Source organism: Lampetra fluviatilis, chromosome 49 (assembly GCF_964198595.1).
Source record: "Lampetra fluviatilis chromosome 49, kcLamFluv1.1, whole genome shotgun sequence".
NCBI classification, from domain to species: domain Eukaryota; kingdom Metazoa; phylum Chordata; class Hyperoartia; order Petromyzontiformes; family Petromyzontidae; genus Lampetra; species Lampetra fluviatilis.
This window is the reverse complement of record NC_136323.1, coordinates 8,485,648-8,552,886: the sequence shown is the minus strand read 5'-3', so window position 1 is coordinate 8,552,886 and position 67,239 is coordinate 8,485,648. Positions and strand designations below refer to the sequence as shown.

At 47.5% G+C, this 67,239-nt stretch overlaps 1 protein-coding gene across 4 annotated transcripts; it reads left to right on the top strand.

Annotated features, from left to right (window-relative positions):
* Window positions 1–7,562: 7,562 nt before the first annotated feature.
* On the top strand, window positions 7,563–59,222 carry LOC144948510 (mitochondrial adenyl nucleotide antiporter SLC25A25-like). Of its 4 annotated transcripts, none has more exons than XM_078878066.1 (11): window positions 7,563–9,061; window positions 23,806–23,932; window positions 26,895–26,982; window positions 28,541–28,652; window positions 31,679–31,837; window positions 37,601–37,753; window positions 42,612–42,719; window positions 44,139–44,306; window positions 45,965–46,115; window positions 48,062–48,292; window positions 50,720–50,816. In XM_078878066.1, the coding sequence occupies exons 1-10, from the start codon at window positions 8,285–8,287 to the stop codon at window positions 48,250–48,252; spliced, it is 2,034 nt and encodes a 677-aa protein (XP_078734192.1). In that variant the 5' UTR covers window positions 7,563–8,284; the 3' UTR covers window positions 48,253–48,292; window positions 50,720–50,816. The 4 variants fall into 4 exon arrangements, with proteins under 4 accessions (XP_078734192.1, XP_078734191.1, XP_078734193.1 ...); XM_078878065.1 differs by having other exon boundaries at window positions 50,723–50,811; XM_078878067.1 differs by lacking the exon at window positions 48,062–48,292 and having other exon boundaries at window positions 50,720–59,222.
* The last annotated feature ends 8,017 nt before the right edge of the window (window positions 59,223–67,239 follow it).

The window sequence follows — 67,239 nt, the reverse complement described above, 5'->3', positions numbered from 1 at the left end:
ACACCTATCAGATTATGAGACGCTCCTCCCAACCTTTGGTTGAACATTACAAACGTGAAGTGCGTCAAAATCTTACATTTTCCGGGTTAAAATCTTCCGGAAGATGGGTTTCCCCCCATGCGTGTTAAGGAAATTAATGATGTCAATAGCCACCGTGCCTGAAAGGCACGTCAATGACTTGTTCTTTGTTTTTTTCGGTAAAGTCACGTAGGTAAAAATATAAAATAATAGAAATAAAAGAATTGTGATTTATTATTTTATTTCTATTATTATTTTTATTTTTACCTACGTGACTTTACCGAAAAAAACCTAATAGTATGAATCCTTGCAGTCACGAAATCTTCAAATCTATAATTACTTTAAGTCAACGTCTATGACTTGCTACGCGGTGACGTTACTGCGAATGGGATGAAGGGCGACGTGATGACGTCATCGCGCTTAACGTCGTCGACCCCTGGCCCACAGACGCGAGGGCGTGGAGACGTCACCGCGCACGTCTGCGTGATGACGTCACCCGCATAGCCCCGCCCCCCGGCGTGTGTCCCTTGCAAAAAGGCACGGATGCTGCTCGTTTGATATTCCATAACGATGGAGGTTTTTTGGTTGGATCGCGTAGATATAAATGTTGTGTAGTTAAACCCGCCACCATACGATACCGCCAATTAGTAAGGGTTGGCACGTAAACAACACGTGCCAATTCGTTTCTCCTGTAGTTCAACACACCGGTGTGTTGGAGAGTAAGGGGCCGTCCATAAATGACGTCACGCACCTTGGGGGGGGGGGCAGAGCTTTGTGACGTCATATTTGAGGGGGGGGGGGTCTGAACTTTTGTGACGCCGTGTGACGAAGGAGGGGGGGTCAAAATCGTCCAAAATCGCGTGACGTCATTTATGGATGGCCCCTAAACCCACTACGTTTGTAGTGGGTTTACGTGACAAATCTTACTAATTGTCTATCGGCTGGTGGCGGGTTTAACGACACATTTATATTTACGCGATTTGACCCAAAACCTCTATTATGGATAATATGTTCGCGTAAGCCTACGTGTTAAACTCGTTTCACTTTGTCACAATTAACAGTGTTAAACGCGTTATGTTAATAATGTACATGAAAGTGCAGACCCCAATGGAGCCAGCAGATGGCGCTATTTGCATGCAAGTTATAGACATGCATATTCGTCACGAACACCAGTGACCTTAAAGGAAACATATACAAGAGGCGACGTTTCGGGCAATGACCCTTCTTCACTAAAAGGGTCATTAAGGAATGTGTAGATTTGTTTTTGTTAAATCGTGCTCGAGCACCGCTGCCAACACAGCTTCTCCAAAGAATTGAATTCAAATAAATGGCTTGGCTGGCATAGTGACTGTAATTACTCCAGTGGCAGCAGCATCAAATGGCCAACTACCGAATTTGCCCATCCACTTTCACCCTAATTGTCACATTGTTCACACACACAAACACACACGTGCGTGTGTGCGTTAGTGTGGAGCTGTCGGATCAAGCCTAACCCTCCCCACAATCCTACCCCCTATTCAGATGCAGTGTTGGGAGGAGTTGGAGTGGTGGATGTTCGAGGCTTTACTGACAGATGACGACCAGTTTTGACGATCAGTTTATAGCGATGGTGGAGCGGTGTTCGTCCAGTATGTTACCGAGGATTCACTCTAAATTTGAAGTTTTCGTGACTGCAGGGATCCATTCTCTTTGGTTCTTTCGGTAAAGTCCCTCTCCCTCTCCTCGCGTCCACGCTCCCCTCCCCCTACCCCCTCCCTTGCCCCTCCCCCCTCTCTTACCTATATAACCTCTTACCTTGGCATCTCTCTCCCACTTCAGCAAAAACATTTTTGCTGTGGGTTTCCCACCTGATGACGATTGCTTGTGTTGCAATCGAAACGTCGTGATTTAATTTTTTTTATTTTATACCTACGTGACTTTACCGAAAGAACCAGTTACCGAGGATTGTGTTTTTTACAGCTGTGATGTTGATTCTAGTTGAGTCCTTGTGGTTTCATGCAGTGGAGAGAGATATTGTCACGTAAATTACAGCATTTAAAACATGTTATTCCGTGACAAAGTATTCATACAATAACCGAACACAATGATTAAAGTTGTAAATAAGCAGCTATTCACAGTTACATTAGCGCATTACAAAAAAAAACGTAACCTAAAGTGATTGTCAGCTCGTCAGACAAATGATGCGATAATTTCCGTAGCTATTTTAATGATCTAAGAGAGGGATTGTTGAACGGATCGCACGTGCGTTGTAAGCGGCATGGGTTGTAATGTGGCAGTAGTAGAATCGTGTCGAGTCACCGATAACCCAAGAACATTTCACGAATCGTCATTCGTACGGGGACGACAGCAAGGCACACACTGGTGCAATTGAAATCGGTAGCACAGTTACAAAGTTATAGGAATCTGATATCGAAATAATCGTCACGAAAATGTATCTTGTATTTTATTGTAAAATATATATCGCCGCAACCTTAGAAACTTCTTCTTGCGTATGGCTGATGTAGATGCAGAGCAACAACTAAAATTTCACATTCAGGTGGCACAAGCCCAGGCAACCGCGTCAGGAGCCAGCGCAGTCGTGTATCGTTGTGATGTCTCCTTCGTATTTGTGGATGGGACATTGCGTCGTTATACTGGTAGGAACGAAGTGGACCAGACCACCAATAGATTATATCGTCCGTCCGTCCGTCCGTCCGTCCGTCCGTCCGTCCGTCCGTCCGTCCGTCCGTCCGTCCGTCCGTCCGTGTATCAACATCGACCCCTACTGCAAACACTTGGCAGGACCCTACAAAAACCTTTTGACTCAGTGGGGCTTTCCTGGCTTAACAAGTGTAATAATACATTATGTTTATATTATTTGGTTATTCGTTCCTACCAGCCCACCCCGCAGGGTCCTGTTTGTGTTGTGCTACGGTCTGTTCTAGATGCCCGCAGTCGCACACTACTGCAGAGTTTGTATTGCTTTTCCATTTGAAGCGAATGCGTCGTTACGATACCAAGCCAGGGTCTATCGCAAGTGACACAGGTGTTGAGTAGCCATGAATAATTCAACAGCTGCACGATAATTGATTGCGTCATCTGTAGTCGGTGCAGGTTTTAGCTCTCAGGGATTGATTCACGGACGTTGGTTAGGCAAAAGCTTTGCTCGGTGTGTTTTGTCAGCGTCTCTCTTGTTATGCAAATTGAAGTTATTTATTTTCCAAAGAGGCCGGAGTTGGCACTGTATACAATTACTGTGTTGTTCTGTTCATTTAATTATCCGTGTACCTGGTTATCAATAAAATAATAATGAGGTTGCATGTTTTATCATGTTCTGTACCCTGTTCTTATTAAAGGTCTCCCCTGATAGCGAGACATCCTGTGCCAATGATGTTCAGATTTAATATTTGGATAGAGTCCCTGAACTCATTCTTGTATTTGCTTGTTTGTTTAGTCAACATGCGCCATGTTCTATCCATTGTTGAATGTAGACACCCATAATTCGTCGCCATTACAGTTCTGCGACGTAACAATACATCTAGCTCATGCACATGAGCTGATCTCATTTTGCTCCATCTGCGCGGTGTTATGCCCTCTCGGGCGTCTTCCGGCCTTTGGCTGCCATTCTGTTACCAGTCTCAACCATCTACCATCATCCCATCAACCGATGTGTCCTGCCCAATCTCCCTTGCTTTCCTTAATAGTGCACGTTGGTCAATCCATCACCGGATTAAGACTTCCCCGTGACTTTTTGTCACGGGGCTTGTTTGCACAGGATTAATGTCTGCTGTTTGCGATCTTGACTGTCACCCGAGATTGTACCTGTTCACGTAAATATTATCAGTGTGTTTTTGGTTTGCATTTTGAACACAAGTATTGTGGCTAATGCACACATGATTCCTTGTAAAAAGGTTTCAGTTTGTTGCCAGAAAAAAGGGGAAAACCCCTATTATTCATGTAAATGCTCCATGAAATTATTCAGTGTCGAGACTTCCTTTCCATTCTTCAGTCGTTTGGTCTCACACAGCATATCCAAGGCCCTACTCGACCCCTCGGACATACAGTACTCTGGAATAAGTGTTGCTCCATTGGCTTCCCAGTGAGCGACTTTCCCATTGCTGATAGAGACTGATCTGATCATTCTGCCGTAACCTTCGAGATGCCCTTCCTGTCAACGCCAGATTTCTTACCGTACACTCAAGAGTTACTTCTGTATCGATTACTGAGGCCTTTGCCTTTCCCTGCCTCTCTGTGCCCAGCCTCCTCTCTGTTGAGGAGACTGATTTGTTTTATAATTTCCTGCTCTTTTGCAAATTTTAGATTACCTAGATTCTCTCAACACTCGACTGACGTTTGCCACGAAGCCTTTCCCATAGTATTCAGGACAGTATGGACAATGACAATAATGGTTCGTAAAATCTGAGCGTGTCTGGAGGAAGTCAGGTCTTACTATTCATCAACAGCTCTTTAAAATATCACTCAGCTACTACAAGCGAACTCTGTCCATCTTGCCAGCCTAATTTCCACTGGAACGTATACTCCTCATAAAATCACCACCATTCACTCTCAATTACTGCTAACACCAACGGTACCTCTCTCCCTCCCGAATTCCACCATCCATTTTTTAAGGGAACAGTGTTAGATGAGTTCTATGATTTCACTTTCGGAGCTCACCACATGATTACGTCGGAAAAACTTTACTAACGTGGCCCCATTTGTTTTAGATCTGTTCAAAGGGTCCCTCGAAACTGGTATAGTTCTCTAATTTTTCAAAGTGGCAGCAGTATCACCACTTTTGAAGAAACCTGGCTTCGACCTGGAACTCCCCAGCAATTTCCGTCCAATTTAAAATCTCCCATATTTTTTCTAGATTTGAAGCTTTCGTGACTGCAAGGATTCATACTCTTAGTTCTTTCGGTAAAGTCACGTAGGTAAAAAATTAAATTAAAATTAATAAAAATAAAACAACAAAATCACGACGTTTCGGAGGCAACACAAGTCTCCGTCATCAGGTGGGACCGTCACAGCCAGATTTGCTGCATTACTTGACGGTCCCACCTGATGACGGAGACTTGTGTTGCCTCCGAAACGTCGTGATTTTATTGTTTTATTTTTATTAATTTTAATTTCATTTTTTACCTACGTGACTTTACCGAACGAACTAAGAGTATCTCCCATATTTGTCCAACATACTTGAGCGTGCCATAGAGATACATCAACATTTGTGCATAAACACCTTTATCGATCCATTTCAGTCAGGTTTTAGACCTGGGTACAGCACCGAGACAGATCTGGTGATAGTCATCCGTGAGTTGTTAACATCTGCAGACAAAGATTCTGCTTGATCATAGCACACATTTCCATGCAATTTACTCGAGCAGTTGAAACTCGTGATCGGGGTCTCGTGCCCCCACCTTGCACACCTTGCAATTGTTCCACTCCAACCGACCAAACTGTGTGCGACACGTCACTATGGGCAGGTTTAAAACTTCTCATAGTCCGGTTGTATAGGGCATCATCCCTCATGGATCTGTTCTAACCCCACTTTAGTCAGTGTGTGTATATGGGCCGCGCTTGGAACGTTTCCCCAACACCAAGGGCTTGTCACTGTTGCTATGTGGGCGACACGTGGATCTATGTTCAACTGAGATCGGACTGCATGTCCTCGGCCTGCGCACTATCATCGCCGCTCTCGCTCATAAAATCTGAGAAGCGGCAGAAATGTTCTCCAACTTAACAGTGATGGAACTGAGATCCTTCTCATTGCCCCCCGCCCTTCCCCGCCGGTTGTCCAGGGTCGGCCTCCTTAATGTTGTAATCGACGGTTAGGAATGTTGCCTGACTTCACCACATTCCTTTTTTCGTCGATTTTAAGAGACTGGTTTACGTGCTCGTCATCTCCCGTCCTGGCTATTGCATTGCCAAGCTCTGCCATGTCCCGAGTACCCTCCTTATAAGATGACAGTCTGTCCACAATGTGACTGACAGTTTACTCACTCGCACTGCTCTTCCGGACCATACCTCCGATTAGCACGGTTGGCTACGTACGGTGTGAAAGAAGTTCAACATATATACATTTGTCACGCCCGTGCTCATGTCTCTGCATCTGCTACCAGTTCAAACCCGCGTTGAGTTTAAGATTCCCCTACTTGTGTTCAAGGATTTAAATGGGCTTCCCCCATCCCATACATCTGTGTGCTACTGGGGTTTTGTCTACACAGTACCCAGGATCTTGAATTCCCTGCCCTAGGAGGTCAGGAACTTGCAGCTGATGGAGATTTTTAAGTCCTAGTTGAAGACCCCCACCTGTTTAAAAAGGCTTCCTCTCTGTAGTTCTCCAGCTTATTTCTTTAGTCTTTCTCTCACCAGTTACTTCTCACTTCTTTTTTTCCATGTATATGCATGGCACTCTGAGATTCATGATTTAAGGGTGCCTTATACATCTAAATAATGTTTACTTGATGCTGGTCAGTGTGGGTTGGGGAAGGGGATACCTCGAACCTGTTCAGATCACTTGGCACCGGTGTTAGCCATGGACGGGAATCGAACTCAGGTTACGGGTTCATCGTGCCAAGTAAAACAGAAATGCGCCACAGTTCCACCCCAAAGGTTAATATGATGCCCCTAGTTTGCGATTATTATTTGATGAAGTTATATTTACAGTATTTTATAAAGGAAACATGCCACATGAGGCCTACCACTTCCTGCAAACGCTAGCTATCCATGATATATATTTTTGTCATACACCCACCTCCACCTAACACAACCAATTAGTTATCCATTGCTGCAACCATATTGGCCACACTGATCAGGCACTGCTGTACTGTATAGGGAAATATTTTCAATTGGGCAAGACTGTGGTTATACATTTGAAAACACAACGAGCCTTAATGATTGCTCGCGTTATTTTGGATAACGTTAAGCGTGTGTGTCTCCGTGTGGTTATCCGCTAAAGGTATTCGAAAGTCCTGCAAGCTAAAAGGTTCACCATCTGTGCCTTATATGAACAGCCAGTTGCCCGGTCGTAATGGGTGAAGCAGTGTGTTGGGCCTTCGTGGGTTAGTTATGCAATCCGACCACGAGTAAGATGAGGAAGAGAGGGGGCGGAAGGAACGTTGATGGTCGCTGGCTTTGTGTTCGTGGTTGGAGATGCGTTGCATCTGTGCGGTGGTTGTGTGGAGCGGTGAGCTACCAACCCCAGCTGCACACAAATTGCCATTCCCTTCCACGGCTAACATTAGTGACTGCGATCTGAACCGGCCCCCTGGACCACTCCATAGGTCGACCCAGCCTTGGTTGCGGTGTGTCTACACATGAGCACCCGCCGTGGTTCAGGCCACTCCACCTCACTTTGGGTTTTTGGTCCGCTCCCACCTGAACAGGTGCAACACTTTTGTCAAGTACTCCCAGCACTTGTCCCGGCGGTCTATGGAGGCTACCTTGCCGGGGATGGGACCTTTATCTTTAGTGTGTGGAGGGTGGGGGCTATTCTAAGCCCACGCCGCCCACAGCCGATATAAGCCGGGCTGCGTGTGCGGGTTAAGCCTCATTAAAGCTTCCGCTGTACCCCGACCGTGTGGTCTTTCTACGTCGTCGTCGTCGATATTAACACCGCGTTTGTATTGCTTTATCAGCATTGTATTGCTGCAGCTGCAGCTGATGATGATATAGCAGCAGCAGCAGCAGCGTTAGCGACAGCCGGGGTTTAAACAAAAAAACCCGATAGACATTTTTTTGAATCGAGCCGCGGCGATAGATAGCGATGGGCCATGTGTAAAAAAAACCCAAACCGTAACGCGGAAACACACAAACCCCGCCGACACTGTATGCGCTGTTACATTTCGCCGTTCGCGAGACGTGGCTATGGTTTGTTTGGTGTAGCGCTGCGCTTAACACGCGCGCACGCTCAGCGGGTGCTTTAAGCGCTGGTCACCGCGACACGCGTGTTGCTGCTGCTGCTGCCGCTGATGATGATGATGCGCGCTGCTGCTGCCGCCGCTGCGCGCTGCTGATGCATAATGCAGTAGTGGCACGCGATGCACGGTGAATAGCGAGCGACGCTTTGGCGTACGAAAGGGTGGAAATCTAACATCGGTGCGTGACGGGCATGGACCTCGGGGGTTTCTCAATCAGTTCCGAATGATCTCCGTTAGACTCACCATTGTATCACCACCCATAGACGTCTAAAAAAACCAGCGTTGCTCTCGGTATGCCTTAATTGGGGGGGGGGGAAGACAGAAGCCGACGCTCGCCCGCTAATTAAGCGATTCAAGAGACAAGTCGGAACATGGACGAGACGACGAACGTCTCAAAGGTTCGTGGAGATGCTGGTGGTGGCGGCGCTGATGGTGGTGGTGGAGTCGAACCCGGGGTCCCCTCTGCGTCTGGTGGGCCGAGTGAGCCCCCGTGCGGCCTCTCGCCAGGACACGCCCTGGCGAAACCAGCCCTGGCAGGTGGGTCGGGAGCTGACCAGCCAGCGGGGGGGCCTTCGGTCGACGTTCCGGGAGCCGACCCTCCTCCTCCAAGCGCACATTCGGCCAGCGTCTCGGACGGGGGCCTCTCAAGGGTAACCCCGTCGGCTGGTGTCCCCGTGCCCGACCGGGCGAGAGGACCGTCGGTGGACGACGTTTCGGACGGGGGCCTCTCAAGGGCCGGTGTCCCCGTGCCTGACCGGGCGAGAGGACCGTCGGTGGACGACGTTTCGGACGGGGGCCTCTCAAGGGCCGGTGTCCCCGTGCCCGACCGGGCGAGAGGACCCTCGGTGGACGACGTTTCGAGAGGGGGCCTTGCGGCAGAACATTCGGCCCGTGGCCAGGCGTCCGAGCTCCCGGGAGAACATCCGTGCGGTGTCCCAGGAGGAGGCCACCCGCCCCAAGGCTGGGCAGAGTCGTCCTCGCCAGAGGTGGGGGAGGTGGAGGAGGTGGACTCCGCCGGTGACATGGGGCGCTTCGCGAGGCTCTTTTCGCGTCTGGACGCGGACGGCAACGGGAAGGTGGACATCGACGAGCTCCGTGCCGGACTGCGGCTCGCTGGGTCGGGGCAGCTCATGGAGGGAGTTGACGAGGTGGGTGCGTTATGGGTCTCGGTGACGTTTTAAAGGTTCCTTGGTGGCCGAAGCATACGCGGCACCGTTATGAGCAGAGCCCCCTGCGGCTTGACATATGATAAGTGCGCGTGTCGGTTTAACACGGAGTGGAGGCTTTGGCGGCCAATATTGTTCACAATAAAGGTTTTTGGGGTTTAGATCGCGTAAGTGGAAATGTGTCGTAACCCTCCATCACCCGACACAGCCAATCAGATTTGTCACGTAAACAAAACGCGCCTATTAGTTACTACTTAAGCCCACCGATGTGTTGGAGAGTAAATCCACAACGTTTCTAATTTTGAGTTCGACGTTTCGCTTGTAATTACATCCGGCATCATCAGCTTACACTGACTCATTCGCCCTGCAGACCCAACATCCAGCATCAGTCGCATTTGTTCAAGCACCCACGTTCAGGACTGGTTTCGACGAAACGGGTCTCATCAGCAGTTAAATAAATGCAGCACGCGGTCCTTACCAGCTGTTCGTGGCCACGGCACTCGCATTTAAATGATGGGTCCGCTTATTCAAGGCAAAATAAAAGTAATCTTGCGTATCAACTCCAGTTGTTGTGGAGCTAATGGGTTCAATTCTCACAGCTGGGAAACCTGCGACCCGCGGGGGCGTATGAAGGCAGCGACTTCGGCTCATGGGCCGCTTGAGGTCTCCAACTTGGAAACTATATTTAACCGTCGCTGCCAGAATCGTGGCCTTACTTTTTTTTACTTATGTATGTTGAACTTCTTTCGCACCGTACGTAGCCAACCGTGCTATTCGGTGGTGCGGGGGAAGGACAACAAAACTATTGGTTTCTGTGTGAATTCTAGGTATCTCTGTATGAGTCTATGGTTCTCTGTGTGAGTATGTATGTATGTTTCACTTCTTTCGTACTGTACATAGCCACCCATGCTAATCGGTGGTGTGGGGGAAGGACAACAAACAAAACACTAAAAAGCAGTTGCAAAGAAATCCGTTTTCAATCTAGATGATTTAAAAGTGCATAACTCCTGTGGATTCCTAATATCGGAAGGAAGAGCGTTCCAGACGGTCGCAGGAGCGCGTCTGCAAGTGTGCGATGCGGCGACCGTCTTTGTTCTATGGTGAGCCACAAGCCTCTGTGAGGATGATTGGAGTCCGCGTGATGGTGGTTTATGTTTCTTGACGAGATCGCCGAGGTATCGTGGTTCATTTGTGGCAAGCACTTGTGTGTAATGAGTGCGTTTTTGTGTTAGGCCGAGGTTGGTGACTTGACACAGTATACCTTATGGTGCATATCTGATATTCTTCCCCGGCGAATGATCAAAGAGGTCTCCGGTATTATTACTATGTGGCCAGTGATGCTCTCTGTGCCCATGGTTTGAGAATGGTGGCCGCAAACGCACTGTGGGCTATTTAAAGCGTAGTAGATAGAAGCTGCACTAACCGGGTACAATGTTTTTTGACCTGGCATCTACACCGTGTTTCTAATTTTCTTGCGCTTAGTCACTTGTGTCACAACAGGGGCCTGTTCATACTAGATTGACACACGCACCTTGTTGTGTTTGCGTTGTTACTGGCTAACGCTAAGGTGTGTGCGAATGTGTGGCCTGCCAGATCATTTGAGAGTCCTACTCCGGACCTCCATAAGGCAAAGCGTCCTAACTCCTGGATTAAGTGATACCTGGCCAATCAAGAGGACTTTTAGTCAATGTGTCAGGACTCTGACCTCGCTAAAGTACCGTGAAATTATTAGCTGGTGTTTCAGGACTCAAAAATGCAAGAGGACATTTATTAATTAACTATACGTTGAGGATCTGTCTGTCTGTGGCCAAATCACCATACATTTTGTGCCATCTCATAAGCTGTGGGGCTAAGCCTGCTTCGTACTGTATTTGGATGGGAGAATACGTGGATTCTTATTCAGTGGCTGAATAATTGCTTATTTGGAAAGCAATAAAGGCTCGAAGGTGTTTTTTTCCCCTATTCAGTAATGTCAATACCATGGCGTGGCTTGCATGGAATTAAAGTTCCATTCCTGACCAAATTTTAATTATAAGTGTTGGTCAGAAAAAATGTTGAGAATTGGATATTCAAAGTACGTACTGTACCCCCAGGCTAACCCTGCTTTAATGTATTCATTGATATAGTTATTGCTGCATCCATGCAATTGTAGTGCTGTAGTTAATAATTGCAGATCTCGGTAGCTAAGCAGGTTTGAGCCTGGTTAGCGCTTGCATGGGTCACAGCCATATACCGTACTCACAGGTTATCATAGGGATTTTGGTTTTATATTTCAGGCATCAGAACAACCTATTGTACTGTACTTATCACATAACTAGGCCCTCTATCTTTAACCCGAACTGAACAGTGTGCTGAAGAATTGTCAAAGAACCCCTACAACACACCGACTATTTCTAACTATTTTTATTTTACCAGGTAAAGCTCACTGAGCTATGTGGCTCTTTTTTCAGAAACCGACCTGGCCACAAACGATAGCTCAATGAAGTGGCTTATCATGTGGACATTTATAGCAGCCAAATGCTCTAAACGCATGTTTCTAAATGTGGAGGGAAAAACTGGAGGACCCAGGTAAAAATCCACGCGACCATGGGGAGAACATGCAAACTCCAAATATACAGCAGGCGTCATGGTCAGGATCGAACCCACGACTTCCTGTATACTAGACGAGGTAGTTGCCATCTTGCCACAGCGGCTTTCCCACTTGAAGCGGGGAAGCCCTCATGCAACAGTGGATTGTGTAGTTAATGATTAGCACGCAAAAACGAGGTCCAATTGAATCCTAATGTCATGTGTGACTTTTTGAACTTTGAGTTTAGAAGGTTTTAACAGCCCCACTTAACGAAAAGATAGGATGGATGCATTGCTGTGAATAGATTGCTATTGCCGTCTTTAGATGTTGACCAGCGTGGTTAAAGTATGGCCAATTAACCCCCACAACCACATGGTATGCAGTGGATTAACAAAAGGGTTGTTTGTGTACATGTACCCTGAACCACAAAATACAGTACAGTAAATACCCATAGTTGGCAAATATCTTTTAATAAATCCACTGCGTGCATTGCATTTGATCTGGTAACCATGGATTTGTGTTTTTTTTTACTTGTGTCCCACAAGTCAGGCATCGCCTCGATCCATGTAGAAGCATTCATCAACAAATACAGTCATGGACTTTGGAATGTCGCCGGGCAGGCTGCTGTGGGCAGGAATTGAGACTGGGGTCTACGGCTGGATGGATGCCACGCAATTCCAGTCGGTCGGATTTAAGAGAAGTGTTTTTTATCACTTTGATCTCAGAGCAGCGTGTGCCGCTGAACGGGAGGTGATGGGTGGGGCTTGGTTGACTGGCATTGGCATACTCTGTCACATGCCGCGGGGCCTGGAATAGGGGTTTCCTGCCTTCGGGAGGCAGGATGTTGGCGCGCGCCATAATTTTTGAAGAGTCCTGAGTAATCAACAATAATGACGAACGAAATTGACAATTTGTCCAAACCCTACAGGATAGTGCGTCGATGGGCGACTATCATGCTTAAAACGGGTGTTATAGGCTGCTTCTGATATGTTACTTCAGTGCAGATAAATACATTGTTGTAACTGTACAGGATGGTCCAGAAGTCTTGTGACCCCCAATTAATTGACCCCGAACATGTTTTGACTTTGCATATTAATTTCTGTTTTAATTTTTTTGTCGAGAATTAAATGGGGGTCACAAGACATCTGGACCACCTTGTACTTCTGTGCCTTCTCATCTCTGATCCCCTCCCTTACCAAACTGCATTGACCAGCGTGGTGAAGTACTAATGTACATAATAGGGTAAACATTTTTGGGTTAGCTTGCATTAATATAAATGTGTCGTTAAACCCGCCACCACCTGACACAGCCAATTCGTCACGAGTGCAGCCCACTGGGTGTGTTGGAGAGTAAACCCACAACATTTATAACACACCAGTATGCTGAACTAGTAACGAATTGCCATGTTCTGTTTACGTGACAAACCTTACTAATTGTTTGTGTCGGGTGGTGGCGGGTTTAGCGACACATTTATATTCACATGATCTAACCCAACAAAAACTCCCTCTATTATGGATAATATTAGTCGCGTGTTAAACCTACTGCTGTACAGTCATATAACCCTCTGGCGGTGTGGGGAAGCCCGCGTCCACGCGTCCATCAGTAAATTGATAAGAGGGCCGTGCATGGACATCTTTTACTCCTGAAGCGCATTGAAATAGCCCTTTTGGTGTGTTTTTTGTCACCCAGGTACTATAATAATGTTGACATGCGCAGGCACGTGCCCTTGTGTGCCCTAACCAGATGTGGCTGCAGCCCTCGTCATGTCCATGTGGGTCTGCAGGCTCGCAGGAGGTTGCTGGGCCCTGCTCTGAATTTTAAGTCTGCTGCGGTTGTTGCTGCACTGTATTGTTTATGGCGCCGCGCCTGTGGACTCTTACCAATAGCCCCGCAAGCAAGAATCAATGCCGAACGATGCTGATAATCAATGTAGCTGTTCAAGAGGTATCGTGGAGACTTGGAGATAGCCACTCTTAAGACAAGTGTTCTTAGTGTAACTGAGACGTGGTAAGCGGAATACATATGGATAAGGAAACAAACACAAATCAATGACGTGATATTGATTGTTAAGGACAGTAAGCGGCCTTGGAGAGCAGAGCTACGGAAGAAATGATAATTATGGCCGTAGACGAGATTGGCGATGGAAAGGTATCCAAACGAGGGAATGTGCTTAAGTGAGTGACCCCTGCAGAGACTAAGCATTGAGCTCCGTTCACGTAGTGGGGAGGGAGGGCGCCAGAATGGCGAGATGTTAACTACCTCGCCCGGTATACAGGAGGTTGTGGGTTCAATCCCAACCCTGACACCTTGCATTCTCTTCCCATGGTCACGTGGATTTTTCTCCGTGTCCTCCGGTTTTCCCCTCCACATTTAGAATCATGCTTTTAGAGTATTTGGTTGCTATGCTATAAATTTGCACATGATAAGCCACTCCATTAAGCTATCATGTGGCCAGATTGCGTCTGAAAAATAGCTATATAGCTCAGTGGGCCTTACCTGATGAAAAAAAAATTTGTTTAGTAGTTTTAGGTTAGTTTATAAGTGCACGAGTGTGATAGAATGCGACAATACATGCCTGTGAGGGATGGTGACAGTGGTGGGAGGCCTTCATCGAGGAGTGAATAGATTATGGTTAAGTGGCTGCATCAAAGGAACTCTCAAAAGCTACCAATCTACATGCACAATCGCATCTCGTATGGTGGCGTACTGTGCGTTGGTCACTCTGAAGCTGTTTGGTTACATCCGGTTGCATTTCTCGTATTGAGAAATCTCTAACGGGCAGCCTGATTTCAAAGATGAAGGTGCTATTTATGAAAATAACCACACGCGTTTAAAGTGCGGAAATATGCCACGGTTACATACATCTGAGCTGTTTGAATGAAAAGCTCCCAATACTCTGGCCCTTCAGGCGACAGAGTGCTTTGTCAAAATCTACGAAGCATGTTGAAGTCTGCTGCTGCTGCCTTTGGCCTTTGAGGATTGACATAAAGATGGAATTTCCGTGACACTAAAACAGATGAGAGTAGTATAATGCATGCAGAGAGGTGCTTTCTAGACGGAAAAATGTGCAATTGTTACCATTGCATCAGTCCTCCCACCGTGTCACGTGACCTGGTATTGGTTGCATAACTCCCACAGCCCTGTTTGAGACCACCAAATTGTAAAAAATTGTGGCCGTATAATTTAAGGCAGCAACTATATAGTATGTATAGTTGTTATGTATAACAACGATATACCAGTTCTGTCCTTGTTAGGAATCATAATCGCAGTGTGGCCATAATTGTCGACCGCTGCTGCTTCTGCCTTGTGCTGCTTTATAGGGAAAACGTCCTTGCCGATAATCAGGATAGAGTTTGGCACTGCCTCGGGGCAACACTTCAACCACTTTGAATACTTTCTGCAGATTATGAGACAACTATCGGTCCGAAAATAACTTCTTTGTAATTTGTTGCTGCTGCTGAAACTCCTTAGAAGTTTCAGTTTTCAGTTTCATTTATTTGGTATAGCCATGTGAGCCATTCGGCTCTTGAATCGGATGCAACCGCAACAAACAAAAAACAAAAACATGAACAAGAAAACATCTTAAAGTGACTATGCGCAAACAGAAAAATCCAGGAAAAAACTGCAAAATCTTCCAGAAAAAAAGCACCGTACACCAACGCTGTGCAAAAATCCCATTGGGATGCAAGTCAATAGAAAACACCTCTTCAACTGTAATCGTCAGCTCACAGTGCACCAGTAAAACAATGAATGAATGAATACACCCATCAGCTGTTTGCACACCACTCTGAACTCTTTAAGTTGTGTGTTATAGCTTGGCTCGCCTACCAGTTTGTAAAAATAAAAACCGCAACTTGACTTTTCCTCTTAATTGCTTTCGTTTCTAAGCAGCTTCTCCATGTGGATAAAATTTGGGAGTGTTACTCTATAGCCAGAACAACAAGCACTTCGTTTGAATACATGTGTTTTGGATACATGGCCTTGTTTACTGATGCTTGAAGGTTAGGTGTGGTATGTGTGCATGTTTGTGCACATTGCACTTAGAATGATGATCATTTACAGCCTAAACCCACTGCTGGTTGAAGGCTGACCCATGCCATGTCAGTCAAGGAGAATGTTTGACCATACTTCACCATGCTGGTCAATGGGGGTTGGTGAGTGGGGTGGGGGGACTAAGGACTGGTCCAGACATCTCTCGCCACTGATGTTGGTCATGGCCGGCTTCATAGTGCAGCACGCTAACCACTACGCCACCGCTTATACATACCGTACAAGTGTGTCATGGGATGTACTCGTGAAACTAATCCATTTCACTTCTACTTGATGTACGTACACCTAGCCTGGCACAAGCATGATGCTCCCACTTAGTGGCATATGGCAGCCGCGTGCGTATATGACCCGTGTATTGCATTTTAAAACACTGTGATGTGTTCCCTTGCTTGTGTGCGACATTTGCTCTTGTCAGTATATGGGACGTGTCTGTACGGCAGAGTATTCTCGTGTGCCTGTTTCATTTTGTCTTTGTGTATGGGGAGCGGTGGTGTAGCAGTCGGCGCGCCGCGCTACGAACCCGGCGACCCCGGTTCGATTCCTGCTCACGGTCAACACCAGTGACGATTATTTGAACCGGCCCTGGGCCTCCCCGAGGTAAACTCAGCCTCAAATGAATACCTGGTGCGATGTGTAACATCGCCACTGCAGGTTCTGGCCACCCACCCTCTCGTGTACCGGGCCGATTTTCATAGGTGCTCGCTAACAGCCCTTGCCCCAACAGTCTGTTAAGGCAATGTTTGTCTTTGTGTGTGTATGTGTAGGGGTGTTACGGAGGGGCTGTATACATAGGATCACACGGGAAACAAACACAGTGGGCGGGGCTTCGTGAGTGCACGGGGAGGTGCTCTCAACGACGTCCGCACAGGGCAGCCTGGGGGGCTGGCCCCACCCCTCAGCGGGGGGTTTTGGTATAAAAGGGGATGAGCCGGAGAGCTCGGTGTAAAATGTTAAAGCTAAACCAGTGAAGACCGAAGATCGTCTAGCTAGAGCCCTGGACTCCCCTGGGTCGCCGCCCTTGTCAGGGCCGCGCAGGACCGAGCCAGCGGCGTGGTCCCGAGAACCAGAGCTAGTGCTCTGGGACTCCGGGTACCGTAGCCCGACTTACCAGTGTCGGGCCAGACAGCCTCCCCTAGCCCGTTAGTGGAGGACTAGGAGGTAGGTCAGAGATAGCTAGCAGTGTATTCCCAGCTAGCCGGGTGAGGGGGCCGATACCCCCTCCAGTGTTGTATGTCCGCGGTCGTGACAACTTGTGCGGAATAAATACGTGTGCCTCAACCCCGGCGTCCAAGAGTTATCAACGATATTACATATGTATGCCAGCTGGTGGGCTGTTACACCTCGTGTGTCTGTTGTACACGCGAGCAGCGTGTGTTGAACTTGAGCACGGATATGACGGACTTGCAAATCACCGGGAATGCGGCCGATCTTGTCAGATCTCGAAAGCCAAGCAGGTTTGAGCTTGGATTGTACTTGGCTGGGTCACCACCGCGGGCAATGGACAAGCAGAGTGGGCGTTGCGAGCAGCAGAGGGCGGTGCAGCAATAATCCCGTTCTTTTCCCACTTTGACCAAAGCAAATTGACCAGCGTAGTGAAGTATGGTCAGATATCTTTCAGTATGGTCAGATATCTTTCAGTATGGTCAGATATCTTTTAAAGCCCCCCCCCCACCCAAGGTGTTGGGAGGACCCTCATCCAGCAGTGGAATGACAACATCGTGCTGTACGTGCAGTGGACCCACCGCCAGCGCTGAGACTCACTGCCCTGTACACGCATATATCAACTTAAGGGGGGCACAGTTCACACGAGTGGGCATGAGGCCCGATGACAGGCAATGATGCTGCTGCTACATCACGCGTGAGATGTCCGTACGAGCGATTGGGCTATTTAATCAGAATCACAATCGGATTATTTGTTTATGCTGGAGGAATCTGATGAGCTATGAAGCTATTTTTCAGAGATGTCCAGTAGGCGCGGGTAACAACGTTACAACAACACACAAGCACGATCGGAGTTCAAAGTATAGTAAAAGGTAAGCAAATAATAATAAAACTAATCTTTTATTTGACCAGGTAAAGCCCACTGAGCTATTAGCTTATTTTTCAGAAGTGACCTGACCACAAATGATAGCTCAACGAAGTGGCTAATCGCGTGGAAAACTTATCGAGCCAAATACTCTAAACGCACGTTTCTAAATGTGGAGGGAAGAACCGGAGGGCCGGAGAAAAATCCACGCGACTACGGGAAGAGAGAGACACGCAAACTCCAAATACACAGCAGGCGTCAGGGTTGGGATCGAACTCACGACCTCCTATATACCAGGCGAGGTAGTTAACATCTCACCATGGGGAAGAGAGACACACAAACTCCAAATACACAGCAGGCGTCAGCGTTGGGATCGAACTCACGACCTCCTGTATACCAGGCGAGGTAGTTGACCTCTCGCCGCCGTGACGCCCCAGTGCAAGTGGCAACACTGCAGGCCTGTATATGCACACATCAAATTACACATACTGGAGTGAAAATGTCAAACGGGGGGGGGGGGGGGGATCTCCTTGCTCACATGAGCAGTTGGGTGGCACTCATATACGTGGCCCTGAGCCAGTGGTGGAAATTCCACATTGCCATGGTGGGGTTCAATAATTGCATCTGGAATACATTTGAGACGTATTACAGTTGTGCTGCTGTTTGACTTTACAGTACTGTCCAGCGAATTGGTGGTGTTGCTGTGCAGTACAGTGACAGAGTGGCGTCACTGTAGCGTCGTGATAACCATGCTGCAGCCTGAGCCTGGCAACTTGAGCTGGGTTCACGGACGACGGATAACCTCGGCCGTAAGTGATATCCGAATCGGTTCTCAGCCCCTCGCCATCACCGACTTGAATTGCGAAGGGTTGGTCCAGCATCGCCCATGACTCTGGTGGGATGGGGAAGGCTTCATCCAGCAGTGGATTTTGAAGGGGCTGTAAACATCACAGTGAAACCCTCCAGTATATGGAGGTGGATCCAGGTTTTGTGTTTATCCACTTAGCTTGCTCCTGATATCCTGGCAGTCATCTACAGAGTAAACACGCACCACAGGATAAATTTGCTCTTCTTGTTTGTTGATAACCAAACATTAATTGTGTGCGCAATTATGATTGTTTGCATATTGCTCTTTGGGGGCACAGGTGATGGGAGAAGGAGATATTGTGATGGCAACAATGTGTTTCACTAAATTTTTCAGTTCGTTATGCTACGCTCGTTAGCGATGATGATGGTGGTGGTAAAGTGTTTTCATCCTCACTTTAAAACATCTTTTCGAGGTGATTGAACGTTAACACGTACTGCGTATTTTCGTAACTCATCGGTGTTCTCTACGTTTGTGTCGCCCTGAACGTTCATCAACGGTCCAATTATTCTGAGCGCGATGGGATAATGTTCAGCGTGACATTTTTCAAAGGTCAGCATTGGTGTTAGGCCCCAGCGTAAGTTCATGGAATGTAACGGATATTCTCCGCTTAATATTTTTTTAAAATTTCGCTGAGGTTGGCTTGCGGGCGACGTTCCTATTAATAGCGCCGCTTGCCCTGTGCTGCGTGCGGATGTGCGGCTTCTGTGGAGAGTTGCGTCGGTTAAAGCTTTTGACGACAAATCGAATGTTCTTTTCGAGCATTTCAGGAAATCCTTTGGCTTGTTCTTCGGAACTGCAGCAAACAGACATCAAGTAAACACGGCGACGTCTACGCCCGCCCAAGTTGACCTGAGGTGGATTCCCATCCGTGTGCTTACGTTCTTACGTGCGCTATGAAATCTAACCGAGTGACTGACAATTTGCTTTTCGTGGAGTGCTCTAGCCCCTTTGGTGCAGTTGATCGGCATGACCCAGAACTCCAGGACACGTTGCTTTAGTGCCGTGTGGTGCCTGGGTTTTGTTTCGCATTCGTGTTGACTGCTGTCAACATTTTCCTGCCTTGTCATGCAGCAATATGGCTCATTCTTCTGGGTTTTTTTTGTCCAGGGAAGCTGAGTCACAGGTGATTTTTTGCTTTTAGGTTGCATGTCCGTATGTTGAACTTCTTTCGCACCGTATGTAGCCAACCGTGCTCATCGGACGTGCGGGGGAAGGGCAACAAGCTCAACACAACAAAGCAGTTCTAAAGGAATTTGTTTTCAATCGAGATGATTTAAAAGTGCATAGCTCCAGTCGCTTCCTAATATCGGAAGGAAAATCGTTCCAGACGGCTGCAAAAGCGCATCTGAAAGCGCGCGATGCAGTGACCTTCTTTGTTCGATGGCTAGCCAAAAGCCTCTGCGAGGATGACCGGAGTTCGCAACTAGCTTGTGATGCTAGTTGAGAGGCAAACTAGTGGTGCAGTGATTTGCTATGAACTCAGCAATCTCAGTTTGATTCCCAGCTATGGATAATATTGGTGGTGAGTGGTTTATTGAACCGCAACCCCAAATCGTGGCAGGTCATTGAATCGCTAAGGGGGTGGGTTGACACGTGCATTATGCCTTTGCTCAAGAGACTTAGACGCAGCGTTGGTGGATCATGTAGAAATGTTGGATGTAGGATGCTATACTGCAGGAATCCGGTGAGCTCTAAAGCTCTCCATTACATGTACACATGCAGCCCTTCTCTCAGTCCGCTTGTGGATGAGTGCCGCCCCAAACTGTGCGGGTTTTTGTGGCCGTACTTCACCTTACTGATTCGTGTGGCTTGGTGATGGTCTGGTGATCATAGACATTGTAGCATTGAAGTATGTAGCTGCACTCCCCTCTACATTGGCCTGCAACAGTTCACTGCAGGATGAGGGCCTCCACACACCGTGTGGATTGTGGGGGCTATTTGACCATACTTCACCGTGCTGGTCAGTGCGGTTTGGTGAGCATAGAGGTTAGAGCATAGTTCAGTACAACAATGGATTTGTTGCTACACTGCCCCCGACTGACAACGCAGGTCCACTGCAGCTCTACGACACCTGTTATGCATGGTGGTCGCCTATCCAGGCACTGTGCGGACTCGGTAGAGCTTAGCTTCCGAGATCTGTCGAGATCGGGCGAATTTGGTTATAGGCAGTGTGAGCAAACGAAGCACTACATTGGAAACGTTCACTGATCGTTAATCTATTAATGGGTCAATTGCTCACGGCTTGCAATATTCATGAGGAGGTATTACGGAGTGCAGTTCACTCGGCCTCCTGCTGTGCACAGCGTTCGCTCTAACACACTGGCAACGCTGCAAAACTTCTGCATCAATTATTCATCAAAATATTATATCAGATCTGTGCCATTCGTACAGCACAAGGCTACCATGAAGGCACTGTGCTTCGCGAATGATTGTGTCATCTTGCAGTCATTTTAAAGCAGGTGGCAATGTTGCTATATGTTTTTTTTGCCCCAAATATGCCGGGACTCCATGCTCCAGTGAGTTTGTTTAGCCAGGTGTGTGGTTGGTGAGTCATTTCGGAAAATCTGGACCATGACACCAGCCCACACGTGGACTACTTCTTCTCTTCATTTGATATCGCAGGATCATTCATGTCCACAGTGAAGCAGACGGTACGCATTTGGGAGTTATTGATACACCCGCGGTATTAACCAGGGCGGCCGGTGGGCTCGAACCGCGAACCTTCGCGACAAACGACAAACTCTCTGCCTCTCGGCTGTGTCGCCACCAATTATTCAGGCCTGTTAATAAAATCGCAGGCCTGGATGTTTTGAATGTCATTTTCTGGGCCGGTGCAGACACCGGCGTGTATATATTTGTTCTCTATTGCAGTGATCATGTTGCAGGAGAAGCAATGCGTTTGCACTAAGTTATTATAAATAGCAGCTCGGCGTGCGCTAATGTGAGTTTAAAACTCTCCGCGTGCTGCAACGTAGTCGTGAGTTACTCTGCAGCAGGGACGTGTCTGTATGGCGGCCAGCATTTGTAACACATGACACGTGTCGTATTTAAAGAGGTGTCTAAATGTGTGCTTAACGTGGGCTGAGTGTTTGTGTACGTCGAACGCGTGCGCCTTGTCAGCCCTTCGGCCGGGTGGTCGGTCGGGAGTTGGCTACTTGCTTGCTGGCTTGCGTGCGTTTTCACCCAAACTGCATTGTTCCCCTAAAAAAGAATGGCCTTCACGGATGAAATAAATAAATAAATAAATGCTTAAATGTCAAAACATTATCTTTAACGCCCACCCTGCAGGAAAGCACAAACCGTCTTGGCGAGCTTATACACCAGTGGTTTAAAAAAAAGTATTTATTATATCTCAATGAGACCCCTGGACAGAGCGCAAACCACGACGCAGGGAGGGGGTACAGAAACGTAGGTCGCGGACTTCTGTGCTCCTGGGTTTCGAGCGTGTTATGAAACTGTTTTTGGCTTAAGGAGAGAAGCACAGGTAATTCATTGCTCCCTGGTCCACATTCGGTCTGCACAAAGAGCGACATTCCTGTTCACGTCCTTGACTTTCTTTGCGATTTTATGATCTTTGGATGACCGGCTGTGAGGATGTGTTAATCACTACTGTGTTTATGTGTGTGTGTTCTTGCCATTGGAGAGACACATGCGGCCGGGTGTGGTGTTGGCCAGCCATCCTCCTCGTGTGCTGTGCCGGCCTTCATAGGTGCTCCTTAACAGCACTTGCTACAACAGTCTGTTACAGGCTATACGGGGGATCTTTGTCTTTATTCTTGCCTATGACCGGTGACCCAAAATGTTCCAAATCTCAGCAAATCTCAGAATCTTAATAAGCCTGGACAGTGCTTTGATTGGTGACCACCAGGCAGACATTGGAGTGGGATGGGTGGCTGTGGAGCTGTGTTACATGCTGGTTAGCAGACAGGAGTGCACGAAAATCCATTGTTGTACTGTACTCTTAGGCTCCCACGTGGATACTCACTGACTTTACAAGACAAAGATCCCCCGTATAGACTGTTGGGGCAAGTGCTGTTAGTGAGCACGTATGAGGGCCAGAACGGCACACGAGGGGTTGGGTGGCCAGTACCACGCCCGGCTGCCTTTGTCTCCCCGAGTGGCGATATTTACACACCGCACCAGGTACTCATTTAAGGCTGAGTTGAACTAGGAGAGGCCCAGGACCAGTTCAGATCATTGTCACTGGTGTTGGCCGTGAGCGCAGTGCACTAACCGCTACACTGCCGCTACATTGCCTTTACCAACCCCTACTGACCAGCATGGTGAAGTATGGTTAAATAACGTCATGACCTGCACAGCGTGCGAAGGACTTCATCCAGCAGTGCCTTAATAAAAAAGCTGTACATATATACTTTTTAATCATAAACTGCTTTATGTAATGGCGGTTATTGGAATTGTGGTGTGTGCATAATATAGGTAATAAATTCTGACCTTGAATGCACTCTATCGCATTGGATCTCACAAGCTAAACGGTGTCGAGACTGGGGAACTGTTTGGTAATACCAGGTGCTGGAGGTTTGCGCTGCGAGGCAGCCGAGAGAGGGCGGTACAGCAATTGTTTCTGTAATCCATGTGGAGCTTTGAGTGTCATACCCCCTTCGTACGTGAGGCGCATCTTCCCTGTACTCCGGCTTGCACCCACAAGCCAAACTTTCACGAATGGATTTGGCCATTCATCCCAATGCTTGAGACTTGTTGAGGCCTTCCCGGGGAAGCAGATGGTGACCGGTTAACTGATCGCTCAATCTTAAGGTTGTGAGTTCAACACCAATTCGGGGATCGACTCATCCACAGTCCCTTTGGGTTCAGTGAAATAATTGCCAGCAGTGGTTGTGCTGTGGATGATGTGTTTCCTCTCGTTCACCAGTGTCCTCTTATCAGCCATCATCTCTTCTAGCGATGTGTTCTAGCCAAGCCCACTTAACTTTCCTTGACACTCGGTGTGATGTCTCTGACTTCCGTTTGTTCTCTGATCCACGTTCTCCTCTCGCTGTTTCTCATTTGTAATTCCAAGCACACACACGCACACACCTCACCACGCTTCCGTTTTTGTTTTCTCTGTCCACCTTTGCACGCGATGCCTGACGCAGCGTTGCCGTCAGTGCCTTTTAAATAGTTCCGTGAACAGAAACGCACATCGCAAAGCTTTGTGGAAAATCATGCATGTGCGTGATCGTTCTTCCCCATTTCAGGAGATACTGCGCGTTGGAGACACGAACCGAGATGGGCAGCTCGACTTTGAGGAGTTTGTGCGGTACGTGAAGCAGCACGAGAAGAAGCTGTGGCTCACGTTCAAGAGCCTGGACCGGAATAACGATGGTACGTGGCGGTTCGTGCCGTGTCTCCACGTTCACAGTAGGGCGCCGTGGTGGCGAGATGTTAACTACATCGCCTGGTAGGCAGGAGGTCGTGAGATTGATCCCGACCCTGACGCCTGTATATTTGGAGATTGCGTGTTCTCCCCGTGATCGCGTGAATTTTTCTCCGGGTCCTTTGGTTTTCCCTTCACATTTAGAATCAACGTGCGTTTAGAGTATTTGGCTACGATACATTTCCACGTAAAGCCACTTTGTAGAACTATCGTTTGTGATAACCAGATCGCTTCTGAAAAAAGAGCTGTACAGCTCAGTGGGCATTACCTGATCAAATAAAAAAAAGTTTAGAGTAATAGTCACACGAGCGTTGAGTGGCGCTTGTTCCTGCTTGTGCTCGTATGAGGTAGGAGATGCTCCAATTTACTTTCCATGGTGCCTGTGATCACTGTTGAATCAACGTTGACGTATCTGTCCATATTACATGTCTTTCCATCTGTAACGTGGGGTCACGATAACAGTTACAGGTGATCCAAAGTAAAATCAATGTTCGTATAAAGTTGTGTTGCTATGAAGGCCTCCTATAGGAAACGGGCCAAATTGCTCAAAAAGCCTTGCCTAAAACGTAGCCATCAAAAGCAGTGTTCAATGGATTATTCTTGCTGGTCTTGAGTCGTTGGCGGAGATCCAACATTCCTATGACAAGCCTTATAACCGAATCGCTCAGAATGTGTCCGAGCTCATCAGATCCCGGACGCTAAGCAGGGTTGAGTCTGGATAGTGCTTGTGTGGGCTCACCACTCTGCATGTCACAGTTGTTATAGGCTGCTGTTGGGCTACGTAGTGGGCAGCAATGAGGCAGTGGAGAAAAACACATTGTGGTCCTGTGCTGTGCTGCCACGTCTGTGCTTCCTCACCGTCGCCAACCCTCACTGACTTAATGTGGTGAAGTATGGTCAAACAGCCCCCCATGATCCACGTGGTGTATTTCTCTATGCAGGTGAAGCGATGATTCGTGATATATTGAACTCTTTATCAGGTGACAATGTCCACGTATTCTGATCCGTATTTCAGAGCAGGTAACGTGCTCCGGTTAAAAAGTTTCTTCTTTAGACGCAGTGGTGTGTCGCGTATCATGAGTAAGTTTTGGTTCACCGCGGAGACGGAGTGATGAAATCAGCTGGTGCGCCGTGAGAGCTGTTGACGGCTTGGGGGGAGGCCTTCATCCGGCAGTGGGTACATCGCGGGAGATGACGAAGCTCGTACACGAATACACGCGCGAGGCGAAACCCAACGCAAATGAGACCTGAGTAACGCAATGGTTTACAATGCCAGTATCAATAATGTAATAACGTGCAATTCTATGCCAGTTGTTACTTCTTCCATTCCGGTCTCTCAAACACTCCGCCACACGTAATGATCGTAAACTAACCTGCTAGTTATTCAGCATTTACACACAGGCTTGGTTACGCACACACGAAAGGCCCTCTGTCATTCCACTGTTGTATGAGGTCCTTCTCACACCGCATGGATTTTGTTTTTATTTTGTAAAGGCAGGGGGAGGGGGGTATAGCAGTAAAGTATAATGATTTCACTGCACACGCTTGGCACATAGACTAAAATCTCTGCCTTGTTAAGCAGTACCCGCTGAATTCCTCCGTTTAACCAAACATAGACTGGTAGCGTATAAATCGTCTGTTTAACAGCCAAACAATGAGGGTGGGATGGTCTTTCTGATAAGCGGTGGATGGGTAGTGCACGCCTGTTCCAGGCCGACCAGCAGTGAACAAAGGTCAGAGGCTGTGACAGGGGCCACAGTGTCGGCTTTGAAAGCAGACCCACTGCGATAATGAAATATTCACCGTTGGTTACAGATTGTTTTCAGTTGCTTAAGGCGCACTCTAGGACACTGTATAGAGCTGAGAGCCAAATAGCTGATGTAAAACTGTCTACTTATTTTATCATCATTATCATCATCAGCCGTGGTCTATCCACTGCTGGGTGGAAGCCTCCCTGCACTGTTACCGTACCTCACGGGCCTGCGATAACGCGATTCCGTCTCTCTGGTACACGCGAACCGATCTCATCGCTCCGTATACAATCCACCTTTAATGGTCGCAACTAGGTACACGTTCTGATGTGTTCTCTGTCCATCAATGATCATCCTTTGTGAAGTGAACGAGTTGGACCTGACTTCGGGTTCATTCTTTTATCTTGAACCCGGCTCCTTACAGCCTTCTTTGTTAAGGTGTTCAATCACTCCCTGTGGTGACGATATAATCTGCAAATCTAACGCGACTCGAATCAGAAGAGGAGCAAGACAAGGAGACGCGCTCTCTCCGTCAAAGATATTTGGAGCGACGTTCAAAAGTGTTTTCTGTTCCACCTGATGAGGATTGCTTGTGTTGCGATCGAAACGTCGTGATTTGTTTTATTTTATTTTATTTCTACCTACGTGACTTTACCGAAAGAACCAAAGAGTATGTTTTATGAAAATTAGATCTGACAAATAAAAGTGTGAACATAAATTACGAACACACTGGTTCTCATCCGAAAGTAAATAAATGTAACTTCTGTATGCGTATAACGCATGTGACCAAATCACACAGAAAGCCTTCCCATTTCATCGGCTCTCTGAAGTTAAGCAGATTTGAGCCTGGGTAAGTGTTTTGATGGCTGACCGCATGCACAACACAGGTACTATAGGCTGTGTGGCTATGTTTGTGGGCAGCAGAGGGTAGCAGAGCAAAATCCATTATACTCTACTTGTAAGTTTCCACATCTATGGTCCCCACCTTCACCAACTCGCACTGACCAGCGCGGTAACGTACGGTGAAGTAGCGCCCTTGACCTGCAACGGCGTGGGGATGCTCTCATCCAGCAGTAGGTTGACTCAAGGGCTGCGCGTGCGTGCGTGTGTGTGTGTGTGTAATGCAGCTGGGATTCTCACCCTCGTGATTCTTTTGCAGGTGAGATCGATGCGTCTGAAATTATGCAATCGCTGTCAGGCCTGGGTGTTACGGTCAACCTGCAGCAAGCGGAGAAGATACTGAGAAGGTGAGAGAGAGGGCATTGTCCCGAGGTGACTGGCGAGTGGTGGAGGTGCCACCGTGCCGAGATGTTAACTACCTCGCCTGGTGTACAGGAGGTCGTGGCTTCGATCCCAACCCTGACGCCTGTATATTTGGAGTTTGTGCGTCTGTCTTCCGGTGGTCGTGTGGATTTTTCTCCAGGCCCTCCGGTTTTTCCTTGCACTTTTAGAAACATGTGTTTTAGAGGATTTAGCTGATAGAATTTCCATGCGATAAGCCACTTCTTGAGCTATCATTTGTGGCCAGGTCGCTTCTGCAAAAGAGCTGTATAGCTCAGTTGGCCTTAACCAGTAAAATAAAAATTAGTTTAGTTTAGTTATCGCGTTCCGCTGTGAACTTAGTTGCCTGAGTTCATTTGCCAGCACATGGCTAACATCAGTGGTGAGTGATATCTTAAACAGTTCTAGGTGCTCCTTCAACCTGCCAGAGAAAAAGAAGCATGGATAATGCAGTGCCCCTGGGGCCTGGCCAGCGTAGTGAGAACAATCGCATCACTCTAGTTTTTCCGCGCAGCCTGCAGTCCCAACGTTTCCTTGATTTCCGCCGATCCCACGATCACCTTGAGAATAAGTATTTGATTCCAATAATGGAATCTCGCTTCTCCATAAGGATGGCGATAAGTGCCCACTGTCATCGTCAAATATCTGCAGTAGATTCCACGCGCATTTGTCAATAAGCATACATTGGTTGGTAGCGGCGGTGCAGTGATTCGCACTCTGCGCTGTCATCCCAGTGACCTTCGATTCGTGAGTGGCGAGTGATGTCAGAACTTGATTTTACCGCCTTCTCCACCTTCTCTCCTTCAACAACCCACACTGACCAGCGTGATGTAGTACGGTCTGACAACGCCCATAACTGACACGGTGTGTGCGGGGAACTTCATGTGGCCGTATTGTTTTTGAGGTGACTGCATTACATCTTCTTGTGTGTGGTGGTAATGTGTTCGTGTGTGCAGTTAATCCATTATGTATGTAGCTGTCGGCATGGTAGCCTGGATCAGAAGATATCGGCTGTTTACAGGCATTGGCCATGAATGACTAAGGTGACCTATGAATAAATATGAAACACCGACAAAGGGAAAGTGTATGCATCAAATGTATTTTTTAGAACATGATGATTGATAATAATAATAAAATGTTTAATAAAGGGTGTGCATTATGTTTGCGAGTTGGTGACAATCTATTGTTGCGTTTTATATTAGAAGAAAATCACTTGCAAAGTCATACACTTTTCTGTATTGATGACTTTTTATTGGAATACTGAGATTAAACAATAAATTAGTGTCAGTTTTTAACTTAAATGTGGTTGGGTGGTGGGCATTTGTGTTTATTCATTGCACTACCAACCCGGTGACCCGAGTTCTATCCCGACCACGGCTAACGCCAGTGGTGGGGGAAATCTGAACGGACTGTTACCAGGTTATGAGTAAAAATGTGCACGTGTGTGCACTGTGTGTTTTTTGTATGTATGTACGTGACTTATCCCGTCTGGTGCACGCCCGTGCGATTGCGTCTGGCTGGCAGCATGGACAAGGACGGCACCATGACGGTGGACTGGAACGAGTGGCGCGACTACCACTACCTGAACCCCGTTACGAACATGAGCGAGATCATCCTCTACTGGAGGCACACCATGGTACGCGTGTGTTCATCATGTGACTTTGCGATACTATTTTATTTTTCACAATCGAGATTTTTGGGTTAAATCGCGTGAATATCAATGTGTCGTTAAACCTGCCGCCACCCGACACGGCCAACTAGTAAGGTTTCTCACGTAAACAAAACGTGGCCAATCCGTTACTTGTTCAGTACACCGGTGTGTTGGAGAGTAAACCCACAACGTCTACAATTCGAGTACGACGTTTCACCAGTAATTAGAACGAGCATCATCAGCCAGATTTGGCCATTGTGGGTTTAATCTTTAACACACCGGTGTGCTGTACTAGTAACGAATTGGCACGTTTTGTTTATGTGACAAGCCCTTATTATTTGGCTGTGTCAGGTGGTGGCGGGTTTAACGACACATATATTTACACGATCTAACCCAAAAACCTCTATGGATAATGTTGGTTGTGAAAGCCTATATGTTAAACTGACTTTTTTAAAAAATGAAAGCTATTGTGTAAGAATCTCCACGAGCCCATGACAGCCAGTCATGCATTGCGGTTGGAGGAACTCCCGTCGCAAAGAGCCGACCCGACTTCACTAAACTATGTACCGGAGGAAGGGGGGAGTGGGACAAAGGAGAGGTGAGGGAGAGTGGAACTCATTGCCCCAGTAGGTGGGACTGTTAAAACGGCGGGGTGGTGGGACTTTTATATGGGGGGCGGGGGAGGGGGGTGACGGGGGAAGGGAAGACTTTGCGATACTTAAACATTCTTTTCCATGGGCGCATCCAAGCCAAGGCCTCAGGGTCCTCGTGGTTTCTGTCAAGCCGAACCGGAGAACAAACCGTAATGCGCCTCGCAAGACGTCTGAAACGGGCTTGGGGGGCCACGCAGGGCCAGGGGCCGGGGATGTTGTCGTTGAGTGCAACTCAAGACTGTCACCACTTTGCGTGGGACATACGCCTCGGCCTGGTGCCTCCTGAGCCACGGCAGGCTGGCTTGGCACGGCTCCGTTGCACAGTGGTAAATAGGTATTTTGTGTACTGAGCTACACTTGGAATGCTTCTCAACACTTGTATTGGAGGCTGTCTGGTGCTGCAGCCTTGGGCTGCAAGGTGGCCAACAGATGGCAGAGCATCTGTGTGGAGGTGTTATCCTCTCTTATTCATGGGTTTTCTTCGGGTGCACCATTTTTTTCCCATATGAAGCCAATCATCAATGGAGTTGGCCACATCGGTGAGGCTTACCTGGTTAAATAAAGGGCATTGTAATTATATGTGCTCGCTAACAAATATTGCCCCCACCAATGACACTGTATGAAGTTATACGGGGAGAGGGGAGGGGGGGATCTTGCAGTAGTCGTCATTGTGAACGGGTTGCAGGCAAATATAAAGTTTCCGCAGCATTTATTTACAACCTTGGCATCGAATTGCAATGTCAAAGTTACGATGCAGAGATATGCAGTGCACGGCGATGACGCACGCGATTTGGTTTAATCAGAATAATTTTTTGGCAAAGGCTCGTGGTTATATTTCCCTTAACTCTCAACTGGCTCATTCCCAACACCCCCCCCCTCCCAACCTATCCATTTACACACCGTTATGTAAGCACTCTCCCAAGGCGGCCCCACTCCTGCTGTGTGGGTCGCTCACACGGGTAAAGGAGCTTCACGTTTTATGTTTCGTGTAAGAATACAAAAATGGGGCCTCATCTTATTTTTCAGTCTTACCCAGAATAAATGCCGTTCAGATTGCTTTCCAGCAGGTCAACAATGAGAGCTGTTGCTGAGGACATTTTTGGAATTGTCTTTTTGATTTCTCTTTCAAGGCTAATTTTTACCTCTTAAATTTATCGCCGGCTCTAAAGGCAAATTGGTCGACCATCTTTCACGGCGCTTATCCAGGCGCGCGCGAGCGTTCCTTTTCCCGTGAGAATATCGCCTGGGGGAGTTGGAAACGCCATACAGTTTCAGCAGTGGATTGTTCCTCTTTGCCGAGACCAAGCCCACCTCGAGTGATCATAATAGGTTGCGGAATCATTCACACGCATTCTTAAATCCGCCTGTCTGTCCACCTTGCAGTATAAATGTGTGCACTACATTTCAGTTGGTCAGCGGGTCACGTGTGGTGGATTAAAGTGTGGGTACTCTCCCCCCCCCCTTACAAAATGTCTGGCCAGCATGGAAGAGTAGGCCAAATACCCTCCAGAGGTCCCTCTAGGCGAGGCCCTTCTGCCAACAAAGTGGCATGAGCAAGTATTGGCAGAACTTGTACACTGAACTATAACAAGCGTGCGCACCTTTGAAGGGACCTTCCTGGTATTGTTTCGATGCAATTAGACGCCCCCCCCCCTGAGGGTTATTAGAAAGCGTAATATGCCAATCGTGACCCAGAGTGTCTAGACTGTAGAGGAATAAAAATATACGCTTGGATATTCGCCCACATTCACGCAAGTATCTCGGGTGTCGTCCGTGAAGTGAAGCCCTGTAGGATGTATTAAATGTGATCTTGATGCGTGTTGGCGGCAAAATTGGCTTTCAATAACCGTTATAATGTTAATACTGCAAGTGTGCTTTATATAATTATGTTCACCCATGCAAAGCCTCATTGAAGGTTAAGACTCTTTCAGGAGGTACCCCGCTTTGAATTTAGTTTGATTCTTAGAATGAAAAACCCCTGAAATTTAAACTTTAGCTAAAACTCTAATGGGGAGGATGTCACCTCTGTTGGCGACATTGAACTGGTGATGTCACTGCCAGCTTCGTATGGCAGGGCAGAGAACGTTGAGTCGACTTCCCATAAAATGGTACGTATTTTAGAACCCCAGATGTATGATGGGCTGAGTCGACCCTCCGACCTAGATTTGAACTCCCGACTTTGGGAGATTGTGCATCCGGTCACTTAGTCACCGACCTCCCGGCACGTGGAGCGAAACGTTGGACATCATGCCGAACAGCACGCAGTAAAACCCAAAAAGTCAAAACGCAACCGGAGAGAAATTACATCATCATAATCATTGTAACGACAACTATTGCTTACACTTACTGTTCCAATAGATCTTGGACGTGGGCGACAGCATGGCCGTGCCGGATGAGTTCACGGAGGAGGAGCGTCGCAGCGGCACGTGGTGGCGGCAGCTGGTGGCCGGCGGTGGCGCCGGCGTGGTCTCGCGCACCTGCACCGCGCCGCTTGACCGTCTCAAGGTCATCATGCAGGTGACCTCCTCCAGCTGCGCTGTCCAATTAACTTGACTCGGTCAACGTTGGTCCGTTTCGAACCAGTTGGCAAGATGTTCGATTCATTGCTGTTTACACGTTGTCCTTACTGCCACCGGCTGTCATCACAAACGTGCCATGTGATCCATTGTTCTCTATCAGGGTACTTATTTTTTTTTCCAGTGGGCCATGTAACAATGCGTGCGCTGGCAGACTAAGTGATGTCCGTATATCATTTGTACCGATGTTGTGACATCACGTGGCTTCATGACAGTGGTGGTGAGTGTCGCTGCGTACGAACCCGGTGTCCTGATGTTCGATTGCCGGCCGCGGCTGACATCAGTGGAGAGTGGATATCTGTACCGGTTCTCGGTACCCCTTTCACCAGTGCGCATTTCATAAAACGACCTCCATGACAATGTGTGCGAAGGCCTACATGCAGCAGCGTATTGCGCGTGTACAAGCAGGCACTGTCTCCAATTATGTGCTTACCCTGCAGCACCCGTTGCTCCCTGTTTGTCTTTGTTTACTTCTGCCGATCTGCCCTCCAATAACTCGCCCTCTCACATTCGGAAGGCTCTCTATCTTTATCTGCATTCGAGTCCTTGCTCAGCCACCGAGGTGTAAAGTTGCACCCCGTTTCCATATGTAACAGCAATCCAGGCCAGATTTTTTCTAAAGTGACATTTCCCACGTTAGCTGTAGCACGACACAGTTAATTGAATCATTGATCAGGTTTCCCTTCCGGTTAATCCACTGGCTGTGGCTGGTAAGCAGCCTTTGGCAAGTCCAGCCTTGGCTCAAACTGATTCTGGCTCACCAGGGATTTTGTTTGTCCTGGCGGTGAGCTTGCCACTTGTAGTGGTGATCGCACTCTAAATTCCATCACCTCTGCTTGCCTATAATTTAATAAAAGAGGGCTGCAAAGTTTGGCTCAAGATGGACATTGATCGAAACAAAAGTCACCATATCTCACGGGTTGGATGGACAACTGGGAATAGCGGTGAGAAGGACACAAACTCGAAAACACAACAGTTGTTGCAGGTGGACCGAGATGAAAATGAAGAAAGAAAGAGGTGCACGAGCACATGCAGGAGGGCTTTGAAAGTCTTGGCTAGACAGAGAGATGGATGACCGCTTTCAGGGAGGCCTTATCCAGCATTTGATTGAACATGGCCTGATTGTGACATTGACGACGCTTGCCAAGGACATGTTGGCACAAGGATAAACACCAACCCGCCACGCTTCTTTTGTTTGCCACACTGTATTTCCCTAGTTGTGTAGTTAATTAATCCATTAATTTGCAAACACGACCGCGGCTAATTACCTCTAATGGATACATTTTGTAATCGTTGGGGCCGTGTGCTAGCCTCTAATTGACAACAGCATTAGGTTAGCTCCTTGTTCCCCAGTTGCTTTCAACACGTGTTAATTAATTTTGTAATTAAGACCATTACATCTTAATTAACTACCTCGCCTGGTATACAGGTGGACGTGGGTTCAATCCAAACCCTGATGCCTGTGTATGTGGAGTTTGCATGTTCTCCCCGTGGTCATGTGGTTTTTTCTCCGGGTTTTCAGTTTTTTTCCTCCACATTTGGAAACGTATTTAGAGTATTTGGCTGCTATAAATGTCTACATGATGATAAGCTACTTTGTTGAGCCATCGTTTGTGGTCAGGTCGCTTCTGAAAAAGAGCTATATAGCTCAGTGAGCTTAACTTGGTAAATAAAATCATTTATATCATGGGACCTCCTTTGCCAGTACCAAAATATGAGTATAGGTTTTCCCCTTTTTTCTCGCAACAAAACAGGTGTTAAGATGTTAAAACACCAAACTGAAACCTTTCACGAGGAATCATGTCTGCATTAACCACAATGCTTGTGGTCAGAATGCAAACACAACACATACTCTGATAATATATGCATTGTCTTTGAAACTGATTGGTCCACACCAGAGACAGCTTTCTTTTGAGCCTCGTCTCAAAACGGTGTTAGACCAGAGGACGCCAAAAGAGACGAGGCTCAAAAGAAAGCTGTCTCTGGTGTGGACCAATCAGTTTCAAAGACAATGCATATATTATCAGAGTATGTTTTTTTAAATTTGTTTTGAAGCTTTCGTGACTGCAGGAATTACTCTTTGGTTTTTTCGGTAAAGTCACGTAGAAAATAAATTAAGTAAATAGAAAATAAATAAAGCAAATTATTTAATGAATTCTGTAAATAAAATTATTTAACTTATTTTCTAAATTAAATACATTATTTCATTCATTTTCTTTCTATGTGACTTTACCGAAAGAATAAAATAGTACTTTTTTTGTTTGCATTCTGACCACAAGTATTGTGGTTAATGCAGACATGATTCCTTGTAAAAGGTTTCAGTTTGGTGTTTTAACATCTTAACACCTGTTTTGTTGCCAGAAAAAAGCGGAAAACCTATTCTCATAAAATAATTAAGTTTATTGTTTTCAAATGGAAACTGATAGCCTATGGAGGTGACGTGCAGGCACAGAATACAATCACATGAAAAGCAAGACATTTTAATTTGACCCTGATGCTTGCCATTTGTTAATTAATCGACAATTAATACAAATAAAGGACTTATAATTGTGCTGGGCCATTGGGTTAATTGACCATACTTGACCAGACTGGTAAGTGGCCAGGAATATAACTTGGGCAGCGGTGTTTCGTAGTGCAGCACGCTAACCACGTTGCCAAGACTCCACCCATTCAGTTATTACATTATATAAATAAAGTGGCACTCTGGGTAAATGACTTGACTCACAGTTGGAAACTTGCAAAATACAAATCCCAGTTTAGCGATTGACTCGGCCTATCATCTCTTTTGGGTGGGTAAAATGAGTACTGCTTTGTCCACCATCTACAGTTGTCTTTTTAAAGACCTCGGTCACGGGAAAGTGGAATTTCCACCACTGGCTCAGTGCTCTAATCAGTGTTGAGGGCCACCTCCCTTTCACTTGAGCAGAATTAGTTTGTTGTCCTTCCCCCACACCTCCAATTAGCGCGGTTGGCTATGTACGGTGCGAAAAGAAGGTGAACATACATGCATACAGAACACGGCCAAAGGAAGCGGATTTTCACATAATTTCTTGGAGAGACTTTCAAGATAACCTATGTATCCACACTCAATGGGAGTTGTACTGCCTCACACACCCCAAATTGAGATAAATGTACATAGCTTGATGGTTAAACCGATATATTCATTGTCAGAGCTGACAATCCAAATGTAAAGTGTTTTTGTGCAGTCATTGGTTAAAGGGCTGAGGACATCCACACTTGAGAACCCGGTTTTTATCACTGGTAGCCAAAGCACAGTTTTCTGGCTCAGCGCCCTGACCTCTGACCCACCCGTCAACCACAGTATATCGCGCACTAACTCAGTTTGTGTCCACCGCTGACATCTGTCAGCTCAGTTTCACGTATGGGCCAAGTAACTACTCCAATATGAACGATTTGGAACTGGTGCAGGGTATGTTTTATTGTATTATCGATCTTTTTTTCTGGGAACGCGCAGATTAACCGAGCGTGTTAGACGGCACGCACGCACATGCGCGCGCGCGTGTGTGTACTTTGGCAGCGAAAGTTCTGTTGATGGTTACATATTAAAACGTGCTCATTTCTCATCAAATAGCTGAGCGTTGAAGGACAGGCCACGTTATCTCGGTTGTTCCCATGGAAGCCTCCGCAGCCTGAGCGATGGTAATTACCGTCACGCCGGCACGTCAGCCCCCCCTCCCTCTGTGGGAGTGTGATGTGACTCTCAGCTTGCAGCTTAGCTGACTCGAGCCAGGAGGCTTAACTCTTAATTAACTCTGCTCTTGCGCGCACAGCCTCATATATGGGCCCCGCTCACTTCAAGCGTAATCTCGTTCTGCAGCCTGAATGAATAAAGTACAGTCAAACTCCCGATTGTACAGGTTAGGGGAGAGAGCGAAGAGGGCGGCCCAGGTTAAATAGAAACACGGGCAATGGAAGACACGTGAATTAGGCTTTGTAAATGTATTCTGTGTATACCGCCGCGTAGGTTATTGGGAGTCGCGCTCTAGAGTTATCCGTGATGCGTTGTTTGGGCCGCACCGAATGTTATTTAGCATGACGTATGACGTTTCTCTCGACACCGTGACAGTTTCTATCAGCAACTGAGTTTTGAGTTGGTACCGCAGCAGGGCTGTGTTTCAGTGCTTTAGCGACGCAGAGCCGGGGTGAAGGCGTGGAATGCGTCGCCTGTTGTCGTTGCTTCTTTCTTAAAATGGTGAGCAAATTCACCCGACCCTAGAACACATTGTCCTGCGGAGGGAGCTGGTAGGAACGTTGGGTTGCTCGGTCAATGGCCAGGGTCAACGGCGGCGTGGTGTATTCCGCAATTATGCCCGACTGTGAGGGCGGGCACAAGCCGGCGTGAGTAGGTTAAACGTTGGGTTTTATAAGGGCACCACAGGGTGACCAGCCCCTCTCCACCCAGCCCCACCCCTCCCACCCCCACCCAGCCCCTCCCCACCCTCCCCTCCCCACCCAGCCCCACCCTCCCCACCCAGCCCCTCCCCAGCCTCCTCTCCCCACCCAGCCTCTCCCTCCCCACCAAGCCCCTCCCTGCACGACGGACGGACACAGTAATCCTCTGTGGGCTGGTGTAACCAGGAGGTTCCTACCAGTATTAGTAAGGAGCAACACATAGTTAAAGTAGCACACGTGCAAACATGTATTATTTTTTTGTAAGCACGATTAATCCACAACCAATATAATGCAATGGATAATCGAGAGTTAACTGTAAATGATGATTGTTATTTTAAGAGCGAAATTCATTATCATTGTCATCATCATCTTTGCGTAACTATCAGGATTTCTTATCCTGGTCATAATTGTTACAGTTGTTATCATCATTATCACAAATGTCAATAACGCTCGGTGATTTGGTTGTTGCTGAGTTGTGAATTTACTGCATTGACACACGTTGACCGATCACTGAGATGAACAATTTGGGAATGGCGCTCCATCTAACTCGAGCACGCGGTCTCAGCAATGCGACCTTAGTGCTCTGACTTCTGAGCCTCCGGACCACCCCCGTATGTGTACATCTGCATGTGCCCCTGCGTGTCCGCGTGTGTGGGGAGCTTTTGTGTAGCAGTCGGCGCACTGCCGATTACGAACCCAGGGACCTTAGTTCAATTGGTGGCCACGGCGAAACGTCAGTGGCGAGTGATACATGAACCGGTCCTTCGCCTCCTCCCCCTTGGTCAACTCGGCCTAACAGTAAGCCTTTCCCATTCCGAGACATCTGCAAGTTGCAGGGTGGATGTCCCGTTCACCGCTGAATCTCGGAACGCGCAAGCGGCTCAGCATTAGTAATATTTAAAGAGGCGTAGTAGCGCCATTGTTTTTAAAGATATTGTACCCACCGCAGAGAACCGTAGCGACAAGACCGTACTCTATTATAGCTGGCGCCAAACTGTGCCGCACTCACGCATGGCCTTGTGGGAGCCTCGGTACGTCTTCTGCTGATTCCAAAAAACCGATGACGTACGTCATCGAAATGGAAAAGGGTTAATGCTTGGCTCAGTGTCTAAAATTCGGCACAGAAGAGACGGCCGGGCGTGGTGCTGGACTCCCCACCCCCTTCGTCCTTCGTCGTGACGTTCTTCACCGGCGGTCGTTAACAGCACTTTCCTGAATGGCCTGCGAAAGGCTTCACGGGGGGTTGGATCCTTTGTTTTTGCCTCTGCGTCTGCGCGTGTCCAACGTGCAGGTGAAGGCTTCCCGCCACAACACCATCGGCGTGGTGGGCGGCCTCGCGCACATGATCAGGGAGGGCGGCGTCCGCTCGCTGTGGCGCGGAAACGGTGTCAACGTGATCAAGATCGCCCCGGAGACGGCCATCAAGTTCATGGCGTACGAGCAGGTGCGCTCCGAGCCCCTCATCGGCGCTATATGGAACACGCAAACGGCTCGTTATTAATTTTGTTTCAAGAGGCATAGCGCCATTGATGTTGTAGACATTGTACTCGCTGCAGAGAACTGTAGCGACACGACCGCCGCCTTGTGAGAACCTCCGATTCGCACCGTGCGTAGCCAACCGTGCAAATCGGTGGTGCGGGTTATGGACAACAAACTATAGGTGTGAGTCTATGGGTCTCTGTGTGAGTCTATGGATCTCTGTGTGAGTCTATGGGTCTCTGCGTGAGTCTTTCGGTCTCTTTGTGAGTGTATATGGGTCTCTTTGTGAGTCTATGGGTCTCTGTGTGAGTCTATGTGTCTCTGTGTGAGTCTATGGGTCTCTTTGTGAGTCTATGTGTCTCTGTGTGAGTCTATGGATCTCTGTGTGAGTCTATGGGTCTCTGTGTGAGTCTATGGGTCTCTGTGTGAGTCTATGGGTCGCTGTGTGTCTATGGGTCTTTGTTTAAGTCTATGGGTCTCTGTGTGAGTCTATGGGTCTCTGTGAGTCTATGGGTCTCTGTGTGAGTCTATGGGTCTCTGTGTGAGTCTATGGGTCTCTTTGTGAGTCTATGGGTCTCTGTGTGAGTCTATGTGTCTCTGTGTGAGTCTATGGGTCTCTGTGTGAGTCTATGGGTCTCTGTGTGAGTCTATGGGTCTCTGTGTGAGTCTATGGGTCTCTGTGTGATTATATGGGTCTCTTTGTGAGTCTATGGGTCTCTGTGTGAGTCTATGGGTCTCTGTGTGAGTCTATGGGTCTCTTTGCGAGTCTATGTGTCTCATTGCGAGTCTATGGGTCTCTGTGTGAGTCTATGGGTCTCTGTGTGAGTCTATGGGTCTATTTGTGAGTCTATGGGTCTCTGTGTGAGTCTATGGGTCTCTGTGTGAGTCTATGGGTCTATTTGCGAGTCTATGGGTCTCTTTGTGAGTCTATGGGTTTCTGTGTGAGTCTATGGGTCTCTGTGTGGGTCTATGGGTCTCTGTGTGAGTCTATGGGTCTCTGTGTGAGTGTATGGGTCTCTGTGTGAGTCTATGGGTCTCTGTGTGAGTCTATGTTTGTATGGTGCAGGGGGAGAACAACAAACGATACCCAAAAAAAAGCAATTCTAAAGAAACGAGTTTTCAATCGAGATTTCAAAGTGCATAGCTCCGTTGGCTTCCTAATAGCGTTGCCGAGATATCGATGGCTGTTGAGGAATGATTGATCACGAGTTTTGCCTGCGCCGGAAAAACGCCCTGCCGAATCCCAAGACTCGTTTTCTGCGGGCGGCCACACCTTCAGAATAAGATAACGGCATCAGAAGTCCAGACGTAGCTAGAGTTGCTATTCGCACAGCTCTAAAATAAGACACACATGCCTCCACCGGTGGAGAGAGGAGAAGGGCAACTTCTGATGCAAGTGCACGACTTAGGATAGAAGCACAACTTGCCTTGCTCCCAAGGGGTGTGCTTTGTATTCAGCTTCTTGTGTAGTTGATTGAGTTTGTGTAATGCAGTTGATCATCAATTATCCGGCTCGCGATTATCCGGCTTCCAACATTATCCGGCTTCCAACATTATCTGGCAGTGCCGGCTTGAAACTGGAGACCCCACTCCAAAGGCTGTAGCCAGTCTGCTATCAGCAGCATGTGTGTAAATTTATTTATTTATTTAAAAATACTTTTTTAAAAACACGCTTTAATTAAATGTACCGTACTAGTCATGGCAGAACTCCACGACTCCAGGAAGTGGCCCCGAGGCTTGCCATAACGTAAGGGACAGTAGTGATTTTCAGCCAACGTTAGTTGAGCGTGGACAATTAGACCCAAGCCGAAACATAACATATAAAAAATAATGTTTTAAAATATGTTTTTAAATTTGTTATGATATAATATAGTATTGTCATCAGTATGACATGAGTATACCAAGTTTGCAGTCGATACCATATTGGGAAGTGGGTAAAAATTTAGTTACAAGATTTGAGGATACAACGACAACAACGACGACAACAACAACAGGTAAAGTGAGTTAAATAAACGCGTGTAAAAAATAGCCATGAATGATTTCAGTGTCAAATATTATACACAGTACATTATAGGCTACATACAACGTAAACAATGAAAATACTGCACGTATATACATTACCCCATGCAGTCTTCGAGATTGGAGTGAAAAGTACGGTGCAGTAAATACAGCCACTTTTTCAAGTAGGATATTTGTTGTCTTTGAATGTTTATTTATGCCAATTTAACATAGTAAACAATATAATAACACCAAGAGACATAATGTCATACTAGAATGTGAAAATAAGCTATTTAAAATAATGATTATTTAGTGATTATCTGGCGTTTTTGAAAATCCAGTACCCCCCCTCCCCCGAGGCCACCGGATAATCGATGACCTTTCCCTGTATCTAAACACAAATATCTTCTGACGATTGTGCCCTGCGCTACGATGCTCGTTGAGTTTCAGTCCCAGCCACAGCTCACGGGACTGGTGAGCGCTGTCTGAGCCAGTCCTCTTACTCACCAACAAAGACCGGCGTGGTGAAGTATGATCGTACGAACCCCAATGACTGGTAGAGCATGGGGAGGCCTTCATTCAGCAGTGCGTTGACAATCATTCGTATTAGTCATAAATACATTTATAAACAGAGATCTGGTGATATATGGTCACTGATAGGTGGATTATAAATGTGTGATGGTGATGCTACACCCATGTGCATTTTTTCAATTGAAAGCTAATTTCTTTAGAACTGCTTTTTGTACTATGAGATCTCTTTTACCAGTGGCAAAATATAGTATAGTAGTAGGTTTTTACCCTTTTAAACTGGTGTCAGTTTTGTACCAGTTTAAAAGGGTAAAAACCTACTACTATAAACTGCTTTTTGTGTTTAGTTTTGGCTATGTACAGTGCGAAAGAAGTTGAGCGTACATACATTTGAACGAGTCTTAGAGGCTTGTTGGAAGGACCCTGTTTGAGATGATTGGTCACTCCGATGCAATTATTGACATTTCCCTTCATGCAATAATTTCCCTTCATGCAATAAAAAATAATTTAAATGTTTAATGCGCAATCCATCCTAGCATCCCAATGCGCAATAAATAAAAAGCAGGAAACTTAAACAGAACCAGGGCAACCGACGAAACTAAAGAGGGAAGGCCACTTTAAAGAGATGGCTTTTCAAAGCAGATTTAAATATATCTACCGACTCCGATTATCTGATTTTAAGTGGCAAGGCATTTCATAGTCTGGGTGCCATGCTAACAAAAGCCCGATCACCAAAAGAGCGCAACCTAGACCTGATGATCTTGATGGAATCTATAAATGTGTAATGAGCGACTTCTGCGACACGTCGTGTAAAGGGTACTTCTTCTTTTATTCATATACGGGCACAACACAGGCCAACCTTATCTCTCACTCGGAGTACAACACTGGATGTTAGCGTCTCTACGGGCTACACACACACGGCCGATCACTCAGCGCGGTTCCATCATTCACACTCGGCCATGCCGCTGGCTGGCGGCGTGCCGACGAGGGGGATGGAAGCCGCAGGAGATCTTCCGCGTGGCCGGACGACGGAGAGAGATGACGGCGAGCAGCGACGCAGTCTGGACCCAAGACTCCACACACCAACCTCGAGTCCTCCTCCGCCCCCGCTTATATCGCCGCAGGCGCGGCTAGGCTCCGCCTCTGGCCACGCCCTCTCGTGGAACCTTCGAGCGGGTTCCCAGAGCATCCCGGCCAGCCCCGCCCATTACCTTTGGCCCAGATACCTCTCCCTTTCGGATTGGATGCTGTTTTAGCGGTGTCTGTACCCGTGCTTCCCTTTTCTCACCAGCAGGTGTCATCATGTCATTACAAATGTATAAGTTCCTGCGAGTAATTACAGTCTTACTAATGATAACACTTCCGGCGAAGGTGACATCGCTGCTGCGGCCGTTAAGGCTGCATTTCTTGTCCTCCGTTAATGAGAGATGGTGCCGAGAGGCAGCTCTACACTTTCGAGTGGACATTGCGGACACTTTAATGGTATGCGTAATCATTAGTGGACTCACAAGAGTGGCTCTTTACTTGGGGGGAAAAGTACGTGAACCAATTGTCACAGTAATTCACGTTGCAATAACGTGTCCACCCTTCTCGATATCAAGAGAGAAATGCCCATAAAGCAACGGGGATATGTCGGACGTCCTCGGACGAACCGACTTTGCCAACCGCGTTGGGACGGTGTTGATGGCGCGTTCAGTTTCGTGATGAGCCACTTCGTTGAGCGATCATTTTTGGCCAGGTCACTTCTGGAAAATAAGCTAATAGCCGAGTGGGCTTTACCTGGTAATATAAAACTTAGTTTAGTTTAATTTGTATATTTTTTTAAGTGGTTTGTTTACCTTTCCTATACTTTGCACTCCTATCGTGTTTTTTTGCATTGTTTGTGGATGTAACGTTCTGACACACCCCTATAGGACCTCTGTGAAAAAGATATTTGTAGCTCATCGGATCGCTCGGTATAAATAAATATATTGATTTGCCTGCACTGCCCTCTGCTGACAACGTAGCCCCCCGCAGCAGCCTGCGACACGCGTAGGCCGCTATGATGGTCACCCATCCAAGCACCACACAGGCTCAAAACAAACCCCTTCCTGCCTAGCTTCTAACATCTGACGAGAGGCGGGAGGATTCCGGGTGACTTCGTCATTAGTCAAGCGAGAGCCAAGTGGCAGCCGTGGCAAGTTACGTTTCGTTGAGCGATCCAATGTGACCCCCCCCCCCCACTCGCCACCCCATGCTGTCTCACACCGCCCCACCGCCCCGCGTGATCCGCTCCTTCGCTTTATTCGTCCCTGCAGATCAAGAAGCTGATTGGCATGCGGCAGGAGCAGATCGGCGTGCAGGAGCGGCTGGTGGCCGGCTCGCTCGCTGGCGCCACGGCGCAGACGGTCATCTACCCCATGGAGGTGCGAGCGGCCGCTGCTTGGGTGTCGGAATCAGAATCTTCATTGGGACCCGAGGAGGAATTCGATTGATTCTAGATTTGAAGCTTTCGTGACTGCAAGGATTCATACTCTTAGGTTTTTTCGGTAAAGTCACGTAGGTAAAAATAAAAGAAATAATAAATAATGGAAATAATAATAGAAATAAAATAATAAATGACGACGTTTCGGAGGCAACACAAGTCTCCGTCATCAGGTGGGACCGTCACAGCTGAATTTACTGTATTAAGGTACCGTCACAGCTGAATTTACTGTATCAAGTGATACAGTAAATTCAGCTGTGACGGTCCCACCTGATGACGGAGATTTGTGTTGCCTCCGAAACGTCGTGATTTATTATTTTATTTAAATTATTTCTGTTATTTATTATTTCTTTTATTTTTTACCTACGTGACTTTACCGAAAAAACCTAAGAGTATGAATCCGATTGAGCCATGAAGTTTTTTTTCGCAGATGTCCAGCGTGCTGGGGTAGCCCCCGAGACACAGAATCCACACCAGGAGGTGTCGCGTTCAATACGTAGAGACCAGGTTTTCATGTTTTGTTTTACCTGGCGACACCACCGCCGGTCGCCACCTGACCCGCTGAGACTCGCTCGTATGCCTTTTGCGCTGGAAAATCCGAGCCCTGAAATTATGAGCACATGGTGACGTCATTGCGTCAGCCGCACGCACGCGTGTCCACTTGTTCATAGCGGTCGCGTATACAGACTTCGTGATGAAACGATGCCGTGCGACGTCGTAACGTCTGCACATGTGACGCTGTGATGTTGAGACCGTGCGTGTTGTATGACGTATGTATTATGTTGAACTTCTTTCGCACCGTACGTAGCCAACCGTGCTATTCGGAGGTCCTAAGGACGTCTCGTAGTCCAGCAGCACACAATAGTTTTATTATGTGGGCCGCTGGAAAATGCAGTTGAAGAACCGTCTAAAGAGGCAGCCCTGCAATTGCTTGCTCCCGCCACTGCTGGCAGGATGGTCTCCAACGAGAAGTAGCTCGAGCGATCCCATCGAGAATATTTGGCCAACTCACTGATAAAACGTCTCGGAAGACGTCGGAGTATCAACACTTCACGTGGGAGTACCCACGTGGCGAGATGTCAACTCCCCCGCCTGGTATGCAGGAGGTCGTGGGTTCGATCCCGACCCTGACACCTGCATATTTGTAGTTTGCATGTCTCTCTCTCCCCGTGGTCACGTGAATTTTTCTTCGGCTCCTCTGGTTTTCCACTCCACGTTTAGAAACAAGCGTTTCGAGGAGTTGGCTGCTATAAATTTCCACGTGACAAGACACCACACGTGACCTGCCCATCATAGACTAACTGCTGCACGTATTCATAGAGAGTGTGTGTGCCTGTGTTTTTTGGATCGTCGACCCAAGGTGGTGAAGACGAGACTGGCGCTGGGCAAGACGGGGCAGTACAGCAGCATGGTCGACTGCGCTCGCAAAATCGCGAAGCGCGAGGGCCTGCGGGCATTCTTCAAGGGCTACTTGCCCAACGTGCTTGGGATCATCCCCTATGCGGGCATCGACTTGGCCACCTATGAGGTGAGGAAACCCATGGGCGCTGTTTAGTGTACGCAGGGCGTTTATGCGTTTGTGTGTGCCAGTCATCTCGGTCAGTTCACCCGTGCCACCTCGGTTTCTCCCTCGGTCTGTCGGCGAGCCTTCGACGCTTCACGTGGCCTCGGAGCCCATCTAACCTGCACTAGCGTTTTGGTGACGTCACCACCACTTCCGTGGCGAATGGCGGTTGTTGTTTTCGGTGTATACCACGGATGTCCTGAATATCGTGATTACCTACAAAGTGGACGATGGATGTGAAATGAGAAGTTCGCTGTGTGACCATCTGTGCGGGTACGATGCAGTGGACAAAGAACCGTGAAGTGTTTTAATCAAGCGGTCATGCGCTTTCATAAAATATGGGTTGTAAACTTGATTCCAATTCGCCCTTGATACGAAGGCAGCATTTTTTGGAATGTAACGAATACTGCTTCATGGCTGCAGTTATGGGACAAAATGTGATGAATATAAGTTTGATATGGACAGATAACAAACATTTTTCCCTGTGGTCATAGGCTTGTTGTGTTACTTGACATGTGTGCACCCAATTGCTCGTGCGTTACAACATATATGTTTCAGGAATGTGCTGTCATTGTCACCAGGAGGACTTCTCCCTTCAGTGGCTTGACAGAGGGCTGTACTTGTTCATTTAGTGCAGTGGTAAAATGTTTCCCTCACAACAGCTCAGCACATGGCAGACGCACGACCTCCTCTTGATACCAAGATCCAGGATGGTCACGTCCATGCGCCGCTTCTCGGTGGCAGCCCCAACAGTCTGGAACGATATCCCTCTGCACATTCGCAGCATCACCTCAATCGCCTGCTTCAAGAGACACTTAAAAACTCACCTCTATAACCACGCTTTCGAGCGACTCTGAGCTTGGCTCCGTGCCTCTGAGTTGCGGCCGTTACGTCCGCAAATTTGCGCGCGTTATAAATTGCATTATTATTTATTATTATTATTAAGAAGTGCCTGGGTTGGATCTCTGACTCGGGCACCCGTCTCTGTGTGGAGTTTTTATGATCTCCCCCTGTTATGCATGGTTGACTGGTTTCCTCCAATAACAAAAAAAACGTAAAGTGTGATTGTGTTGGTGAAACATCCCAATGCAGCACCCTCCTGAATGAGTCAATCTACAGAATCTCTGTAGCTTTCCTGGGTAAATAAGCAAATCTTTATATCATTAACATTTGTGTGCCTGAATTACCTAACCAAACTGAGGGCCCTTTCCATTCCAATGACGTACGTGTAAGTCGTCTGAACTCAATCGGAAGACAAATAAAATAACTTCATCAGTACAAGGCCATGCTCCCACAAGGCCATGCAGGAGGGCGTGGCACAGTTTGGCGCCAGCTATCGTAGAGTGCGGTCGTGTCGCTACGGTTCTCTGCGGTGGGTACAATGTCTTTAAAAACAACGGCGCGCTATGCTCCTCTAATTTAAATTAACTCTGAGCCACTTGCGTGTTCCGAGATTCAGCGGTGACCGGGACACCCACCCTGCAACATGCAGACGTTTCGGAACGGGAAAGGATTAATTGTCCATCTTGCCAGCTTGTTATCGTCTTGTCTTTTTGCTGTTCGGCAAAAACCCGGCGTCTGCGTAACGCTTTGACGATGGCCCTTCCCTCCGCCGTCGGCAGACGCTGAAGAACTGGTGGCTTCAAAAGCACGGCGCCGAGGGGGCGAACCCGGGCATCGCCGTGCTGCTGTGCTGCGCCACCACCTCCAGCACGTGCGGGCAGCTCGCCAGCTACCCGCTCGCGCTCGTGCGCACGCGCATGCAGGCTGCGGGTGAGCTCCGCGCCGCACCGCACACGCACGCGCCGCCTTATGTTGTACACGCTGCCGGCACGCGCTTTGGTTCAGCAGATAGAGCGTGGGGTGAGAGCCATAGTGTTGCTATTCCTCCTCCATTGAAGGAGCGCAGCCTGCAGTATGTATGTCTGCATGTTGAACCTCTTTCGCACCGTACGTAGCCAACCGTGCTAATTGGAGGTGCGGGGGAAGGACAATAAACTAAACACAAAAAGCAGTTCCAAAGAAATGAGTTTTTAATCTAGATGGTTTAAAAGTGCACAGCTCCAGTGGCTTCCTAATATCGGAAGGAAGAGCGTTCCATATGGCTGCAGAAGCGCACCTGGAAGCGTGCGATGCGGTGTCCGTCTTTGTTCGATGGTCAGCCAAAAGCGTTTGATGGCTAGCCAAAATGACAATGGTTCTGTGCTGATGCTCACTTGTATGGCGGGTAGGGGGCAGTAGAGTAAAGCAGATTGTTGACTCGTAGATACTGAGTGGTCTGCTCTTCTACTATTGTGTGTGGTTCGCTGTGATCTTTCCAGTATCTTTTGAACACACTTATGTGTGTGTATTCCAAGTGGGAGCCTCTTGAAAATGGGTCTTGATCCTACGTGACACTTTAAGTGGGTAAATAAAGATTTAAGAAAATATTCTAAATATTCCATTAATAACAACTTGCCCTTCCCACGATTAGTCCACAGCTGTCTGGTTGGCACTGTGGATAGAGTGGGGTTTGACTCACAATCTGAAAGTTCTGAGTTTAGGTTTGGTCAGGGATTTGACAAGGCCCTTAGTTTATCTGGCGTTGACAAAGCTGACCGCCACTGTGTAGGAAGTCAACACTGCTGGCCCATGCCATGGCGATGGAGAATTTCTACCACTGGCTGAGAGTCACCGGTGGAGACTCGTGCCACTGTAATGCCCCTTGGAGCTGGGAGACATTTTGGCGTGACTTCCCTCAGGGTTGGACAGCCTACGGGTCAAGGGCCTCACACACGGCCCCCGACTTAACTTCATATTGTCCACAGCCACATAAAGTCTGCCACTTCAAAGCATACACGAACGATATGTATGCATCACTGCAAGCGTCTGAGCCGCGCTAATGGGACACCAGCGGGAAATTATTTTGATCTAGCAATGTCGTGTTTCAAATTTTAGTCCTTGCGTTTCGATCAAAGTTCAGGATTTAGACATCATCTTTAGCCCTCGGTAAAGAAACAAGTACAGACTAAAACTGAACTGTTAAAACTAAACAATTTTTTATTTTACAAGATAAGTCCCACTGAGTGGTAAAGCTGTTTTTCAGAAGCGACCTGGACACAAATTATAGCTCAACGAAGTGGCTTATGGCTTATCACGTTCAAATGTATAGCAGACAAATACTCTAGACACGTTTACAAATATGGAGAGAAATACCGGAAGACCCGGAGAAAATTAATGCGACCACTGGGGGTACATGCAAACTCCAAATATACAGGAATCAGGGGATCAAACCCATAACCTCCTGTATACGAGGCGAGGGAGTTAATATCTCGCCACCATGGCGCCCTAAGAGTGAGTTGAGCGAGTGTGGGGTTTCTGCGTAACGTCGCATCTTTTGATTTAAAGCTTTCGTGACTGCAGGGATTCATATTCTTGGTTCTTTCGGTAAAGTCACGTAAAAGGGAAATAATAAAATGCTAAAAATATAAAACAATAACATTCTCACAACGTTTGGATTGCAACACAAGCAATCATCATCAGGTGTGAAATCCACAACAAGAAAATGTGAAAAAAGTGGTGCCACTCTTTTCAAACTTTCTGATGATGATTGCTTGTGTTGCAGTCGAAACGTAGTGAGAATTTTATTGTGTAATATTTTTATTATTTTATTATTTCTCTTCTATGTGACTTTACCGAAAGAACCACGAATATAACGTTGCATCTCTTGCATTCTCCAGCGAGCATTGGGGGCCCTGGAGCGTCGCAGCCCGGCATGGTGGGGCTCATGCGCTCCATCGTGCAGCAGGACGGGCTGCTGGGTCTGTACCGCGGCATCGCGCCCAACTTCATGAAGGTCATCCCCGCCGTGGGCATCAGCTACGTCGTTTACGAGAACCTCAAAGGGGCGCTCGGCGTGACGTCGCGGTGACCCCGGCGACCCTTCAAGCGGAACAACGGCAAAAACAAACGTAAACTCTGAACGACACCAGCGACTTCCCGGAGATGATTATGAAACTGCACCCCCCCACCTCCCCCCACCCCGCCTACCAGTGGGGGTTGGCGGTAAAACTAAAGGAAGCTGCTCGACAATAAACATCGCCGGCGTGCACCAGAGTGGCTGTTTAGATTCGCGCACGCCATGGGATGGTTTTGCTGAATTTCCGCCACCGGCTTAGGGACACCAGCACGGTTGAACATCGCCGCACCCTTGTTAGAACAGGGAGTCTCCGTGACGCGACTCGTTGAATTGCACCCCGCGATTAAATTGCGAAGGCGTTTGTTGCCATGCGGTGGACGTAACGTTTACGCGTGAGGCTCTGATTGTGGCTGCGTCAGACGCAAGTGAGTTGTGTGTGCTTCGGCGAATCCTACAGCAAATCGCAGAGACTTTTAATCGTGAGCGGTTAGCACCGTGAGCTATGGTTTGTTTTGGAGATGCTCGTGCCACGCTTGTGGCACTCGCGCGCACCGCACCAAGGATCTTCCACGGTATTGGTGCCGTAGCTTGGTTTTCTCTGGCAGTGGGGCGACGGCTCACACCTCACAAACCGTTGAACACGAACCTGCCTTGTGAGATTCAAGCAAAAATGTTTTTGCAAGGTTGGCTACGTACGGTGTTACATACATACAACGAGTTGTTCATGGCAGCGGAGCTCATAGTGAATTCAATTGCTTGAAGCTTTGTTTATAGCTTCAGTGAAACTGCAAAAAAAAACATGTTTTGTGTGGGCATGTGAAGTAGTGAATGTGAATCTGTAGGGACTAATTGTAAAATATACTCTGTGTGAGTGCATGAGCTATATTTCTATACAATTGCTGTATAAACTACAGTGCAATTTGGGTGTTGAAAAGAACATATTGAAACACTGCCACCAAATATGCTTTAAAATGTCATTATTCCGAGAAAGAAACCCATAGTTAAGCTGTCACTTGGCAACTGAAGGCCCTTTTTTCTTTTCTAATGTAACCGGAGGTGAGGTGACACATTTGAATGAATAATTCGAACTCCAACACAGCAGCATGACAGCTGGTGTAGAACTGTTAATGAGTTCTGAGTTTGGGTTAATGATTTAGGCACGAAATGTAGTGTCTCGCATGCCAGTCAGGTTCATGTTCCCCCCCCCCCGCCTTATTATATTTAAAATCATAAAACATTTCCAGCATCTAGAAAGTTCGCAAACATATATATTGCAAATTACGCTTTCGGCATCACGTCACGTGATGAAGAATCTATTCGAATGTCTCGCAGAGCGCCGGAGTGGTTGCAGAAGAGCTACGGTTCTCACGGGAATTTTCGCAAAGAAAATCCGTCAAGTGGCCTTGTAAACCTTTACCCAGTAGGGCTTGCACTCCTCCATACTGTGAGCTAGTCTCATGCCGGTCCAACCAATATACTCATTTATGAAGGTGAAAATCCCAAATTTAATATGATGCGTGAGCTGGGTCGAGACCGTCAGCCGTGATACTTTGAGAACGTTGTTTCCCCACGGTTGGCTGCACCCAATTCTGACCTATGATCTCCTCGGTGCGAGCTCGGCGCTAATTCGTCAGCGCCCTGACCTCTGAGCCACCCGACCAGTGCCATTTTAGTTTTTGCTACGAATAAAATTATTTTCTTCGTTTAGTTTCATGCCAAGATGTCGCCGAGGTGTAACGGACTTGCGATCCAGAGGTCGCCCGATCGATCTCCCGGCGCGGCAGGTTTCTTGAATTCCCCCCGCCTCTGTCCTCCCAGCAGTATACGTGGGCATGTACACCAGATCACGTGTGGTGGGGTAGAGATGTCTGGCCAGCGTGGGAGAGTAGGCCAAATTCCCTGGAGAGGGCGCTCTCGAGAGCTCCCTCTCGTGGGGGCCCTTTTCACCAGGAGTGGCGTGCGCAAGCAGTTGCATGGCTGCACCTTTACCTTTTTAGATTAATGTTCGAGCGGGCAGCAGACACCGACCGCTACCAGATGAAGCCTGTTTGGAATCGTAGACTTGTTACATCTTCTGTGAACGCATTTTTAAGCACAGGCATTAACCAGCTGCTTGGTGAGTTAATAAATGCGCTGATGCGTGTTAATTATTAGCACCTAATGTTCCACAACCAGCAAAGAAAAAAACAACAACATTGGCATGCGTTTTTTTCAATGCGTGACACTTGTCAGAGCGAATGTAACGATGTGATATAAAAGATAATCGGATAGCCGCCCCTAGGGTATGGCGAATCGGGGCGACGGCCCGGGACACCGCGCTTTGGGGTGCCCCGTGCTTCAACGTCACGGTGTCAGATGCAATACTTCAGGTTTGGTTTGAAGGCGTTGGTAGGGCGGGTGCCCACACGGTGTGAATTGCCCCGGGCCCGCACCCCTCTATGGACGGCCCTGACTAATCATATTAAATACTTATCATCAGCAGGATCAGTCCACTGCTGGATGAAGGCCTCCCCAAGCAGTCTCCATATCTTGCGGTTCTGCGATGTAACAACCCGGCAAGCTACTTTGGACACGAGCTGAATTCATCGTGCCATCTTCGCGGTGGACGAGCTCTCGGATGCGATCCCTCCCTCGGTTGCCACGTTATCGTTATTCTCGTCCGACAGCCATCGACGTCCCTCAAGACCGTGACGTGCCTCTACCCAGGCCCTCATGGCCGCGACATGTGACTACCTAGGCCCTCAAGGATGTGACGTGCCTCTACCCAGGCCCTCAAGGATGTGACGTGTGACTACCTAGGCCCTCAAGACCGTGACGTGTGACTACCTAGGCCCTCATGGCCGCGACATGTGACTACCTAGGCCCTCAAGGATGTGACGTGTCTCTACCTAGGCCCTCATGGCCGCGACATGTCTCTACCCATGCCCACTTTTCTTAGCAGTCAGATTTATGAGGGTGCCACGGTGGAGAGATGGTGACTACATAGCTTGGTACGCAGGAGGTCGTGAGTACGATCCCAACCCTGACGCCTGTATATCTGGAGTTTGCGTGTCTCTTTGCCCGTGATTGCGTGGATTTTTCTCCAGGGCCTCCGGTTTTTCCCTCCACAATCAACGGGAATTTAGAGTATTTGTCTGCTATTAATTTACTTGATCAACAACTTTGTTGAGCTATCAGTTGTGACCAGGTCGCTTCTATGTAGCTCAGTGGGGCTTACCTGGTAATAAAATAAACTCCTTTAAAAACGTTTTTTTTTAACAACGATTTTATTAACAACTTTGTTTAACTCACGGTCGAGGAGTACATCAATGGCGCCTGAGACACGCGGCGCCTGCTTCTTGTGCGAGCCGATTCCACAGTTTAGGGGCCGCGGCGTTTTTGAGCTACACAAATATATAAATAATAAGGCGTCCATACAAAACGTTAATTGCTTTAAAGTAGCGAATTAATGTATTAATTTATGCCGATTTTGATACAGGCATGCATTGTCACCGGATCTGAGCACGTGTGCAAAATGTGGAATTGATTGGACAACGGAAAGTGGACGAAATTTTGACGACAAGATTTGACCACGACAAACAGAGGAATCAAGTTGACCGTTGATGATCAACCCACTTCCCTAAGCAATCGCCATACCTCGCATCCCTCCGATGTAGAATCCAGCTCCTGCACACTACCCGATTTGGTGCTAAATGTATCGTAGCATTGCACGAATGGTGTTATATATAAATCAGAGCAACTATATTTTGCAACAAAGTAATCAGCGTCAAAATCAGCATGCTTTCAACGTCTCATTTTACAACTTTTTTTGACTGTAGGTCTCATTAAAGTGTCACATTACTGTGAGCATACATTTCAAAATGTAATACTCCGCATCTTTCAGACTAGTCATAAAGCAAATTTTGGCAGTAACATAAATTACGCTTGCAGTGTAGGCGATATCAATATGTGTAACATCTCATGTTGCTAATTTGTTTTTTTGTTCAGGATACTCGCTCTAAAACTCGGATAGTATTTCACTGGTTACTATTAAACACATGGTATCCCCCCACATTAGCGTAGTTCGCTGTTGTAAGTTCAATTGGCTTCACTATCATCATCATGATCGTTCGCTGTGATCACTCCACTGCTGGAGGAAGACTTCTCCAAGTCGTTGCCATCCCTCGCAGCTCGACGGTGCAACGATCAACTGAGCAGCCGCACACGAGACGATTTCATCGCCCCATCTCCTCGGTGGACGTTTCATTCCTTGGCCGCCATCCCGTCGTCATTCTTGACCGTCGGCCTTCGTCCCTTCTAGCCCCGACTAACAAAAAAAACTTAAAACTGATTTTATTGTACCAGGTAAGGCCCGCTGAGCTATGTAGCTCTTTTTCCGAAGCGACCTGGCCACAAATGGCTGCTCGACGACGTGAGCTGATCACGTGGAAAGTCACAGCAGCCAAATAAACGCATGCTTCTGAGTGTGGAGGGAAAAACCGGAGGGCCCGGAGAAAAATCCACGCAACCACGAGGAGAACACGCAAACTCCAAATATACAGCAGGCGTCAGAGTTGGGATCCACGACCTCCTGCGTACCAGTCGAGGTAGTTAACATCTCGGCACCCTGTCGTGTCCTGCCCAAGCCCCCACTGGCTTTTCTTGTGGCTTTGAGTGACGTCTCTAACCTGCGCCGGTTCTCCAAATCTACGTGTTGCCCTCTCCGTCTCTCAATTCAATTGCGAGCGTTCATCTCCCCGTGCTTCATAAGAATGGGTTTCACCCTTTCTGCCAATAAAACAGCTGTGTTAAGATGTTCAAACACCAAACAGAAACCTTTTACAAGGAATCGTGTCTGCATTAACCACACATATTTGTGGTGAACATGCAAACAAAAACATCCTCTGGCATATGGCATTGTCTTTGAAACTGGTCTGCACCAGAGACAGCCTTCTTTAGGGCCCAGTCTCATCAATGTCAGAGCAGAGAACGCCAAAATGCGAACAGTACAAAGGCAATGCCACTATCAGAGCATGTTTAGCTCGGGGTGAGCAGCAGTTTCAAAAACAATCTAAGTATATTATCATCAGAGCATGTTTGTTTGCATGTGCACCACAAGGACGTGTGGTCAATGCAGACTTGACTCCTTGCAAAGTTTTATGTTTGGTGATTAAACATCTTAATGTCTGATTTATTGCCAGAAAAGGTCAACGCCTATTCTTATACTTTGATGCTGGCACGAAAGGCCCCACGTCTCCCCGCGTCTCCCCGCGCTTCTCTGCGCACTTTTCAGTTTCCACGTTTGGCTCGGTGACTGTTACTCGCCGGCGTAGCATTTTCATCGCTTTGTGCAACAAAACCGTGGTGGGGTTATCGAGCGCATTGTAGCAGCGTGTGTTTTGTTAAAACTCGATGTTGGAGAAACGTAATCGTCGGTCGAAATTAAGTTATGGATTATTTGTGATTTTATTGTATACTGTGTATTGTTTTCAAGCATATAACCGCGCGTATATATATATTTAGCATGCACGTTTGATTGCACAAATATATGTAATTTGTACATGACTGAAGACCGATTGTATGCAAGTTACTATTTAATATCGTGACCTCAATTAGCCATGCCTGGTGATGCTGCATGAAACCCCCATGCTTGATCATTCCACTCTATGGTATGACATTTGTTACCAATATATATGATACATAATTGCCGTCAGTGGTGGAGACAAATGGGAGTCGGATACTTAAACTAATTTCCAGGCAGAGCGATAGTCAACGCTTGGCGCAGCGTCTGTCGGCAATGAAAGCGGAGCAATCGGCTTTTGTCGTGAGCGTGAACAACGCCGCCACCTATCTCTGTCGCAGGAAGCCCACGGCAGATGTCTTATTGCTGAAAGAGTTTACCGGGGTATCGCATTAACAAATGTCATTTTGACTTCTGAGTGTTTCGTCTTAATTCTTATCGGCCATTGTGGCTTGCACTGTGTGAGCGAGGTCATTTGCACTGACGTGTTAACATACAAAAAGCAAAGATAGTGTAATTGCACTCTCTGCGTCTAATTTGTGTTTGTGGTGTGCTGTGGAGAGATTGCTTACTTGGCTGATAATTCTGTCAATATCTTAATCTCGGCAGCTGTTGTTTGTCCACGTGGCCCTGTCCTTTTTGTAAAGATCTGAACAGGGTTTCGCTTGAAGCCAGCATCGGCAGGAATTCGTTTTCTGAGATATTTCAACAAACAAAAAAGGCTTTGACTTGGCGACAATCGCAAAAACAAAGAAGTACGTACTCCCGGTTACATCCGGAGCTGGGGTAACAACAGGCGAACATCCGGTCCGAGCTTTCTGAAAGGCACCAGACGAGTTGTGGTGTGAGCCACCTGCGACATGAACAACTCCCCAAGGCAGATTGCATTCAGTCTGATGACCACAGCTGACCTGTGCTGCAGCCAGGGCTGGCTTTGGAGGTGCATATGCTTACTGGTGCTGGTCTGTGTACATTAAAGCACACTTCACGGCACTTGCAGCTGCCTACAATGGGCAGGCAGGAAGCCCCCCCCCCCAGCTCCTAGCTCGTAAATCACCCAATGTGTTTAACGCGCAGTAGGCCATTCACACGTGAATGGGCGACTAATTACGTGCGGATGGGGGAGATTGCTCGACGCGAAACGGTGTGCTGTGGGGCAGCTGGCTCGGGAGTGCTGTTGTGTGCCTCTACCCTGGCTCATAGGCCCGGCTCACGGGACTGCCCATAGGATCGGTGAATAAGAACAGCTCACAGGGCTGGTTAATAGGTGCCGGCTCATAGGACCGGCTCATAGGTCCAGCTCATCGGACTGCACGTAGGACCGAAACATAGGACTGGCTTATAGGATTGGTTCATGGGACCGGCTCATAGGACCGGCTCACAGGATCTGCTCATAGGATCAGTTCATAAGACCGGCTCATAGGACCGGCTCATAGCATTGGCTTGTAGGACCGGCTTCTGGGACGCGCTAACAGGAACGATTCACCCAGGCCTTGTTCCACCCCTGATAACAGCAATCAATATTTTATCTTAAGTAAGAATTGCTTCTACTTTGTCCTTTAAAAAAGGTGTTACTATTTTAGAGTTTCTTATTAATGTACAAAAAGAAACGTATAAACTTGTCTAAACAAATGGATAGAGCCTGTTGACATAGCATCACACTTCAGGTTACGGTATCGTGTAATGCATGGGAGAATGCAATCGGGAGCAAATCATTGCAATGACTTTTTTCTTTCCGAGGCAAAGTTGCAAAGCGCAATTATACCTTAGTCTATTAACCATCATCCAAGTCAACTTATCGCAAAATATATATTTGACGTAATCATAAACGGTGACAATTAAAGTCATATCAGGCAATTTTGGGATTGTTAAAACGCAGAGTAATAAATGACACGAAACCCACTTAAACGGCATGAATAAGTAATGTGGTGACGTGCTGTGTAACGGGAGTTGATATTTGAACGTGCTTATAGCGAGCGCTCGTAACGTGGCAGACGAAATGTGTCCATCTGTGGGGCAATCCCGCTGGGGTTATTGTTTGCGTTTCTTCTTGTGAATGTTTTTTTTACGTCGCAAATCACTTGTAAATATTGTTGATCGCAGCAGCTGCTTAGAAATTCCAAGGCGATCAATAATATCTTTAATATGTTTGCACTGCCCCTCCACAGAGGGACACTGTTTACGTTGATATGAGGCGGTCCTTTAATTTAAAAAGGCCGTGGGATGCTCGTTTAAAAAAAATTAAAATATGAACTCTCTCTATTCGTGTATTTTCAAACCAAACTGGTTTTGTTTTAACGCTCGTCCTGCTCATTCTGTGAATGAAACGGCTTGCAGCATTGCCTCTCCATGCTGCCTTTCTGATTCCATGTTGTCGTTTGATTTCCTGTGCGTGCCACGGAGGTTGGCCCACCGTGTATTCTTTGTTTTGTCAGTCTTAATGTCGAAGCACAAAGTGAACTCCTGCGTGACTCAAGCACGTATCGTGTGTGTGGAGCGGTGTTTCTCAAACTTGTTTGGCTCGTGGACCGCTCAGCCGATGCGAACATTGGCACGGACGACTCAGCTGCCCACCCGTAGTGACGAACGCATTCACTTCTCTCTCTAAATACCAGTCATGCAAAATTATTCCTATGACCGGAACATAAAAATGTTTTTTTTAAATGCAGCTACTCCTCTACTTACGAACACTCTACTTACGAATTTTCGGAGATACGAACAAATCTGCCCCCGTATGTCCAGTTGCCTGTTCAGACCGAGAGTTGTAAGTTCAACCGCCGCGCAATAGATGGCGATGGTGGCATCTACATCTACAGAAGTGTGAAGAATCAGCGTCATCTACATCTACAGGAGATTATAAAACTTTAATGTATATGCCGTGCAACATGTTTATAATCAACAGGTGTAAAGTTGCGAACAAATCGACTGACGAACAGACCTCTGTAACCTAACTCGTTCATAAGTAGAGGAGTCCCTGTATTCGGTTTATTTTTTAGGAGGGGCATTTAGATCTTGGCGTTAGGGTAGTTTACCAAAACTTTCTTTTTAAATTAAATATGACCTGCATTTGTGTCACAGCCCCGCAGACCACCTGGTGGTACCGGGGGACCACACCTGAGAACCACTGCTGTGGAGTGTCGTGTGACTAGGCCCCGTTCCACGCGTTCATCTGTTTACGAATGCTACCCTCGTGTTACCATAGGGGTCTCAAGACTCGTTTAACAGGAGGGTCCTGCACTGCGATATTTGTCTGATTACATTTTAAGAGCATTCTCAAAAGGAAAACGCAACCCAAGAAGTTAGCTTCATACGCACCATGCTGTGTGCCTTGCCGTATGAACTTTCATCTCCATTAAGAAAATAAACAGAACCTGGGACTCTTTCAGATTCACCACCAGACTTGCCCTCTTACTGCCGTTCGCAAAGCTGTAACCGTGTGACCCTGGCCACATCGTCGCCTACTTTCAATTGCTGCATTTTTGTGGATCGTCACTGTTCTGACGATGTCTACAAAATAACGGAACAAGTGATATATTATTACGTGCGGTTAAAAAAAACAAATTTGCATCGCAGGATCCCGACAGACGGTGGCGCTTTGGGGAGGCCTTCATCCAGCTGCTGGATTGACGGTGGCTGATAATGATAATGATGAGTGTAATACATAGGAGTCAATCACTTATTCGGCTCACGACGTGGCCCCCGGCGGTGGCGCGTTCCCCGCTTGTTGTAGAGGTTCGCGGTTTGAATCCAGCGGCAGCCTTGATTAAAAAAACATTCTGCGGTAGTGTCGTAGCCGTAATGATACTACAGCGCCGTCCGATTCGAATTCGATGCTCAAGATCACCCGCCGCCACGTGCGAGAGTCGGCCATTGTGTGCCGATGTTGGGGGGTCAAAATGGTCAAGGCCAAAATCACACCACAAATTCGACTCAATTGGGATTCCCCGTCGCAATCATTGTGCCTCCGACCGGCAGATGAATTCCCCCGGAATCACTCGCAGACGAGATGGCGTATTCTGGCCTCCTGAGTTCACACCAGGTTTAAGAAAGCAAACTCTGATAAAAAAAAAAACTTGTTTTTACTTATAAGCCATTTTTTTTTTTATCTCGGCTGATGTGCATGGCCCCCCGAGCAATTCTTGCGGCACGGTTTTTACTGCCGAGGGCTACGAGTAGTGAGTGATGCGTTCTCATTAAACGGCCCCGTTAAAAAAAACCCATGCGCAATTACTCAAGCTCCAAAGAAGCGCCTGCATTATTATCCAAGCGCAATGTTTCCCCCGCGCAGTACTCTATTAAGCGTAACATTCTAGTCCGGCGAAACATCTCCCAAGCCAGACGAATGTGAGTCAGAGTCTTTCTGGTTATGGGAGATGTCCGGCATCCCGCAAGTAATTACATTTGTAGTTTAACACGTAGGCTTCCGCGATGAATATCCATAATAGAGGTTTTTGTGGTGGGTTAGATCGCGTAAATATAAATGTGTCGTTAAATTGTAAATGTTGTTGGTTTACTCTCCCGACTTACCGGTGTGTGCTGAACTAGTAACGAATTGGCATGTTTTGATTACGTGACAAACCTTAAAAATTGACTCTGTCGGGTGGTGGAGGCTTTAACGACGCATTTATATTTACACAATCTAATCGAAAAAACGTATATTGTAAATAACATGAATTTGCTAAATAGCTGCATTTAAAGCTTGACTTAAAGCTTTCGTGACTGCAGGAATTAATATTCTTTGGGTCTTTCGGTAAAGTCACGTAGACTTTACCGAAAGACCCAAAGAAAATAGCTGCACTTAAATCAAATTTACACACATGACTAACACCTAACACATTCTGATAAGCAAATGAAAATGCACGTTAGAGTAGTTAAATCAATAATATTTACATTACAGGGATGGTGCCTTGGCTGCGACGGTGTGAGCACGCGGGATCTGCGATCAAGATCATAGCCGGTTCGATTCCCCGGCGCGGCAGCTGAAACGATGGGGACAAGTTTCTTAACCCCCCCCACCCCCTCTTGTCTGTGTCCACCCATCTCTCCAGAGCCCTCTTATCGGAGGCCGCTTTCCGCCAGCGATCGCAGCTCCCGCACGTTCCACCCTATACCCTTTGCCTTTCCAGCATGCCCTGTGCTCTGGCGTAACTCGAGTGCGCCTCCCGAGATGTTTCGCTGCGCACCAGCTCGTGAACGCACCGTTAGCACGGGACGCTCGGCAGCAGTGCATTGAGGGGGGGGGGGGGAGGCGCACGTGGAAAGCCGCGTGCGCCACGGTGGTCGCGTGATGGGTTTCTCGACGGGCATGCGTTGCCGTGACCCTTGCATGCGATCCGTGTTTACCAGTTGTTGTCGTTTACAGGATGTGTGCTGAACGTGGCCAGTAGACGGTGCCTTGTTAGTGGCTCGGGCTGGAATGACTTGCGAGTGTTTTGCTGATGCGGCTTTCTCGGTCGTTGCTCTATAAAATCTCGGAAGTGTTTTTTTTTGTTTTGGCTCGTGCCGTGTGTTGTTCGGCGTGATGGTGGTGGGTGAGCTTTCTCCGGATACTCCAGGTTCTTCCTAGCAGGAAAATAACATCGGCCGGTCCACATTCGACACCACCAGCAGCAGCAGCATCGGGCGACGATGTGTGAACGAGGGAGAAGGCAAGCCGCTGAGTTCAGTTCCTGAAGAATGTCCCAGCACGTGGAGTGAAATGTTGGACATGTGCGTTGCTGCTCTGGAGAGCGGGAGATCGACGATCGATGTCCGGTCGCCGCGTTGACGGCGTCCGTCGTGATTTCCCACTTAACAGAGTCGGGTCGCTCGACGGCTGCTGCCATCTTCCGCTCCAGATATATTGGACATCGTGCCGAACAACACACGGTACGAGCTGGGAAAATACATCGGATTATTTGCGAGTTTTACCAACGAAACAGTCCTTTGCATCACGTGGGAATGTTTTTCAAAAGCATGGGCGGTTTTTCGTTATTGCTATAAACATGCCGTCTGTGCAATACCTCTCCGGTAAGTGCATCGTCAGGTGGTGCTAACTCGTAAGCTCAGGATGTCGCTTGTAATTAGCCAACACTGCCACTGAAAGACATGGCAATGAATCGGCAAAGGTCCTAGCTACATCGGGGGGTGAACACTGAATTATTCATTCGTAATGCAGCACGCTGGTGCAAAAGGTCACACCGTGTGTTGAGATGCTCGGATATTTTGGCTTCTTCAGTAATGATGATGACACAAGTGATTAAAAAATGTAGGTTGAAGTTCGTTTTCTTGGTTCTTTCGGTAAAGTCACGTAGAAGGGAAATAATAGAATAATAAAAATAAAACAATAAAATACAATTCTCACGACGTTTCGGCCACAACGCAAGCAGCCGTCCTCAGGTGAAGAACAGGTCTGTCGGAAAGACAGCGTCTGAATGAGCCAAAGTTCGTTATCTAACAAACCGCTTGTGTAATTTAAATGAGTATCTTCATCACCGATGACGTTTATACGCTCCGTTGAGTGCATCGAAAGTACGGAACGGAAGTCTGCTCGGCGGCAGAGTGGAGTTCCTCTTTACTGAACGAAGCACATCGATGGACAACCCAACGGAGTCGGGCTCACTGTCCATGTGTAGTGGGTTCAACTCAGGCGTACTCTTTCAACTCAGAGGCAGCGTATTTTACTCTTGAACACAACAGGACAACTTTAACACAACGACCTAGGGTGGTGACCACCCTGGCTAACCACGCAACAACTGGTCACGTGGGCCGGGGCTGACAGCATACTGCCCGCACCACGTGCTCGAAGACTCGCGAACCGTAGAACGTAGACGAAGGATGGACAGCCAAGAGCCCTCTCGGGATTCGGCTTATATATTCTTCTCCGACGTGGCCGGCTCCACCCCTGGCCACGCCTCCCTTCCAGAACCTTCACGAAGAACCTCGGTTCCATCACGTGACCCTCACAGCCCCCTCTCGGGGGCCCCTCTGTTACCTTAACTGGTCACGTGTCAACCCGGGTCAACTATACTGTCATGGCCTTTCCCGACCTTCCCTTCATGGCGGCACACACCCTGCCCGCTCGGGCCGGTACAGTCCTTGCAGCCTGGTGATGACATCCCTTGATGTCATTACCCGCATGCCGTGCCTCTCTGGGGCCGGTACTGCACCTACACCATGGTGACATATACAGTGAGGGAAAAAAGTATTTGATCCCCTGCTGAGTTTGTACGTTTGCCCATTGACAAAAAAAATGATCAGTCTATAATTTTAATGGTAGGTTTATTTGAGCAGTGAGAGACAGAATAACAACAACAAAAATCCAGAAAAACGCATGTTAAAAATGTTATAAATTGATTTGCATTTTAATGAGGGAAATAAGTATTTGACCCTCTGCAAACATGACTTAGTACTTGGTGGCAAAACCCTTGTTGGCAATCACAGAGGTCAGACGTTTCTTGTAGTTGGCCACCAGGTTTGCACACATATCAGGAGGGATTTTGTCCCACTCCTCTTTGCAGATCTTCTCAAAGTCATTAAGGTTTCGAGGCTGACGTTTGGCAACTCGAACCTTCAGCTCCCTCCACAGATTGTCTATGGGATTAAGGTCTGGAGACTGGCTAGGCCACTCCAGGACCTTAATGTGCTTTTTCTTGAGCCACTCCTTTGTTGCCTTGGCCGTGTGTTTTGGGTCATTGTCATGCTGGAATACCCATCCACGACCCATTTTCAATGCCCTGGCTGAGGGAAGGAGGTTCTCACCCAAGATTTAATGGTACATGGCCCCGTCCATCGTCCCTTTGATGCGGTGAAGTTGTCCTGTCCCCTTAGCAGAAAAACACCCCCAAAGCATAATGTTTCCACCTCCATGTTTGACGGTAGGGATGGTGTTCTTGGGGTCATAGGCAGCATTCCTCCTCCTCCAAACACGGCGAGTTGAGTTGATGCCAAAGAGCTACATTTTGGTCTCATCTGACCACAACACTTTCACCCAGTTGTCCTCTGAATCATTCAGATGATCATTGGCAAACTTCAGACGGGCATGTATATGTGCTTTCTTGAGCAGGGGGACCTTGCGGGCACTGCAGGATTTCAGTCCTTCATGGCATAGTGTGTTACCAACTGTTTTCTTGGTGACTATGGTCCCAGCTGCCTTGAGATCATTGACAAGATCCTCCCGTGTAGTTCTGGGCTGATTCCTCACCGTTCCCATGACCATTGCAACTCCACGAGGTGAGATTTTGCATGGAGCCCCAGGTCGAGGGAGATTGACCGTTCTTTTGTGTTTCTTCCATTTGCGAATAATCGCACCAACTGTTGTCACCTTCTCACCAAGCTGCTTGGCGATGGTCTTATAGCCAATTTCAGCCTTGTGTAGGTCTACAATCTTGTCCCTGACATCCTTGGAGAGCTCTTTGGTCTTGGCCATGGTGGAGAGTTTGGAATCTGATTGATTGATTGCTTCTCTGAACAGGTGTCTTTTAGGAGCACTCCCTTTAAGAGTGTGCTCCTAATCTCAGCTCGTTACCTATATAAAAGACACCTGGGAGCCAGAAATCTTTCTGATTGAGAGGGGGTCAAATACCTATTTCCCTCATTAAAATGCAAATCAATTTATACAATTTTTGACATGCGTTTTTCTGGATTTTTGTTGTTATTCTGTCTCTCACTGTTCAAATAAACCTACCATTAAAATTATAGACTGATCATTTCTTTGTCAGTGGGCAAACGTACAAAATCAGCAGGGGATCAAATACTTTTTTCCCTCACTGTATGAAGTCACTACACATGGACTGATTTCCTGCTTACATTTTGTAGGGTTCCCAGTAAACATGGAACATTGGGCCAACGGTGATTCCAACAGTTCCGGGTTCCAATCGCATGCCAAGTTTGACCCAGTTTTGTATCTTTAGTGGGATTAAGGCAACGTGGCTATTGAGCTTCTATGTACTGGTGTGCCTTTCACAGCATGAGGTTCTTTGGCGGCATCGTATTTAGACGAATATGAAGAGAGTAATTTCCACCAACGGGGTTTGCTGGACCCCAGGACTCTATGTGGAATTAGCTTATGTTAATGTCAAACCTCTAAGTTTGCATTTCCGATATGAAAACCCCAATCGGGTGAGGCTGATCCAATGACATCACGCAAACACGAGGAAGAGTTCACCGGCGTGTGGCGAGGCTGAGGACACCTCGGGAAAAAAAGCAATCGGTTGTGCATTACCATAAATAGCTACTGTATATACATGGATCTGGGGTCAATTCCCAGTCGTGGCTAACTTCGGCAGCGAGTGATACCTGAACCGGCATTGTGCCCCGTAGCGTGGTGAAGTATGGCCTAAGAACACGCACGGCTGACACGGCACGGGGGTGTACGTTATGGTGACATAATTCATTCACGGTGGGCCGTAGTGGTCATTCCGTTCATGGCATGACTCCCGATTGGAAGGTTGCGATTTCAAATATCTCTCTCTCTCTCTAGGAGTCGAGTCAGCCCTTCATTCTCTCAGTGTCATTAAGTACCGCTTTGTAAGGACGTCAACTTGTGGTCGTCTTATGGATAGACTGGCCCCTGCCATAGGAGTGTGGAATTTCCTGCGTTGACTCAGGGCCACTATCCTCGTCTGAGCCTGATTGTTAATGATTGTAACTTCAAATTAAGCCGTGTGATAGATGCTGGTCTCGCTTTCACGAGGGTCACCTGCACTTTTATTGCGAGAATGTTTGAGAGGTTATAAAGGGATCCCCTCGATAACGATATGCAGTAAAATTCACCGTACAGGATCCGTATTGCCGAGGGACAAATCTATTGTCAATAAAACGAATTATTTGGCGACACTGCGTTGGCAGTGGTGCACACGCAGAAACAACGAACGCTTCGCACATTCGTCAATAACATCGTGACCTTAAGAGGGAAATATATATATATATAAAATGTACGTATGTTGAACTTCGTTCGCACCGTACGTAGCCAACCATGCTAATCGGATGTGCGAATTTTTTTACATTTTCCCCCTATTTTTCAGGCCACTGATATTGACGCACATGTGTTGAGTTTTTCCTTGTTAGAAATAATGTAATGAGGCATAAAACTGTGTTCTCATAGATCGAAGCCCCCCCCTCCCCTCGTTGTTCTCTGATCCAGTCTTAGCGGCGTTAAATCGGCGAGGAGCATCTGTACGAATGCCCCAAGCGCCCACCAACCAAAAGCCCCTTCCCTGTCCTCCCCTACTACGCCGCGTCTCTTGGTGGCTGTGAGCTGTGTGTGTGTGTGCTCCTGGCTGGGAGGGAGCCTCTTGTACCAAGCCTCGGCGTGAGTGTGAGGATTTGGAAGTCGTGACCCACCCTCCCCCTGGAGGCGATCGCGCGAGGTGGCTGACAGAGCGGTGACGTAAGACGTCTCCGAAATAAACAGGGGCTCAGAATAGAACGCGTCCACTGACGTTAACGGCACCGGGGTTAATCTTCTTGACGGCGCTTTTCTGTTGTGTTGTTGTTAATCCGTTGTCGGGCTTTTGCGGCTTTTAGCCCTGTGGCCAGATCGCCCAAAAAGTGTCCGATCTCGGAGAGCTAAACAGGCCATTGTCAAACAACACTGCGGGTAAAAGAGGGAGTGGGATAGAGCGATGGTCGCAGTGGTTAGCCCACTTCGCTACAAACCCCGAAAACCTGAGTGTGATTCCTCGGGCACGGATAGCTTTAGCTGTCCTGCCCCCCCCACTCTTGCCACTCCGAACTTCACGAACCGTGACAGACCAGCGTGGTGAAGTATGTTCAAACAACCCCCACGACCAACACAGCGTGGGGCGGCCTTATTCCAGCAGTTGAATGGTGAAGTTAAGATGCATGGTCCGATCAGATATCACTCGCCGCTGATGTTAGCCATAGCTGGGAATTGAACTTTGGTTGCCAGGTTCGTAGCGCAGCGTGTCAACCACTGTGACACCACTACAACCATTCCAATCTAAAAGGCATTGTTAATTGTTAAAGTGGTGAATTTGAAATGCTTGCGACATTAACAATACAGTACTCATCGCATTGTGCTCCGCAACACACCGCGAGGGACACGTAAACATTACAAGCCACAAGTTATATTTAGGTATATTAAATATTATATGCTATAATTTCCTTCTTGGAATAAATAATAATACAGTATTTGGAAATACGTTTATTGAAAATGCTGTAAGATTTATTTTGTCAAAATCTCTTCATCCAAATCCTTATTAAATGTATACCTGCCCGAACTTGGCATGGAACGTATGCTTATCATCCTGTATTGGGCCTTAATTTAGGAATTGCTTTTAAAGTGTTACGGTACATCATGGGACCTCCTTTGCCAGTACCAAAATATGAGAATAGGTTTTCCTTTTTTTCTGGCAACAAAACAGGTGTTAAGATATTGAAACACCAAACTGAAACATTTTACAAGGAATCATGTCTGCATTAACTACAATACTTGTGGTCAGAATGCAAACAAAAAACATACTCTGATAATTATATATGTGGAGTGACTGTGAATGTTACTTGTGCGGTGCTGGGCCTGCGAGGCCACGGCGGATAACGTGTTGTCATGTGCAGCCCGGTTACTGGGCATAGTACCAGCCCTAGCGGGGCTTGGGTGAGCGCTGGTCAGCACAGAGGTACCACGTACAGCGTGCGGTGCGGGCTCCCGGTGAGGGAGCGAGAGAGAGTTTCAGCTAGCCAGGGTTACGTTGGGGCATGATACGCTGGTTGACCTGCCGACACGTGACCGGATGATATTGGAGGGGGGCGCCACGGGTGGACAGGGGCCGCTGGGTGGTCACGTGGTATAGAAGAGCTCTCGGGAGCCTTCGGGAAAGGGCCAGAGAGATCGAGAAGGTGGGCGGAGCGAGGGGCGGAGCCAGCCCCAGCCCGGGCCGATATAACGGGGCCCCGTGTGTGGCTCGGGGTTCTTGACTGTCGGTGAGTGAAGATCCACGTCGGGTTGAAGAAGCCTCTAGCCACGTGGTCCGGGACCCAGCTCGTGGTGCGGTCCGGGATAGCGGGACCGTGTCTCGTTCTGCCGAAGCGTGGTGAGATGGGCGTTCGACACCCGAGTGTGGGTCACGTGATGTTGTGTTGAGTTGATGTAATAAATAGTGTTGCTCCCAAGACAACGTCTGCGACTCAATTGGACTCACTGCATATGCATTGTCGTCTTTGAAACTTGTTTGTTGCTAGAAACAAGGGGAAAACCTATTCTCATATTTTGGCACTGGCAAAGGAGGTCTCATGATGTAGTTGCTCACCCTGATCTCTCATTACTCTGATAGTGCATTGTTTTTGTGCTGTACGCCTTTTGGTGTCCTCTGGTCTAACACTGTTTTGAGACTAGGCTCAAAAGAAAGCTGTCTCTGGTGTGGACCAATCAATTTCAAGGACAATGCAGATATTATCAGAGTACGTTTTTTGTTTGCATTCTGACCACACGCATTGTGGTCAGAATGTAAAAGGTTTCAGTTTGGTATTCTAACATCTTAACACCTGTTTTGTTGCCAGAAAAAAGGGGAAACATATTCTCATATTTTGGTACATTATAGATGTGTACACACTCTGCTTCACGATATGTGTGCACGGAACTGTGGATGCTCATCGATGAAGATTTGTTCATAAAAACATTTTGCTTGAGAATGTAATATTCGTGAACGTAAATTATTTGTGTTATAGCAGTCTTGAGATACGGTCATATTCAGACTCTTTGCAAGTCATAAAATGCGTTATTGACCGTTCCACAGTCCACATTATGCGATATAACAGTCATACTGAAACAGAATAAATCGTTTATAAGAAGGCAGCCAGTCGGGATTGATTGGGATGTTTCTCCCGCTGCACTTCGATACGTTGTTTTCAGTTTGGCCATCGCAGCCTTTGTCATTTACACTTGACGATACAGAATCACGACCGCGCTACTGCGTCGGCGTTCACGCCTGTGCTGCGTTAATGCTCAGATGTTTTCCGATTGTACCGACTGTCGTTTGATGTGGCGTTCAACAATTTGTTTCACGTGATCGCAGCTACCTCAGGAGCTGAGTCAAACATATCTATCTTTTGTACACATTTCCTGAAGCTTCCAAGCACGTGGAGCGAGATGTCGGACATCGTGCCAAACAGCCAGAACCAGAAACTTTATTCATTCTGGAGAAATCCGATGAGCTATGGAGTTATTTTTCACAGATGTCCCGTATAATCAAATTCGCATCGGCGAGCTTGGTAGCGCAAACCGCGAACCACGACGCGCTTAGTATATAAATAATAAAAGCCCTCCTCACCGGGCAGAATGTTATTTCCTCTGAACATTTCGCGTGCAGTTTAATTTACTTGACCGGATGACAGTGTTTCGCTCAACTTTATGCGGGCTGCCACAGATTTTATTGTATTCCCCCCCCCCACCCCCACTGGTGCAATCGCGCATCTGCAAAGCCCCGGCACGACGCTGGGCGAATCCAATAGAGTGCGAGCGACTCGATCATCGCCCCCTTCCCGATCAATAAAAGGCCAAC

Excerpts from the sequence above, each read along its gene's own strand:
- LOC144948510 (XM_078878064.1), top strand. The coding sequence starts at position 8,285 with ATGGACGAGACGACGAACGTCTCAAAGGTTCGTGGAGATGCTGGTGGT. Across the intron at positions 23,933-26,894 it reads CCTGGACCGGAATAACGATG|GTGAGATCGATGCGTCTGAA; the intron begins GTACGTGGCGGT and ends ATTCTTTTGCAG. Across the intron at positions 28,653-31,678 it reads TCTACTGGAGGCACACCATG|ATCTTGGACGTGGGCGACAG; the intron begins GTACGCGTGTGT and ends CTGTTCCAATAG.